Source organism: Chelonoidis abingdonii, chromosome 8, assembly GCF_003597395.2.
Source record: "Chelonoidis abingdonii isolate Lonesome George chromosome 8, CheloAbing_2.0, whole genome shotgun sequence".
NCBI lineage: Eukaryota > Metazoa > Chordata > Testudines > Testudinidae > Chelonoidis > Chelonoidis abingdonii.
This window is the reverse complement of record NC_133776.1, coordinates 66,788,334-66,859,142: the sequence shown is the minus strand read 5'-3', so window position 1 is coordinate 66,859,142 and position 70,809 is coordinate 66,788,334. Positions and strand designations below refer to the sequence as shown.

General features: G+C 50.6%; 1 protein-coding gene across 2 annotated transcripts; it reads right to left on the bottom strand.

Moving 5' to 3' along the window:
• Positions 1-17,298: 17,298 nt before the first annotated feature.
• Positions 17,299-56,985, bottom strand: LOC116820018 (glycine receptor subunit alpha-4). Of its 2 annotated transcripts, XM_032772197.1 has the most exons (10): positions 56,819-56,985; positions 44,889-45,022; positions 42,068-42,135; positions 39,749-39,972; positions 37,425-37,507; positions 35,860-36,000; positions 35,168-35,382; positions 30,780-30,929; positions 28,637-28,759; positions 17,299-18,710 (listed from the first exon to the last, which is right to left on the bottom strand). In XM_032772197.1, exons 1-10 carry the CDS (start codon positions 56,887-56,889, stop codon positions 18,420-18,422), a joined length of 1,500 nt encoding a protein of 499 aa, XP_032628088.1. In that variant the 5' UTR covers positions 56,890-56,985; the 3' UTR covers positions 17,299-18,419. The 2 variants fall into 2 exon arrangements, with proteins under 2 accessions (XP_032628088.1, XP_032628090.1); XM_032772199.1 differs by lacking the exon at positions 28,637-28,759.
• Positions 56,986-70,809: the final 13,824 nt, after the last annotated feature.

The following is a 70,809-nucleotide window of genomic DNA, read 5'->3' as shown; positions in this document are numbered from 1 at the left end:
AATTAATCCTATTTTATACTGGATTGAAACAAAATACCTTCAAACACATAGGGTGCTGAACTATGAGGTGTACACCCAGGTTCTACCATTGACTGGTAGTGTGAGGTTGGGCAAGTCACAGCAATGTTCTTTGCCTCAGTTTCCCCATCTGAAAAATAGAAATATTGAGACTGATCTCCTTTGTAAAGCTCTCTGAGGTCTCTGAAGGGAAAGTGTTATATATATACATATGTGGTAGGTTTTATTATTTTACCTAAGGGGCCTCAAAGAGCTGCAGTAATTGTTGCTTCCATGTTTTACCGGTTTTTTCTGGCTCCAGGGCTGTTTCAATCCAGCACCCCTTCCCAGCACAAAATTCGTTTTAAACAATGTGCAGTGAAATGATGGCAATGGGGTTGGGTACAGCATGTTCCTTAGCTTGGAAAATTCCCAGCATGCACCAGGAGCAACGTGTGATGGGGACTAAACAGGTGGGAGATGCGGCCCAGGGAGAATTTTCTCCTTAGTTTTTCCAGAGACCCATTTGATGAACTCCAAACCCACCTGTCTCTAAGGGGGAAAGAGACCCTTCCCCATTGTCTGTGTGTGTATACATGGAGTACTGCCTGCCCTTTACTTCTCGGGGCCTGGGAGTTTTGCAAGGAGTTGGGAGACTGTGCTGAAACTTGGCTGAGCCCGTGATGCATGAGGAGACATGGGAGCGATGGCAGAAAGCAGGGGGACAGATTAACTAAAAGGGTTGAAAATAGAAACAAAAGAATGTCAAATTAAAACAAAGGACGCTTCCATCAAGTCTGTGCAACCCTGCCTCTGTCCCTCCTCTCTGCGAACAGCCAAGAATACAGCTTGTGTGCCTTCTCTTTAGTTCAGGAAGGGCTGGAACTGCACTCACAGATCCTATCTATCTGTCTATCTATCTATCGAATCTCCTGCACTTACACACAAAATCAAACAACTTCTTATCCTTTTGCTCTGTGTTGGACCTGCAAATTATTTTTCATTAGAAGGAGTTTGCTTTTTAACCGTTAAGTTACAGGCTATTTACCCATTTCTATCCCAGGAAAAGGGTCTGACTGCTGAGTGAGTATGCAAGACAGGGAGAACCGAAGAGAGGGGTAAGGAATAAGTCAGGGAGCGAGGAGAGTTTGGTCCCAGGGAATATCAATCTCCAGTTACAGAGCCTGTCTATAAGGAAAGCATCAGTCCTTTCCCCTAGGTATGGGTGGGAGGGGAGCATCTAAATGAGGAAAGGATTTACGGATAAGGCCTGATTTTCAGAGGTGCTGAATAATTAGAGGAGTGAGGGCTGAGCACCTCTGCCAGTCACACCTGTGGAGGTTGAGCAGAGAAATGTTTGTCCTGAAAATATACCAGCCCAGACACAGAAACTACTTGTCCACATTTCCGACAGTGATGCTAACAGGAAAAACGAATGTTTTCCTTGCCCAGACAACACACAGTGTTACTGATGGCGGGCAGCGGGGGCAAGGGGCGGGAGAGCTTTCTCAGGCCGAGTTAGGGACTGTTGATGATTATGAGGACAAATGCAGAAAGTGTGAGCCAAGAGCTAGAGCCCTGTGGCATGGACGTGCAGATGCTGAGAGATTTCAAGTCCTGGGGGATCATTTCAAAACACTTGGAAGATATATTGGGAGACGGAATGTTCTGCACCCACAGAACTGTGTGACTTCTCAGGGCTGGCTCTTGCTACATGCTGAGTGTCCTGTGTGAGGTACTGAATGCTCTCTGCTCCCACTAAAGTCACAAGGAGGTGAGGATGCTCAGCTCCTCGCAGGCCTTGAATGATTTGTCTATAATGTAAACAGCAGTCAATAGGTGTTGCACTCCACAAGCCAGGATCTATATTATGTGCCACCCTCTGCCCATGCTCAACAAATGGCCCATCGCAGTCAATGCCTCGCTGATTCTGGAAAAGGTACAGTGTGGCGGAGGCTCTTGCTGTGCCTCTGAGAGAAACCATCCATGGGATTCTGACGAGGAGGTTGGGCACAGGCCCTGGACCAAGATCATCTGTGAGACTGTACAAACCTGGACCTGCTGTTTGCAAACCAAAAGTGGACCAGATCCTCAACCGGCGTGATTGGTGTAGCTCCATGGATATCAGTGAAGCCATGCTGATTTACACCAGCTGTCTGAGGATCTGGCCAATAATACCATATGTCCTGTTTGAAGTGCTGACCTCAGATCTGCCCTGTGGTACCTGAGGCAGCCCAATGGGCCTGCTTGTGGGATCTTGTATTTAAAATAAATATTCCCTCCCCTCATTTACCCTCTCCGCCCACTCCCAGTAGCAAGGAAAGAAAGATGCAGAAAGAGGGAAGAGCAAAAAGAGATCCTGGATCTAGTTGATCACAAGTAGAAGGGAGAAGCTGTGCCTGCACTGTTGGTAGCTGGAGGGGATTGAGCAGTGGTCACTAGTCTCCCAGAAGGCCACCCCTGCGCTGCTGTGCCTCTCTTCCCTTTGCACAGCCAGATCCTCCTCTACCCCTGTCAGCAACACAGGGCGCTCTTTGACAGTCCCCTCCACAGGAGGAATCGGGGGCAGCACTGCTTCCAGGTACAAGTGGGTGGTACCATGGTAGGATGTCTGCAGCCCACACAACAGTCACTCCTAACTTCTGAGACAGGCTGATGCTCAGGGCATGCTTCCCCATGGCAGTGCTGCTCAGCCCAGAGAGGGAGCAAGCCTTACACTGATGGCCACAAGGGCCCATCTTGCTGGCTGTTCTGGGAAGGCAATGAGACAGACCTAGGGGACCTTTCCCCATAGGCCAGATTCAGGATTCAGATTTAATTACATGATCACATACTTTTCCTTCCCAGGACTTCTGCCTCGTTCAGGGCACAGGATGGACAGAGCTCACTTAATGAGCATCTATTTCAGCATTTTGTTTTCTCCTCCTGGTTCAGTGTGTGGCCGTAGACCTTATTTACTGCACACCATTCAAACCCTGCTCTGATGGCAGAATTGTTAATTTTCCCAGGGACTTTTCTATGGTGGACATCATTCGAGTACCTGAGTGCTTCGCAAAGGTTAATGAACTTATTTTCACAGGAGCATTGTGAAAATAAGTTCATGGAGAGGGTGGCATGGAGTGGCTGACCCCTTTATGGGGAGTCTTGGCCTCGTCTACGCTTGCCAGGTTCTTTAGGGAGAGCAAACCTGTTTTGGCCCACCTGTAGAAGTCAACTGCCTAGTTTGCTGATTGGCAGCCACCTGACTGATGAGCATCTGGACCTGATAAAAGGCTACCAGAGCACCCAGCAGGAATCATTTGCTTGTTCAGCTTCTCTAAGTGTAGGGAGAAAGGGCTGAGTAGGTAAAAGGGGCTAACTGGCCTGAATTACCAGCCCACTGCAGAAATGGGGCTGGAAATTTCTGACCCACTGAGAGAGAGATTATACCCAGCTGCAGGACTAGGGCTGTAATAATTCTGGCTACAAGGTGAGTGAGTATATCTGAGTTATCACACAGGCCTGGGGAAGGCTGTGGGACTCCTGAATTTTGAAGAGACCTGCCTGGATTTGCACCTAGGCTCCCAGAAAAGGAGTGGTCATGAGGAGTGGGTTTCACAGATGTTTCCTGTAAGCAGAGGAATGGTGAGACTTAGAAGTCTTGGGCTCCATTTCAGGCTCTGGAGGGGAGTGTGTCTAGTGGCTACAAACTCTTCTACCTATTATTCCTAAGCTGGACCCCCTTCTACCCTGTCCCCTCAAAGCTGTCCTTGCCCCAGTGCTGTCTCTTCCATAACCTTGATCCTCATCCCATCCTCCTCACCTAGCCACTCTCAAACTCTAGTTCCTAGGCTTCTCATCTCAGTTCTTGCACTGCAAGTCTAATCTTACCGCTATGGACTCTCCATCTCAGTCCCAGTCTCTGTCTCCTCCCCTCATCTGAAGATACTTGTCCAGTCATTCCCAGTTTCCTCTTTACCCTGGCTCCTTTTTCCCCAGTCTCTTTGCCCAGCCAGTTCTGGTCTTCCTCCACAGACCTCATTGTCCTAGTCTGCTTCCCCCCTCAACCCTTGCCTACAGGTCTGGCCGCTGTCCCATTTGTACTGGACTCTGGCAGCTTCCTCTTCCATGCTGCCTGTCCCCAGTAAAGGGGGCACTGAGATCACTGGAGAGGCTACCTGCCCTTAGTTCTGGTGCCCAGCTTTACCTGGTCCATGAGAGCCTGGAATGGCAATTGCAGGAAGAGTCCTGCTCATCTCTGTGCTGGTGTGGAACATGCTGTGAATCTTCAATGAATGTACCTGTTAAGTTCTAGCAGTCTTCACTGAGCATGTTCAAACCACACGTATTTCTCCCCCAATGTGTCCCCCACCCAACTTCGCTGACCTTTTTCACAGGGATGGCAAAAGGCAAGCCCTGGACCACAGGCCACCCCCATGCCAACCTTCAAGTCCCTGCACCAAAGCAGGGGGATTACAGTGTCTCAAAGGAAAAAAGCTTCCAGGGTTGTTTTTAACACGGGTAAAATAACTTACCTTTCCTTAGCATTGTTCTCAGAAACAGTTGAACCATTTTGGCTGAAATTTTCCAAAACTCTATCTGAGGCAGACACCTGCCATGGAAAACTTCAGCCCAAATGGTTAAAATTTGGCAAAGTTAAATGCAACGAAAATGGGCCTTTATAATGGGAAGTGTCAGGTAACCTTCATCACAGCCAGAGCTACCAGTCCTGCCTGTAATATCTGTTTGTGTCTGTATCTATATGTCCCTAACTAGCCATTTGGCTGGCAGTCCAGAAAACACCAGCGCTGATTAAATTCGCCTTACTGCCTAATAGCCAGATTAACCCCTGGTATAATTCCAGTGACCTTAATTTACACCATCAGTTAATTTGGCCCTGGCTATTGGCTTGAGGCCTTGGGCTGATTCTCTGTGAGAGTCTGACAACAACTGTGATGTCTCCCTAGTTCGAACAGAGGAGGCAGAAAATGGTCTATGTGCCTGATGTGAAGCCCAGTGAAGTGTTTATGTAAGGATCTTTATGTCAGTGGTCAGAACACAGGACTGGCAGCCAGGAGTCCTGTGCTCTGCTCCTGACTTGCTGTGTGTCTTTGGGAATGGAGCATGCTTGGCACCTCAAAGGAGCAGGCCCTTACTTTTTAATCAGTACAGTGGTTCACATCCTCCTGCATGGATGGCAATGTCAGGCTCAGCTTTGTGAGTGTCTCCCTCTGGGGAGTGAGCAACCCCCTGCAGTGCTGTGAATATGGAAACTGAGAACTGCACAAAAATGCTTGGGAGCCAGGAGGGAGTTTGGGCTGCTTGATGCCCCTAGGCTGACAGTGTGTTTCTAGACTTGGAGAAGGGGAGAGGGGCAGTTGCACATTGCCATTCAGGCTCCCCTCCCACGGTTACACTGAGAAGAACCATTCAAGCCGCTATGCCTGAAGGGCAGAAACCCAAGTGACTTCTTCTATCACTGCCTCTCTTTCAGGGAGGCTGCTGGTTGTCATGGCTACCACATCAGTCAGACAAGGGAATTTAAAGTAGGAATTCTGGGACAGAGCAGCTGGCTAGGGAGGGAGACCTCAGGCAGCCTGGCAGGGTGAGAAGAGTGCCTTGCTCCTTCCCAGTTCACACTGGGGGCGAGAGACCCAGGGACCTCCTTGTGCCAACGGGCAGAAGGTGCAAGGGGTGCATGGGGATCCCTGTAAAACCCTATGTCAGATATTTGCATAACAGTTCACCAAAGGATGGCATATAAGGTCTCTAGCTGAGAACCAGTAGCGCACTGGTTGTCATAATCATTGTGAAATGCATGGCTGGAAGAACTTAAGGTGTTACATATCTATACTGGCCCGTGGGGACAAGGTAGGTAAAGGGGCTGGAGAACAGGATGGGTGGTCCAGACTGGAACCCAAGCGAATCAGGGAGTGGGCCAGAGGAACCTGCAGCAGGGGCGGAGGTGGATAGGCCTGCATGGGCAAGTATAGGTGGGCTAGACTGAACTAGAAATACCAACCACACAATGGTCACGCTCACTGGAAGCACTGCACCTGCTGGAGGCCACCTCAGCCTGTCAAGGAGCTGGTGTTTCTGCTGCTTAGGTAGTTCTGAGCAAGGCCAGTTTGAGCACCAAAATTGCCAGCTTATTTCACTTATTTGGCCCTAAGCAGTGAAGCAGGCTGAGTTGTCTGTGCGCATTTCTGATGTGGAGCCTCTACTAGGGGGTGAGGCCAGGAACAGGCCAGCATCCCCACTGAAAGCGTTCCCCCAGGGCTGAGCAAAAGCAGTGATGTTTGGGAGAAGGCTGAAGTCAGGTTTGGGTGGAGAAAAGGGGGAGGCAGATGGTTCTAAAAGGTATGAGTCAGTGCTTTGCCCTGCACACCATTAGTGAGAGGCCAGGACTGGACTGTCACTCAAAGATCAGCTCTATTGAAAGTTGGCTGTGAGGACAGAGGGAGATTGATGTTTGCTCCAGAGTGGAGTAATCAGCTGTGATCTCTGCCTCACCCTGATGCCAGCTGTCAACAAAAGCGCTGGCCCTTCATGGTACTGCAGAACTGTCCAGGCTGCCCTAAGTCTCCGAGGACAGCTGGCAATTCTCTAATGCTGGCTTCTGACCAGCTTGGAGAAGAGAGGACAGATATGGGGGTTGGAGGTGAAGGGGCAACAGGGGAGGAGCTGTCATTTAGTTAACTGCTCTCCTCACAGAGTCAGCTATGTCCCAAGTAAACCTCACCCTTTACTTCCCACGGGTGAAATAGCTCATAGAAGTGGGACTTGGGGTTTCTACCAGAGATGAGTCCTCATTAAGATCTCTTTCCCCTTCTCCCCCACCCCCGTGAGCTTGTATTGCTTCCAAAGCAACTGGAGCTACTGTGTGAGACTCAGCATCTTTCTACAACTCTCTACAGACTGGTTTATTCTCACTGTTTCTCTGGAAGCCACAGAAGGGGTCACCATCTGAAATACATGCCCCAGCTGTAGCTCATGCATGGGGGCTGTGACCAGGCAATTGGTGGTCGTGCTGTCTGGGCAGTGGGCTAACTTTGGATGCATCCTGGGCAGTTAATATAGGGCCCTGAAGTAGGGATGAGAGAGGAGGGAAGCAGGTCCCAAGGTCGACATGATGTTGGCTGGGCTGTTTTGTAGCAGTAGTGGTTCTGTGAACTCATTAAAGGGCTACATAGCGGTCTGGAGAAATGTTAATAAGTTGTTAATATCACCTCAGGGTATATCTCTATCAGGCTGTGTGTGTGCCTAGCAGCACTGCAGAGGAGTTGGGGGATGCAGAGGAGAAAAAGGCATAATTGGCTTTTCTAATGGAAAGAAGAGGAAAGCACCTCCTGAGGAGTTAAAAGGAGAAAGGCCGTGTGTGTGTGGATGAGGGGAAGTGTAGGGCTGGATTCACGGAAATTCATCCTGTGTGTCTAATTCTGATCTTACACCAGTGAAACTCCGTTGATTCCATGATCTGACTTACACCAATGGGAATGAAAGTAAACATCACCTACTTACGAGTGAGATATGCATCCACCTTATTCCCACCTCACAGGTCCCACAAGCTCAGCAAGCTGAGGGAGCCAGCCTAAGCCCCTCACTAGAATGCTGGCTCTGGTATGACTCCCTTTCTGCTAGGAGGCCATAATAACTAGCTCTGCCTGCCTGTGCAGGAGGGTAGGTTATATTTCCTTTCATTGTAGCAGTGCTTGCTCTTGGCTCTGATGGAGGGTGGGGAGGGGATCTGGTAATTCTGTTGTGAGAGAGCCACAGGATTTAGAGACTGTTCATTTCTTGGAAAGGTTGGAGCTTCCTATGGATTTTTGCTATGACAGCAGGTAGGTTGTCCCCTATTCCCACTGCTTAACTCATTTCCAAGGTCGGACCGACTGGATTCTTGAATCTAGGGAATCCATGTGCTGGCGTCTGTGGGACCTGGAGGCAGGAGACTGTCAGGTATGTTACAATATAAAATGTTTCTGTCACAAAGTCAGGATTAACCTGAAATGAGCCTAGGGAGACAAGCTGACATGAGTGGCACATACTATGAGTCCTGAGACCGGAGGAAGGTAATGCCAGGTCTGCTGACCACCGGATGGGCACACGGAGAACACAATGGGAGTTCAAAGGACACTCTGAGCAGCTTGTGATCCTAGCTGGGACATAATGATGTGGTGTAAAACATAGGAGACCCAAGGACAAAGGGAGGGGCATAGGCCACTGAGTGACCATAGTTGTGGAATGTTGGGCTGAGTAACCACAGAAGTGACAGTGGAGACTTGGTGACCACAAGTGGAGATGTACAAGAAGCTAAGGCTTTGACCGAGGCACATCCAAAACCATTTTGAGAGTCCGTCCTCTGAAGTTATTAGGATTAGTGAAGGACAAGATGCTGAGGAAACTCCAGGGGGGTTCAGCCAACATTTTCTCATCTGCTGGTCCAATAGGGGCATCTGCACAGGAGAGTGGAATTGGGTCTCCACCATCAGTTCCTGGGTCCATGGAGGAGAGTGGGGGACAATGTTATAGATGTGATTCTTCACAGGTTTGAGATGATAGTGGAGCAGGCTATGCCTCTGACCCCTTTCAGGCTATGCCTGCACTGCAGTGTTAATGTCAGTGATCGGCACTGGACATGAGTAGCCACACTGCAAAACCGTGTCTGAGGCCTTGGGAACAAAGGGAATATAAAGGAAAATACCAGCCTAGCCATGTAGGCTGGAGGCGTAGCCTGGGGAATTCCCCACACACAGTGTGACTGGCACTTCTGAGGGGAGCTTGGTGGCAGCTGACTGAGACAGGGCTTGTGAGGGGGCATGAGGTTCCAAGCTAAGTGGAGGGATAAGTGCAACTGTACCCCCATCCCCACAGTCAGCAAATGCAGGAGGCTTCCTAGCTACGGGCTCGGAGTGCTGGGCTCAGCAACTGGCTGTGTAATGTCTAATGAAACAAGACAATCACTGCCAATTATGTCAAAAAAAATCACCGCTGGAGATAACTACATCCCAATGCAATTCTCTGCCAGGGCTGCTTTCCACCTGCAGCTGCCCCAGTCTCCAGTCCAGGCTGCTGCATGTGCTATTAACAGCTCACAGCAGGGAAATCCAAGAGCACTGTTTACAATTGATTGAGGCCAACATCGTTCTATGGAAACAATGTGATACTGAATGTAGGCTTTACTTAATGTGCACTCCCTGCATCAGGGCTGAATGCCTACTAAAGGCATTCTTATCACCTCCCCTCCTTCCGTAACCAGCTATTGTATTGCTGAGCACCTGCCACTGTGAGATATCATGGTGGTTGACATCCCCTCATGGGTACAATTAGTACTGCTTTCACTGTGTCAGGGACCCTGTACTACTCAATGGAGATTCTCCTTTGCTTCTAGGGGCAGATGCATGTGCTTTTGGAACAGAGGGATTTGAGATCTTGCCTTGATGCTGCTGGGAAGCTCACCGTGGCCATGGCATGCAGCATAGTGACAGGCCCAGGAGACATGGATTTGTAATGTCTCATGGGAAGGCTGCACTCAAGACAGAGCAGACCATAAACACAAGCAACATAAGCTTCTGTGGGACCTTCAGTTGCTTGTCCTACTATGTGGGGAGAAAGGCCCTAGACTACTTGTGGGGTTTCCACAGTAATTTTCTTGCTCAGGGCCCTGCTGGTTATAAGGGAGGCCTCTCGTCCAGTGATAGGACTGGAATGGGGCAACATGCCCCAAAGGTTGTGCTGCAGGAATGGAGTGGATAGAATCTGTTATCTGCTTAGGCTGATAGGTTTCCCATCTCCTGACTTGAGCCCTCAGCACAGGAAGCTGCTCTAGAAGTGAAGATGGGAGAAGGGCTGGGAAATTGTATGTGAGAGAGAGACAGTGTGTGTGTGTCTCTCTCTCTGTCTGACAGACAGGCAGACCGACCCTGAAGGATGAGGCCATCTAGGTATCCACAGAAGTGAAAGCTTCTCCCCTTAGTGTGGCTCAGCACCGATATGAAGTGATGGAGAGCTCAATCCTGGCCTCTGCTGAGATGGAGAAGGGGCCAAATGCACAGTGATGGGGAAGGGATTGTGAAGGGGACCACCTGTCTGTGGAGTACCATCAAATTCATTCCACACAGGCCAAAGAGCAAACATCAGACTATAACAACTTTAATTCATTGCCACAGCAAGCTGGGTCTAAATGCGTGACCCAGGGCCATAACTTGGTCTACACTGAACCCTGTCTAGCAATCTCCCACCGCTGGTCTAACACAGATTTGGTTCCAACAGCGTTAGGAACAGCAGAAGCACTAGGTTGGGTCAGCCACTGACTGCGTAACCACAATTTTGAGCAGAGTTAAGTCAATGACACAGCTCTTTCTTTTCTTTTTCCCTGTCTTAGATGAAAGAGAGCCTGTGGCTGATCTACACTAGTGATCCCAGGGCTAGAGCAATGGTGAGATGTTTCAAAGACAGCTCAGTGCAGATGCAGCAGATAAGGTGAAAGACTCCAGTCCCCAGAGCTGGTCAGCCCCCAAGGGCCTGGATTTTCCTTAAGAAAGTCAGAAAACACTAGTAGAGGGCAGCACTACCTAATTCTCTCAGTGCCAGAGGCCGGACCTAACACCAAGCCTTGTGTCTATGGCACTCCTTGTACAGGAGCACCTGGGAAAGTTTAACTAATGTGATTCCTCACTGCAGATCCTTTCCTTTGACATGCAGCCTCTGCACTAGCTTGTCCTCTCATCACTGATGAGAAGGAGTTTCTGCAATTTCATTTAAATGGAGATGATTGAAAATGAACCTCTATAACCAGCCCAGCGTCCTTGCTGTTTACAACACTTAACATCATAGGGAAAGAATAATGAATATGCAGTGGACTTCTAGTCACGTTTCCCCTCTGAGGAACAGGGATGGTCAGTGTAAATAAGTCTCCTTTTTTTTTTTTTTTTTGTAACAAATGAGTTTTTGCTTATTTAATTTAGACTAGTACCTGTTAGTAAATATTAACCATTTGATTGTCTTTTTTTCTTATATAGTCAATTCATTTACATATTACCTATTCTCCCCAAATCTTTATGGTATTAGCAAAAAGTGTGTTTGAATTCTAAGGCCAGGGTGTTGATTTTTAACTTATGACTGACCTATCTTCAGGTACTTCATGTGATCAAATATTAGACTGTACATCATTATGGCTGGTGCCTCCAAGTCTATAGGAAAATAGGTGTCTCAGGGAAGACCCCTTCAAACTACTAAAAGTGCCTGCAGCCATATAAACAGAAGTGGGTGATTGACCAGGAATACTTGTTATGGGAGATGTTTTCTGTAATGGACTGGGTGGTTGATAAAGGATAATTGTTAGGACAAATGGGTTCTGTAAGGGATGAAACAGTACTAATGAGCAGATTAGAATTCCCTTTAGCCTATTAATCATGTAATCTAAGCAGGAGCTCTAGACATCAGCGCAAGTGCGTGCCTGGGGCGGCAAGCCATGGGGGGCGGAGGCCTGCCGGTCGCTGTGAGGGTGGCAGTCAGGCACCCTTCGGTGGCCCGCCTGCGGGAGGTCTGCCAGTCCCACGGCCTCGGTGGCAGGTAATTCGCCCGACTGCCGTGCTTGAGGCGGCAAAAAACATATAGCTGCCCCTGAACCTAAGGATACCATCAAAGAAATTCTATAAGTAATGAAGTAAAATGAAAATGTCAGAACAGAATACACAGTGAAATTAATCACTGGGAAGTATTTTTTCCTCCACAATGGGATTTATTTGTTTCAGACCCTATTAAAAGACAGAGATTTTAGGAATTAGTACCAGGAGTGCAAACTGGCAGCATCCCATCAGTTACAGAGAAGAGTGTCTCAGAGGTCACCTCTTTACCGTACACCAGGGGTGATAATGTATCTGTTCTTCCTGTACTAGGGCATGTCTATGCTTATAGCGCTGTAGCAGCGCAGATGTACTGGTACTGGTACAGCTGCAGCGCACGTAGTGAAGATGTTCTCACCCCTGTGAGCGGCAGAAGCTATGTTAGCAGGAGGAGCTCTCCCACTGACATAGCGCTGCGCACACTAGCGTTTATGCCAGCATAACTGTGTTGCTCGGGGGGTGGAATATTCACAGCCTGAGTGACATAAACTTGGCTGACGTAAGTGATAGTGTAGATGTAGCCCTGATCTATGACTGATCATCTTTGATTGCATAATTTCATTTGAGCTTGTTTGACAATCTCAAATTGTTATTACAGTAGATCCTCAAAGATACAAACACCAGAGTTACATACTTACCGGTCAACTGGACACCCTCTGGAACTGGAAGTAATCAGAGAGCAGTGGACACCTCTCCTCCCCCAAACAAATACTTTACTGCCTTGGGGCTTCAGCTGGGATGGGGGGGGGGCAGTTAGGGCTGCAGCTGCAGGGTGTAAGTGTCAGGGGTCTGGGCAGGGAGTAGGGGTCAGGGCTTCTGACCCTTGGGAGCGCTGGGGCTTGGGGCTTCAGCACTGTAGCTCCTTTCCTGGCTTCAGCCCCACAGGGGGCGCTGAAGCTTGGGGCTTTAGCTACAAGGGGAGTGCTGGTTTCAGCCCCAGTGCTCCCCCTGTAGCTAAAGCACCAAGTCCTGGCACACTCCCTAGCTGAAACTGGGGAGCAGAGCCACAAGGAGCCCCGGCGCCCCCTGCAGGGAAGAAGCTGGGATTGTTGCCCTGAGCCCCAGCGCTTCCACCAGATCTACAGTCCTGAGCCCTGGTGCTCCCCAGGATCAGAAGTCTGAGGGTCTCTCCTCCTCCCCCAGGCTGCAACGCCAACCTGCCCGGCCCCCCACCTCACCCTCTGATGGCTGAAGTCTGTAACGTCTGGTTCAGAGTTATGGACAGCCTCCATTCCCAAGGTGTCTTTAACTCTGAGATTCTACTATAAATTCAAACATGCAACACCATTAACAACATTCTAGCCAAACTACCAACATTGTGTTTGCTTGTATTTACTCTTCTGAAGGGAAGGAATACCTTGCCAGAGTGAGGTCCTCGATCAAATCGAAGACTGTACTGCAAAACTTCAGGAACTAAACTTCCAAAATTCTCTCAGAACAGTCTGTTTCCTAACTGGCTATGAGGTGTTTGTGCCTGACTGCCTACAGTCAGACTGGGCTGATTATGTATGTTGTAATTACTGTGTGACTACCTAGAGCTCTTAGATTGTCACTAACTGCAGCTACATGGCGACAATGGAGAGAAGACACATCCTCCTGCTCTAGCCCCTATCCTCTGAGCTAAAAGAGAAATGTCTACCACCTGTGAGCTTTCTAGGGCCTATGACACACAGCAGAGAGTGGGGAGCTGAAAGAACACTTCATGGCATAGCTGGGGTTTTTGATGCAACAATGAGTTAGGGGACACCAAGGTTTGAATGAATAGGGAGTCTAATTTCCCCTCTGACCCACAGAAACTGTGGTTTCTCCTGTGCAGATTGAGGGTTGTACGCAACTTGTGTCAAGACTGAAATGACCATGGAGACTGAATTCCTTCAGACCCCAGGACAGGGTGGTTTCTCTGTGACAGCAGAGTTCAGATCTGTTGATGACAAAGAGCGAACAAGGGATGCACAGGTTTGAATGACAAAGGAGACCAAATAGCATCTTCAAGAGCACAAGGACTATTGCGATCCTCTGCTTCACACTGGGACCAGTGATGGAGAAAGTAAGGGTATGTCTACACTGCACGATTATTTCGAATTAGCTTAAACTGATATTACAAAACAGATCTAATAAAATCGGTTTAGCGCGTCCACAGTGGGATCCCGAAATCGATTGTTTGCGTCCATGGTCCAAAGCTACCATCGATTTCAGGAGCGGTGCCACGTGGTAGCTGTTCCCTCAGCTATCCCATAGTTTCCCACTTCCGTGTTGAGAGCACAGTGCCTGAAATGGGGCAGAAACATTTCCCCGGGGGTGCTGGGTACAGCTCACCCTCCCTTTGGAAGGCAGTCAGACAACCCTTTGGCGCCTTTTCGCGGAGTGCATTGAGCAAAACGCCATAGCAAAGCAATCCTTGCCCTTTTTTTTCACGTGGGGGGGGGGGGGATAAACTGGGAGCTGTTTCCTGAACCACTCAGACACTGTGTTTGAACCTACAGAACATTGTAGCTCAGCCAAGAATGCAAATAATTTTCAGAGACTGCTGTGGACTGTGGGGTATAGCTGGAGCTCGCTCTAGTACCCCCTCCCTACCTTCATGAGCGTCCAGTGAGTCTCTGTGCTTCCCGTTACGCTTGTCACGGACAGCGCTGTGTGATTCCTGGTAGTTTTTTATTCAAACGCTTTGGCATTCGTGTTCTGTAACGGAGCTGATACATACAAGTTTGTCTCCCGCATACAGCGTATCATGACATAAGTATCTCCCGTACGGTCTATATGCTGATGCTCTTTTTCCGATTTCAGAAATTGCATCGCCAGCCGTGGCCTGATCAGGCTCCACGCTGGCAAGCAGGAAATTGTTAATCAAAAGTTCGCGGGGCTTTTCCTGTTTACTCTGCGCTGCACGATGTTCAGATTGCTGTCGCAGAGCGGTCAGTGGCTGCACTCCTGGATGCCCTGCCGCGAGGCCTAATAACGTCGATTTCGTACACCGACTAATGCATACGGCTATCCGAATTTAGCGCTACTCCTCTCGTTTGGGAGGAGTTCCGAAATCGATTTAAGGAGCCGTTTAACTCGATATTAATGACGACGTCGTGTGAACAGATACAGCGTTAAATCAGTATATCGGCCATTAAACCGATTTAAAGTCGCAGTGTAGACCTGGCCTAAGAACGGGCAAGAATGATCTCCTTTTTGAAGGGAATAGGAGGCATATGGGAGGTGGCAGCAGGTCAAGACTGACAGGTGTTGTGTCAATGTTAAACTAAATCCCTTCCTCTATAAATAACATTGGCACTATTAATGAAAACCCCAGATACATTTTATTTGTGTAGGAAGATCAATGCTGTTTAAAAATCCTTCATTTCAAAACTTGACACTTCTCCACATGCCGTACAATGTATGCACCTCTGGTGCTTCAAGGCTCCTCAGTGTCAGGAGAGAACAGTTAGCAGTTTTGCAAGATAGAGGAAGTGACTTTATACCAGGTGGAGGATCACTTCCAGTGGCCTCAAAGTCTTATCTGTCCAAAAGCAAGTCTTTAAATAGTCATGTTGCGTTGTTTTCAGGCCAAACCTACCAACCAGGACTCAGAATCAACAACAAAACAAAGGGAGAGAAATATCTAGTAAGCCTGCATGACTTATGGGGATATTTCAATTACATTGTGGTGTTCCATCAACACAGGTGGAACAACACAATGTAATTGATTTGTGGCCAAATAGAGTTCTGCTGTAGTTTGGCCACTCCTTGGGGAACCCTGGGTGTTACACTGACTCCTTTGAACAAGTCACTTCAGCTTTCGGCCACCATTTCAATGTCTGTAAAATGGGAACAGCAATATCTACCTACCCACTGATCCCAATGGGCGGGGTGAGTTTTAATTCATTAGCGAATGTTTGTAAAAGTTTTGGATGACAAAAAGCACTATGGAAGCCCAATCCTGTGATGTGCTGAGCATCCTTGTTGGGTTAAATCCTGACATTCTTACTCCGGCAACTGATGTCAAAGGGGTAAGGCCTGAGAAAAGACTAAGAATTCTCTGTGTCTGTAGATTTGTATAAGGTTTCCCATCACTCTGGTCTCTGGGCGCCTGATGTGACTGCAGTAGGGAGCTGAGGGCACTAGACCTTTTGCTGGGGTATTATTACAGCAGAGAGAGCTCTTGTGACCTGCACTCTGCCCCTTGTTTCCCTGGCCAGCGAGGCTGCTCTCCAGTCTTTTGGCTTTGATTCTGTATATGCTGGGATTGAGGTGGTGGTCTGGCACCAGCTGACTGGGGGCCTGGCTCCAGTCAAAGAGGCTCCCTTGTTCAGCCCCGTTACTGTCCCTTGGGCATTGTCCATGAAGTTTTTCAACAAGGCGGATTTGTGCTGTTTGTACATCTGGTCCAGATCTACAATAAGAGGCACCATGAGATGTGCCAAGATCTTGCCCTCTTTCTGCAGCCTGGCACTTGGACCCAGACATGCAGAGATTTAAAAGGACACCCGCTGCTCACTGTGCTGTGGCTTGCACTTGCCTGTAACCAGCTTCTAGACAACTGATCATCCCACTTCTCCTGACAAGGCTGTCCTGGTCCAACTGGCAAACACTGGTTCCCTCCCCTGCCCCACCTTGTGCATGGCGTGGAAGCCCCAGACATGGCTGTACAGCATGAGCACCAGCATCTCTGAGGAAGTGAGCTATGCTTTGGGCACTGTCTGGGTTAGTTACATGTGAGCAGAGGGAAAGGGCAAACTCAAAATGCCAGAGAGGGAGAATGACAGCACAAATATGGTGTTTTTTTTTGTTTTGTTTTTTTGTAGGACCTATATAAACGTTGCCTTTTGCTTTTATTTCTTGGGGCAGAGCAGTGGATTTTTCTAAGCTATTTTGGGTCTGCTCTTCCCCAGATTATTAGACTTCCTAAGATTTAGGCTTAAGTTACTTGACAAAACAACCTTGATGCAACTCCACTGACTTCAATAAAATTGCAACAGGAGTGAATTTGACCCTGTTTAAAATGAGCCAGAGAGCCTAGTGGTGGTGGAAAGGGAAAACAGGTGGGGAATGGAAGGAGATTGGTGAGGGCCAGTACTTCCTCCTGCTGCTCTTGTTATGGTGGGAAAACACATTCACTCTTTCCTGTCCCAGCAGGACTGTATCCTGCTCTCATTGCAGCTGGAGGTAACTGCACAGGCGAGATCAAAGGTGCTGATCCAGAGTCACTAGCCATCCGCAGACTCATTCCCCTCTGGTATCAGACAAGAAGGCCAACGGCACCTTCGAGAACCCTGCTGCCCAACAAAACCTTTTAAGGGAGATCAACTTTGGGCCTGATCTTGCCAGTTACTAAGAACCTCCTATTTGGTTCTGAGCACCATTAAGTTCCAGTTTAACCAGTGGGATTTAGGGGTGCTCATCACACACAGGATTGGGCCCTTATTTATTCTGACCTTTTAAAAAACCTTCCCTTTCACTCCTGCACCTGAAATCCATGTTAGAGCTTTGCATAATGTGCAAACTCTGGTGGCTCTGTTCACTTTGACATGAGAAGAGAAGGGGAGTGGACTGTCTGGATCGTGAGGAGAACTGGGACTGTTTCTTCACAGAGTAAGTCAAGAACATAATCAGGGACCCCTAGACAGACCCTTGAAGCCTTTTTCTTTACAGTGAACCATCTCCAGAGCTGGCTCCAGTGCTTTCTGCCTTACTGCCATTTTCAGAGGAGGCTGGGTGTCTTGCACTTGACATGCTCACCAAAAGGGGTGCCCCTAGCAAGCACCTCTGCCCTGTGGCCATAAAGAATCAAGGGTAAGAGCGAGGAGACGAGAAGGCTAAGAATGTAAATATCAGAGGAAGAATTAATTACCCTATGTGTCCATTGCTGCCTGGCCTGGTTTGCATGGCTGGATGAGCTTTGCCAGTTTAAGAAGAGCTCAAGATCTGGTTAATAACCATAGTGGCAGTACAGCACCCTCCATCACCATGCTAGGTTGTTGGCAGCTGGAGGATGGTACACAACGCTTCTAGCAGCACAATGCATCCTAGCACTATGCTGGGGCTGTGTTGGGAGCACTGTTATGGTGACTTTCATCTAGTCTGACCACGAACTGACTGTTGTCCACATTTCTACAGCAGATTATGGAGGAGGACAGAACCCCCAGGAGCACAGCATTACCAAGGTAGGGCATTAGCAGGTGTCTTATAGCTGGGTTAGGGAGGACAGCACCTCCAGCAGCAAACATCCTCTGTCACTTTGCTGGGGTGGTGTGAGATGGCACCTGTCCAAGTTGTGGCACGGGGTAGCCTAGCGCCCCCAGCTCTGTGCTGCTGGGGGTATTGAAAAGATGGAGTGTCCCATTCTAGAATGATATGCTCCCAGCAGTACATTATCCCATGTTACCATGCTGATTACTATCAGGGGATGGAACATGTCTCTTTTTTGGAGGGCAGCAGCTCCAGCATCATAGCACCCTCTAAAGCCATACTGGTTACGGACAGCTGCAGTGCAGTACTCCCCAACTCCCTGCTGGGAGATGGAGCATGTCTAGATGATAAAGGCCAGTGCCTCAAGCAGCACAGCAAACCCCAATGCCATGCTAGAGTATGGGTAGATGGAGTACAGCCGGGTCCTCACAGGCAGCATCGTGCCCCCTAACACCATGCAGAGCATGCCCAAGTTTCTCAGCTGGTACTAGAAGCTCTGGGTCAGAGAGAGACAAGGTCCTGGCAAACCTACTAGTGTCTGACTGGTGCTGGTGGAAGGTTCCAGCCCACACCTCAGTGCGCATATGAGACTGGGAAGACATAGCAGCTCCCCTGCCTGGCGCCATGTCCCGTGTTGCATCAAGGTGCCTGGTGGATGTCCTCAGACCGCAGCACTTTGTAGATCACCCAGTAGAAGATGTTAAACACCAGGAAGGTGAAGGGGAAGACGGCTCGGGAGATAGTGTCGATCCGCTTGGCCCTGTCGACGTAGCGCCTGAGGATTGCCTCTCCCTCCCTCAGGAAAGGGGTTGGCGGAGGGGGGCTGTAGATGCTGGGACCCTCCACAGCACTGCCACCCTTCACATGCATGCAGTGGCCTAGGCCGTAGCCACGGAAGTAGAAGCGGCTCTCACGGACAACCTCTTCCTCCTGGAGAGATGCAGATGAGAGGGGAAGGGAATGACATGTGAGTTCAGTGTCACTGGCCACAGTTAGATGCCAGACAGTGAGAGAAGGTGTGTCTATACAGGGAGTGTATATATACGCATGGCTTGTTTTGATCATATACGCTGTATATACGATATGGAAATGTGTGTGTAAAATAAATATATATATATTAACTCTATATATACACAATATCTATACCAGTACATGGATATATAGAATTTAGAAATACCAAATACCATCACATGCATTTATAAGCCTGGATTGTGTAGGTAGAAGGGTCAGGCTAGCAGATCCCATAGCAGGGAGTCCCATTGGCTACAGTGGGACACCCTGCTATGGGATTGTGCATGGGCCCAGGAGTTCACATGCCTTTGCTGGGCCAGGGCTGTGCTTTCCATGCATCTGTCCCATAGGCAGTGATGTGTGAATAGCTAAGACAGTGGATGTCAACCTGCGGGCTGCTTGGGGCCCCATCAGCACACAGCTGCGGCCCCTGTCACATCCTCAGGGCCTTACAGGTTGTGGGTGATGTGGATGTGGCCCACATAAACGGAGAGAGCCACATATGCGGCCCACAATGGTAAATAGGTTGAGAACCACTGAGCTAAAATAATCCATCTCCACACAGTGTACCTCCCCTAAAGACCTGGAGCAGGAACCTGTTACATGTACATACCAGCATAGAAAAGCCAGGAAATCACAGTTAAGTGCTTACTCAGCCCTGGTAACCTCCTCTGGATTATTTTACCCACAACACTCCCACCTCCATGCACACACAGTGCAGCCTGCACCTCGGATCAGGCGGCCGGGCTGGGAATGGCTCTTCTTGGATTGCTCTGGAGGTTGAGGGGGCATACTGGAAGGAAAGGGCTTGCATGCATGGTGGCAGGTTGCCAGTGGATGGGTGTGTTTCAGGGTGTTGTGGTTGATGGGAGGAATGGCGTGTTTGTAATAGCAGTCACCAGGGGGTGTGAGGAGGACATGCACTGGGTTTTAGCAGTAGCTGATCTGGGAAAGGTTGAATGTGCAGTGTGGAGATGGAGGGGAGGAGGCTAGTGCACTGTGTGGTACGCAGGTGATGTAAGAGCTGAAACCATTGCGCCTCTCCCCATAGCTTCTCTTCTCAGCGCACAGTCAACTTGTGGAACTCCTTACCTGAGGAGGTTGTGAAGGCTAGGACTATAACAGCGTTTAAAAGAGAACTGGATAAATTCATGGTGGTTAAGTCCATAAATGGCTAGTAGCGAGGACGGGTAAGGAATGGTGTCCCTAGCCTCTGTATGTCAGAGGATGGAGATGGATGGAAGGAGAGAGATCACTTGATCATTGCCTGTTATGTTCACTCCCTCTGGAGCACTTGGCATTGGCCACTGTCAGTAGACAGATACTGGGCTAGATGGACTTTTAGTCTGACCTGGTATGGCCGTTTTTACGTTCTTACTCCAGTCCTTCCCCATGCTGTCTCCACACACCCCTGCTCCCTCACATCCTCACTTGCCCCCTATGTTCCTCCTGCATAGCCCCTTGCCACCCCTTGGGACTCCCACATGCTGCTGCTCTATGAGGGGTGAGCAGAGCAGTAGGAGTAACCAGAGGGTGAATGGGGAAGAGGATTGTAGTGGGGGAGTTCAGGGCCTCGGAATCAGCGCTTGAAGGATTCTCCAGTGCACTGAGGCAGCAGCCCCGCTGGGAGCCCATTGCCTTGGTGCAGATGCCGTCTCCCCCACTGTTTGCTGGTTGGGATGCTTGAGAGCCACGGCAGCTGGGTCAAGAAAGCCAAGTGTCCCTGCCTGAAGACATTATCCTTGGAAGAATTACCAGGCCAGGTCTGGAGAACATAAGAATGGCCATATTGGGTCAGACCAAAGGTTCATCTAGGCCAGTATCCTGTCTACTGACAGTGGCCAATGCCAGGTGCCCCAGAGGGAATGACCAGAACAATTGATACATCCTCTGTTGCCCATTTCTAGCTTCTGGCAACCAGAGGCTAGGGACACCATCCCTGCCCATCCTAGCTAATAGCCATTGACGGACATATTCTCCATTAATTTATCTAGTTCTTTTTTGAACCCTGTTATAGTCTTGGCCTCACAACATCCTCTGGCAAGGAGTTCCACAGGTTGACTGTGCATTGTGCAAAAAAATACTTCCTTTTGTTTGTTTTAAACATGCTGCCTATTAATTTTGTTTGGTGGCCCCTAGTTTATGTTTTGAAAAGAGTAAATAACACTTCCTTATTTACCTTCTCCACACCAGTCATGATTTTATAGACCTCTATCATAACCCCCCTTAATCATCTCTTTTACAAGCTGAAAAGTCCAAGTCTTATTAATCTCTCCTCATATGGCAGCCAGTCCATACTCCTAATCATTTTTGTTGCCCTTTTCTGAGCCTTTTCCAATTCCAATATATCTTTTTTGAGATGGGGCGACCACATCTCCACGAAGTACTCAAGTGTGGGCATATGATGGATTTATATAGCGGCAATATGGTATTTTTGATCTTATTATCTATCCTTTTCTTAATGATTCCCAACATTCTGTTAGCTTTTTTGACTGCCACTGCACATTGAGTGGATGTTTTCAGAGAACTACTTACAATGACACCAAGGTCTCTTTCTTGATGGTAACAGCTAATTTAGACCCCCATCATTTTATATGTATAGTTGGGATTATGTTTTCCATGTTTACAGAGACTTGCTGCAATCACTGGAGTCTGAAAAAGATGGACTGTAATACAGAAAATGTTAACAGCCCCTTAACTCTGGGTCACTACTGATGCCTCCACAATGCAGGGATACAGTGGCAGATGGTGTAAAGGCCTGATCAGCATCCGCTTGGGATGAGTGGGTGGGCCCTACTGTCCCTATCTATACATTGTGAGGACATGTTGTGAACTACACCCATTGTTGTGTGTCTATAGAACAAGACTTACAGACATAAGCAGCCATATAATAATAGGATTGCAGGCAGTGCTCAGGGCCCAGAACTGATGCCCAGGCTGCCAGGGCACAGTAGGTGAGCTCTGAGCTGCTAACCTGTCTGCTTACATTGCATTATCATCCCATAGAGCAGTGCTGTGTCTGGCTTGCTCCATGGGGAAGGCTTTAGCATGCCTATTGATGTGGGGTACTTATAGAAACACACACAGAGTCATACAGATCCAGGGGACAATCCTTTGCATAGCTTCCCTGGGGTCACCTTACCTAGATAAACCCGGAGCGCTGAATCACCTGTGCTGGATAGTAACTCTTTCATCCAGCATGACATAAATTGACTGTTGCCCACATTCCCACAGTGGATTATTCTGGCCCTGGTGTTTTTGTCAAGACACCCAGAAGCGGGCTCTGTAGCCTCACTCGATCCATATGGACTGTGGTTTTCTTTGAGACAGAAAGTTCTTTTCACTCCTTAGTAAGCTGATCCTTAAAGCTCATTTCTTCTTTCAAACAAGATGTAAAACTGAGGCCCTGACCCCAGTGCAATTTTTCACCAGGGTAGCAGTATTGACCCTTATGTTCTGGGCAAATTCCGATCTGGATAATGACACAGCTTCACTTCCTCTCATGGGTAGTGTCACTGTGTGCTGGTTAGCAGCTGCTGTTTGACTCCAGAAGTGGCTGCATTTCAGTAATGGGTCAAATGAGCCATAGTCATCCCTTACCTACCTCAACGAGGAGTTCCAATATTTAGTGGGCCAAATTTAGCCCTGGCATCAACAGGATCCAGTGACACTTCAATGGTCTTGCTCCCAACTATGCCAGCAATTAATTTGGAAAGAAATATGATCTTGAGGTTAAACTATGGGGCTGCAACTCAGGTGACTTGGGATCAACATGTGGCTCTGCCACAAACCTTGGACAAGTCATTTGATGTCTGTACCTCATTCCCCAAGCTTCTGTTTGTATGTTGTAACCCTTTTTCCCACCCACTGTCTCGTCTGTTTGGGTTGTAAGCTCTTCAGAACTAAGACTGTCCCTTTCTGTGTAGAATGGCTGATACAATGGGGTTCTGATCTCAGCTGGGGGGGTCTCTGAACACTATTGTCCTACAGACAGTCATGAAAAAGGTGTCAGTAAGGGGCTGTCAGATCCTCAGATGAAAGGCTACAGAAATGGTAAAGCATGATTCATCATCATCATCATTGTGCTTATTTCTCACTTTCACAAGGGTCCTCAGCACAGACCTGCTCATCTCATTGCATGAGTGAGCAGGAACCATACTCCTCCCCGATGTTAGTTTCTGGGGTGGAAAGCAGCCAGCTCAGGGGGTTCTCATGCAGAGAGAGCACTGATTTGGCTCTTTAACAGATAACCTGCCTACTAAGCAAGTCTCTCCTGGGAGGGCAAGGGAGAACAGGAAGCTGGTAAATTATTGATATTAGTTCTCTTTCATTGCAGAGATTTATTTAGCCCTTTCTTTAGATTTACTGCTAGCTGCAAAATCCAGGAAAGCAGAGAGAGTGCTCAGAAGAATGGCACACACAGCAGGGTTGCTAAGGGTGAACTGCCAAGTCAGACAGAGGGTTGTGCCCTTCACTGCTCCTTTAGGAGCTGGAATGATGACCTCAGCTTTTTCTTACACTGCAGAAATAGATGCGGTTTGACTCACCTCTCTTGGCTGGAGGAGTTTGGTGCTTTTGGGAAGAGGATCACCAAACCCCAAGGCTGAACCCTGACCTGCAGTTATATTAGGCCTTGCCTAGATGGCGGCTGTGTCCCATGAACTGCCATTAATAGCAGCCATGATGAAACTGCAACAGAGCAAATGTCTAGTGTAGGTAAGCAAACCTGTCAGCTAGGTGAGCTGCACTGGCGCAAACCGCAGCTGATCGGCCAAGCTCTCTCTGCATGGGGTTTGTACTGGTGCAGCTATACTGGTGGCTGGAATGGGGGAGAATCCCTTGACAAGGCTCTGTTACTGGGCCGGAGGGTCTTCTGGCTGTGCGAAAGAGAGACTGAAATCAAGAGATGTTAAACTTGACATTCCGAATGGAATTCCCTCCCATGCCGAAATACTGCTTTGCCAGTTTCATCCAGAACAGGGAGCAGCTCTTGAGTAAGCCCTGTGTGGGCAGCAAGCTTGAGCTACTTTCTGCAGCCAGGTCCTTCCGTTCTGTGGCACTCTGGTGCTAGGGTGACCAGATGTCCCGATTTTATAGGGACAGTCCCGATATTTGAGGCTTTGTCTTCTATGGGTGCCTATAATCCTCCACCCTGTCCCGATTTTTCACACTTGCTCTCTGGTCACCCTATCTGGGGTGGTCAACTAGAGATTCGGTGGCAATTCCAGGTATAGTACTAGAGCGAGGGTTGGATTCACCTGGACATGAATAATTCAGTCACTAGGGAGTCCTCTCGGTTATTTAATCTGATATGACCTTCTGTTTGTTTTATGCTGCCCTCAAATTGTACATGTCCAACCTGCTGCAGAACTTCGTATGGCAGCTGCATAACAAGCTGGCAGCAGGCAGTGAGTCGGGGAGGTACTCTGGGTTTCTGGGATAGGCATTCTAGCTGGGTGTTAAAACAATCAGCAGTGGAACTATGTTGTCACTGAAATTAGCACCATGTGTCAGATTTTAAATTGAACACCCCCTTGAGAGGAAAGGGGCAGTTCACCCCTCAGAGAATTATTCTTTCAACTGTCTACAGACTGCTGCACTGGTTCCATTTGCATCAGGAAGGTTTTCTTCCCGACCATAAGGGCTAGAAAGACAGGCTGAGGTTCTCTGTTGCAGCTCCAGGAAGCACTCCACAGAACTCTCAGCCCTGTGGGAAGGCAGGCAAAGGCGACTTTAAGCCAGAGGCCCTGTTACAAGGTCTCCTCCTGACAGCACTGCTGTTAAAAGCAACAACATAATGCCACCTTTGTGCCAATCCCCATCCATGGACTGCCATGGGGAAAAGCAGGTGGCTGACTCTGGCTGGAGGGCTTTGCAAAAATCAATCATTTATTTCTGGCTTCAGCAGAGGCTCAACAAGTGGCTCTGTGCAAAAGGCATTGTAGTCTAGTGTGTCCCATGAGCCAGCAAGACTTGGCTCTGTTACATCTGTGCAGTCCCATTCTCTTCAGATTAGACCCTTGGTGAGATGCATGCAATTCCCTCTTCCCCCCCGACCCTATGCCCTTTGCAATGGGTTTGCCCATCTGCCACAGACTGGCTTTGTCACGAGGCACAAGAAGGAACAGACTTCTGCTTTCTCTGTCTCCAGTGTTGTCTGCACTTGGGGGTTTGCCCCAGTTCCAGCCATTGATTCCTGGCCACCAGCACAACCTCCCCAGTGCAAACCCCTAGGGTAGCCCCGTAAAGCTACTGCTAGCACCAGTGACGCTGGAAGCTGGGTTACGATGCACTAGAGGAAAATGGGAGCTGCCAGCACTTTACTCTGTCTACATTTGGAGTTTGTACCACTGCAACCATGCTGGTGCCTGGCCACCAAAGTCTGAAATCAGGACTCGCTGCCAGCCCAGGCAGGCCTTAGCTATGCAGGCTCTGCAGCATTAACAGCAGTAAAACTCAGCACACACTTATGATAGTGGCTCTGTCAGCAGCTCTGGCTCTCCTACAGCCCAGGGGCTGAGATCTGCTGAGTAAGAAGGTGTCAGTTCTGCACAAACCCTGTTCAGGATGGAGCTGTGCTTTAAACAGCTTCAGTTAGGGCCCCAACTACACTCCAGACATAACTGTGTCGGGGGATTCAGTAGCGACACTGTAATGCTGCCAATCTGGAGCACAGATGGGCCCTTACGATGTAAACTTCTTAGAGCAGGCAGCTGGGCCCAGTCCTACTCTCTGCAAGGCTGGTGTAAATCACTGGATTCAGTAGGTTTGTCCCAGATTTACACTGGGGAGACAGAGCAGAATGTCTCCTCTTGTCTTTAATGGATCTTTAATTGGAAGGATTGCATACGCTCTGACAGCACAAAATATGCCGGTGAGTAATTACGCAGAAGGGAAACCAGGAACATCCAATCTAAGTTGGCTTCTATTATCCCTTTTGAATTATGGAGCTGTGTATTCAGAGTAGGGAGGTGGTACAGGAAGCTGGCTGTGCCGAGGGAGATGAGTGGGGCTGAGGCAACTTGGAGGTGTGCACAGATGACTGGTAAAACAGCTGGGCTTTCTGGGGCTGCTGGGGGTCTGCAACAGAATGCATAGGGGGGCTGGGAGAGATCACAAAGGGAGAGCAGTAGGAGAGGAGGCATGCAGGGTTACAGTGCTTTGTTGTTAGTAGCAAACATGGACATTTCATTCTGCCTGACCGTGAAACTCTTTAGAAGGTTCCTTTGAGGATGTTGGGGAATCCAAGAGCAGCACTGACAAAAATACAGGAAGCCTGACCTGCCCCGAGTGTGACAGTCCTGATTGCACACCCAAATACACCCTCACTGCTCTGACCTGCCCCGAGTGTGACAGTGCTGATTGCACACCCAAATACACCCTCACTGCTCTGACCTGCCCCAAGTGTGACAGTCCTGATTGGACACCCAAATACACTCTCCCTGCTCTGACCTGCCTCGAGTGACACACCTGACTGCACACCCAAATACACCCTCACTGCTCTGACTTGCCTCGAGTGACACACCTGATTGTACACCCAAATATACTCTCCACTCTAACCTGTACTGTGTGACAATTCTGAGTGCACACTGAACTACATGCTCACCGCTTGAACCTTCCCCAATTGTGACAGTCCTGATTGTACACCCAAATATACCCCCACAGCTCTGACCTGCCTTGAATGTGACAGTCCTGATTGCACATCCAAATACACCCTCACTGCTCTGACCTGCCCCAAGTGACAGTCCTGAGTGCACATCCAAATACACCCTCCCCATTCTGAGCTGCCCCAAGTGTGACAGTCCTGACTGCACATCCAAATACACCCTCACCACTTGGACCTGCACTGAGTTTATTAGTCCTGTTCCCATCCTCACCACTCTGACCTGCGCCAATCCCTGTTGTTCTCACTGAATTTAGAATTCAGGTTACAGCATTGTTTGCTTTCCCTGCACTCACCTGCCCCACCTGACTTCACCTGTTGCACCTTTCTGAACCCCATATGCATATCCTCACTGTGCTGGACTTTGTGTTTTTATGACCAAACAGAATGTCTCTGCCCAGGGGTTCTCCAAGACCTTCTTATGCCACCTCTCTCTCAGTGCACTGGTCTGTCCAGCTGTGGCCACTCTCCTCAGGCGTGAAAGCTCAGGGGAGCTGCTGCCCACTCCTGGGAGTGCATTTGGGAGAAATTCCCAGGATCACTGGTAAGAAGGCTGTGACTCGGGGTGGGCAAACTTTTGGGCCTGAGGGCCACATCGGGGTATGGAAATTGTATGGGAGGCCATGAATGCTCATGAAATTGGGGGTAGGGGTATGATAGGGGGTGAGGGCTTTGGCTGGGGGTGCGGGCTCTGAGGTGGGGCCAGAAATGAGGAGTTCAGGGTGTGGGAAGGGGCTCTGGGTTAGGGTGCAGGGGAGGCGGGATGAGGGCTTTGGGGTGGGGTTGGGGATGAGGGGTTTGGGATGCAGGAGGGGGCTCCAGACTGGGACCGAGGGGTTCAGAGGGCAGGAGGGGTTCAGGGCTGGGGCAGGCAGTTGGGGTATGGGGGAGGGGTGTGAAGGCTCTGGCTGGGGTCCAGGCTCTGGTGTGGGGCCAGGGATGAGGGGCTTGGGGTGCAGGAGGGTGCTCTCGGTTGGGACCAAGGGGTTTGGAGGGCAGGAGGGGGATCAGAGCTGTGGCAGGGAATTGGAGTGCGGGGGGAATCAGGACTGCAAGGAGCTCCTGGAAGCATGTCCTCCCTCTGGCTCAGAGGTGTGACCAGGTGGCTCTGTGCGCCACCACATCTTCAGGCACCATCCCTGCAGCTCCCTTTGGTCAGGAACCGCGGCAAATCGGAGCTGCGGGGGCAGCGCCTATGGACGGGGCAGCACGCAGAGCCACCTGACCACACCTCCGCATATTACGTAGGAACCAGAGGTGGGTCATGCCGGCTGCTTCTTGGGAGCTGAGCGGAGTGGAGCAAGCCCCCGACCCTGTTCCTCAGCTGGAGCTGAGGGTCGCATTAAATGGTCTGATGGGCCACATGTGGCCCGCAGGCCATAGTTTGCCCTCCCCTGCTCTGACTGGACATTCTTCCATGGTCCCTAGAGAGCTGCTTTGTCTGCCCATGGGGAATCCATAAGAAGCAGTGACTGGCATGCAGGACAGGAGATTGCCCTTCTGAGGAGAGATGCAGAGTAGAAGCCTCAAAAGGAAGAGGAGGAGATGACTAGACACAGGATTGGGGGTCAGAATGCCTGAGTTTTAGACCCGGCTCTGCCATTGTTTCTCTGGGGGGCTTTAGGCAAGAACCTTCACATCTTAGTCCCTCTGAGGGATGTCCGCAAAAATGCTTTGGAGAAGGTGCAAGTCATGGAATGTGACAGCGTTATTTCATAGAAATCGTACCACTCTTGTGATCAGCAACACGTCTTCTATACATCAGTCACCCCCTACCCGAGGTACTTATCATTACCTGAGGCACACAATGGCAGAATGCTTTGCCATAGGTCACACAGTGACAGAGCTGGGATTGGAATCCAGAAATTTCTGCCGTGTCCTAGTCACTATACACCCCTGTCCTGGACAATGAGACTATTTCACTCCCTTTAAATCCAAATCCTATCCCCACGCCAGGTATTTTTGTGGCTCTCATCTTCCTAGCCTTTGAGCATCCCTGCAGGATAACTTTGCTGCGCTGCCAGGCCAGGCCATGGATGCAGGTATCCCCAGTGGAAAGGACTACCCCATTTTTTCATGGCGGAGAGTGCAGGCATGAGGGGAGGTTAACATAAGAGAAGGGGACAGAATGGGCTGAGCCAGGGAGGTTTCTCACAGTGAGGGGTGGTTGGTTTACTTTTACCCTGGAGCTGGAGCTGGAGCTGGAGCTGCAGAACTGAGAGAGCGTTCCATAGGTGGGCTCGCGGCTGGTCAGGCCATTCAGCTGCTGCAAGGACTCCAGGCTGGGCGTCTGGCTGGTCAGGCCCTTTTAGAATCCAATAGTGCAGACCAAACAAAAACAGGACAGTGGATGATTGGTGGTGCCACCAGCCAGCACACGTGCACAGAAGCTTTGAGTAAAGGCCATAGTGCCAGGGAAAAGGAGGGGGGTATAATGGGCAAGGGTGAAGGGTGCCCACCTGGTGATGCAGTGCTGGGGAGAGTGAAGTGGCAGGTTATGAAGGTACATATCTCTGGCAGCACAGTGCCCCTAGCATGGGTGTCTGGAGAGGTCGGACAGCAGCACTGTGCCCACATGCAATACGGATGTGCCAGGAACATGTCCAGATTGAGGGTCTGATTCTGGCAGTGCTGAGTGCTCTGATCTCACATTAACTGCAGCAGAAGATGCGGATGCGCGTCCTCATGCAGGACGGAATGAGGGAGTGGGGCTGACGGCCTGATTCTGCCCTGCATCTTGAGTAGTTTGTTCACATCTGGGCCAGGGGGCTGTCACACGCTCCCTTCTGGTAAGAAGCAGGGAAGAATCACCCCCCGTATTGACCAGGATACACTGAGCCTTTCTTTCTGAATAACCGGGATCTGCAGTTGTTACAATATCCACCAGAGGGCACCCACCCAGCCCCTCTGAATGTAATGAGGACACTGGAAAGTGAGAAGCACAATTTAATTACAAATTGAACAGGAAGGCTACAAAGGGCTAGCCCTGGAGCTGGCTCCCTGGGCCTGCCAATCTCATGGAAATCAGGCCTCATCTGCTGGCTGCTCTGCTTCTTCCAGGGGACGCCTATCTGCCTTTTGCTCCCTGCCTTGGAGCCCCCTGGAAGGCAGCGGGAAGGATCCCGCTGATGATGGGGTGTTGGCACAACCTCCACCTGAGCAGATTTTAGCATGGCCCAGGCAGCTGGCTCTGCTGGAGGAAGAGGAACTTAGGTGAGGGTGGGTGTCTGAGCCCAGGCCCCACTCAGCTGCCGCAATCCACAGCCGGTTGGTGCAGAGACTTGGGGAGGTTGGTTTTCTGCCTTGGCCGGGGTCACTTGCCGGTCGTGAGCGGCAGCATATGGGCCTGGCATATGGGCACTCCCCAGCCTCTAGCACGAGCAGGCAGAGGCCCTTCACTTCAGATCAGAGCTTCACTATTAACAAACACCATCTATCTTGGCTTGGTCACTAGGCAACCAACCTGCAGCTTGGCAATGCTGCTTTTATTTATTTAGAGCCTGTTTGATGCCCTGACTTGATCAGCAGCAAATCCTCTGTTGCCATGACAACATACTGATAACCTTGCCCCTGGGACGGGGGGCGGAGGGCCATCGCCCCCCACCCCGCAGCACACCCACACCTTAAAGCACAGAGAGTGATGGCATTTCCTATAGGAGGAAAGCGGCTGCCCTGGAATAATCCCTGTGAGTGGGAGCAGGACTAGGCCCTACGAGGCTCATACTGAGGGCAGCAGGATGCTTCGGGGATATTTTATAGGTGTCTCGGGACTGTGGGTTTCCAGAGCTGCTCCCAGGTAACAGAACCCTCCAGCCAGGCTTGGGACCACGGGCCATAGGCGGAAAGAATAAAGAGCCATCAGGCCCTTGGCAGGCCACTGTCTCCCCCAGCTCGACGCTATTACTGGGGTCCATGCCCCCCTGCAAGGAGGCACTGCCTGCTCCCAGCCCCTGTGATGTCATTCTAAACTGGCTGGGAGTTTGTGACCGTATCTGCCCAAGCCGAGTGGCCATTTCCAGCTGGGCTGTAGCTGGGCAGCAGGATTGCAGGTTTTAAGTCTTGTAAGGCTTGCTTCCCGGGTGCCCCAAGGCTACGGGTGCAACTCGCAGGGCTGTCCCTTGGGCTCCCTGGAGCAGAAGCACTGGGACACGACTGAGAGAGCCTGGTTAAACTCCTGGCACAGGCCTCTCCAACTGCTCAGGGCTCCGGGGATGGTGGGGTGCAGAGTATGGGCCTGGGAGGGCCAGCCAGGGAGATCCCCACCAGCCGGTCCCCATGGTAACACTGAGGATGTGGTGCATGCTGGAGGGTGTGGGGGGACTCACCATCCTCTGACGCCGCTGCCTCCTGCGCAGGCGCATGAACTCCTTGTGCTGGCGGGAGACGAAGTTGACGGCCGCGTATTCCAGCAGGGCGGCGAAGACAAAGAGCAGGCACACGGCCATCCAGATATCAATGGCCTTCACATAGGAGACCTGCAAACCGGCATGGAGGGAGGTCTGGTCAGAGAGCGCAGGGCCTGGGCTGCTCCAGCCTGTAGGGACATGGCCATCCTCTGGCCCCAGGCCTTCCACACCCCTTTGCTAGACAAAGCCTCTCACTGTCTCCTGGGGCCTGCCCACCCCCTTTCACTTCTCCCCCTCTCCTCCCTTTTTTAGCCATACTTCCCCCTCCCCCACCCTCGCTCTCCCTCTCCCTCTTTTCATCTCCGACCCCAGAGCTGATTGTGCTAAAGCAGTGAGGAGAGCAGCCCTGTGCCCACGCTCTCCTGGAGCCACTAGATGGAGCAGGCCCCATGTGGGGCCGGCAGGGGCCATGAAAAGAGGGGAAGAAGAAAATCAATTATGCAGCACTTGACGCATTTTCCACCCTTGTGCCTCCTCCCAGCTCCTGCTTTTATTAACCCAAAGCAGCTTTCGTCTCCTATCATCACTGTTGCTGCTTCACAGGTCCGCTGGGCAGAACAGCCGTGGGGCTCTGCTGGCTTGGCCAGCAGCCCTCCCCGGCATGGTGCTCTTTCCGAGTGCTGCAAGAGAGGAGGAGGATCTTGCTCTCCATCAGCCCTGACTGACCGAAGGGCAGGCCCTTCCCAGGCTGGCTTCATGGCCCCTCCTGAATGGGAATCCCTTAGCCAATGCCACAGTAGACAATGCCAGTCCCAGACACTGCTCATGCCTGGGAGCGTGAGGGGGGCTCAGTGGCCTGAGTCAATCTTTTCTTAAGAACAAAGAAGGATTCGAGAGCTGATTAAAGTCAGGGGCTTGTCCTATCGTCGCCTGTACATGGGGCTGGCAGGAGCTGAGCTAACTTTGCCAAGGCACCTTTGTCCTGGTCTGGAAATCCATTTCTCTTTCAGTCTTGCCCCACTCCTCACACAGCTCTGCCGATGCCCCTCACTCCTGACCTGCAGCCTCCTGCTATTCCAGCCTTGAATCTCCCTTGCCAGTCATGCAGTTTTATGATACGTCAATGGGCAGCAGGACAAGACATCCCAACTCACTTTACTTGTGATCTAAACAAAAACCTCCAGCTTGTGGAGCTGAAAAATTGGTGTTCTGATGCAATGCACCACTCATTCACTCTCGTGGGCTGGGATTGGCTCTTACTATGTGTCTGTACAGTACCTGCTATTATGGGGCGTGTCATAAACAGATAGCTAAGGGTTAATGTTTCTTTTACCTGTAAAGGGTTAACAGAAGAGAACAAACACTGACCAGAGGCCAATCATGGAGGGGAAACTGGATTTTTTTCAAAGCTGCAGGAGGGAAGTTTGGTCCTGTGTCTTTGTCTGGCCCAGCTATGAGAGGGACTTTCTATCTTCAAAGCTTCTAAATCTTCAGTTTCAAAGTTGTAAGTTACAAAAGTAGAGAAAACAATAGGCGTTATTGGTGTTTTTTTGTAATTTACATGTGTAGTGCTGAATGTTTAAATGTATTCTCTTTTTGAATAAGGGCTTGTTTATTCATTTTCTTTTAAGAAATTGACCCTGTTATTATTGTCACCTTTGAAAGAGAATATTTTTATGTCTTTTTTCTTTCTTTTATAATAAAGCTTTCTTTTTAAAAACCTGTTGATTTTTTCTCTGGTTAAGGCTAAGGAAGAAGGGAGGGGAAATCTCTTTGTGTTACGCCTTGACTAGGTTGAATGCTGCATAGCCTCTGGGTGAGGGGGAGAGACTCTTAATCTCTCTGGGTTTGTGTTTCAAGGAATTGAAGCGGGAAAATCTGGGGGAGGTAAAGAGGGGGAAGGGAAGTGGGTTATTTCCCTTTGTTGTAGACTCAGGGCCTCTGAGTCTTGGGGGTTCCCCAGGGAAGCTTTTGGGAAGACCAGAGTGAGCCAAACACTGGAAATTTTGGCTGGTGACAGCGCTATCAGATCTAAGCTGGTAATTAAGCTTAGAGAAGTTTATGCTAGTACCTCATATTTGAACTCTAAGGTTCAGATTGAGAAAATATACTATGACTGGGGCCCTGCTCTGAGTCGGGGCTTCTACTGTCATGTGAATACTGAATAACTCATAACTAGCTCTTGCCCCTAATTGAGCTGAAAGAAGAACTTTTAGTACAATCCCCTTCCCCCTGCTAAAAACTAGAAAAACCTCATTTAAATTCCCCACAAAATCTGGACTCTGTCAGCTTTGGAAGAACATGGAGCCAGGTTTTCAACTGAGCTTAACACCAAATGTGCATCCAGCATGCTGAGATCTTTGGCCCACAGTTAAGCAAAGACTTTTTCTTCCCTGACCGCTTAATAGAACAAGAGGGAGTGCTTGTAACTCCTCTGGAGCTGACCCTGCTTATGCTGACTGTCCTCTCTGTGCATTTCCCTCTGCTTGGACACTGGTGCTCAAGTACATCAGATTCAGTTGTTTAGAACTGGTTTCACTCCGAGTGAGTCAATAACAGGGTTGCAAATGCTGCCAGGGGATGTTTGTTTGCTTTAAAAGACAGTGGTTTCTGCTGGAGTCAGAACAGAAAGGCACAGGAATGTTTCCTCTCAGCTTAGCTTTTCAGGGCCAGGTTTACCTTGTCAGCATCCAAGACTGTGTCTCTGTCCCTTACTCCCCCTCCCAGACTCCAGGTGCTACAGCTGTGCTTCCTCTAGCTCCCGCGGTTACAGGGACATCACCAACATCTAGGGCGGGACCCTTGGAACATGTGCTTACTGGCTAACGGCATCATTTGTTTGCTCTCTGTGCATGGGGTTAGCTGGAAAAAACCTAGCATCATCCTCAAGATGTGCAGGAAGCAGGACGAAACATTTTGCTTCTGAATTAGAAAACTATAAATAGTCCTGGTGAGCAGATGGGCTGAACATGTTGACAGGAAACGGCCTGGCCGAAAGGGATCTTTTCTGGCAGCAGAAAGGTAAAATTTGAAACACCTCCTTCAACTGCACCAGACAGTGCAAATCGCGTGTGAACTGGGGACTTAGAGAACAGACTGGTGTGAGGCACAGTGCATGCTGGGGAGGAGCACGCTTCTCCTGTGCTCAGCTCTGCCAGAGTACCTCAACCCTCAGCTGCAGAGCCCCCTGCTAGTCCAGCCCTGGGCTCCCCACATCCACTTTGCCAATGCTCCTCTCTCCTGACATGCAGCTGTCATGGAGTGTGTGGGAGTCCGGCCCTGCACCCCTCTTCCTGGGACTCACAGTGACTCTTGGCCAGCCAGTAAGACAGAAGGTTTATTGGACAACAGGAACGCAGGTTACAGCAGAGTCTGTAGGCACAGTCAGGACCCCTCAATCAAGTCCTTCTGGGCTTTCAGGGTGCTTGGATCCCAGCTTAGGATACCCTGAATTCCGCCCCACAGCCCCAAACCCAAACTGAAAACTACTTCCCTCCTGCCAGCCCCTTCCTTTTTCTTCCTTCCCGAGCAAAGGAGTTGACCTTTCCCCTCCCTTACCTAGCTCAGGTTACAGGCTCTGGTATAGTCCACCCCCTAAAGTCCTCCCCTGCTCCCCCATTCCCCACACAGACAGCCCCTACTCCATCAAAGCAGCCCCTTGCGAGTCCAGGTCTGGGCTCCCCACACAGCTCTGCCAATGCTCCTCAGGCCTGACCTGCAGCCCCCAGCTATTCCAGGCTTGAGCTTCTCAGTTCCATTTTCGAATGCTGTGATTGTAATTACAGTGTAGTTCTGCTTTTCCATCCTTGCAATTGCTACTAAATTCATATTGTTGGGAGGTTAACAACGTGACTGAGTGATCCTGGCATGAGGACAATTTGCTGCAGCACAGGAGAGGAAGCAGAGCTCCAGTGAGGCCCAGCAGCGGTAAGGTGAGACTTTTCTCCACAGTGCATGCTCCTGTAGGTTCAGCAGGTCCGGAGCGCACTGAGAACAGGGGCAAGCTCCTCAGCTGCTCCATTGACTTCAGTGGAGCTACATCACTCTACTGCAGCTGAGGATTTGGCCCTTGGTTACTGATACCTGCACTGGGTTCTACCCCACACAAGATTTGAGACCTCTTGCGTCTGGGATCCCACATACAGTTACCATTCAGTAGGGGGAGTGGGGAGAGTACTGGGGTACTTGTGCCCAGGAAGTTGGGATAGAAGCAAACAACTTGCCCTGGGCCTGCTTTGCTCCAGATCTCCCTGCAGGACAGCTGGCTGAAGCTGGAGGAGTGGGAGGAACAGTGGTGTTGGAGCACGGAATAGATGATATGATGGCACAGGCAATGCTGACATGATCCGTAACCCCCTTCCACTGACCTTTGGCAGAGAGGCCCGGGAGCCCGCACTCTGGGTGGTCATGGTCAGCACTGTGGTGATCCCCAGCCCTACCCGGGCGGGTGCAGCATCCATATTGATCCAAAAGGAGACCCAGGAGAGGATGACAATCAGCAGGCTGGGAATGTACATCTGGATCAGGTAATAGCCCATTTGTCTCTCTAGGTGGAACTTCACCTCAATGCAGGTGAACTTTCCTGCAAGGAGAGAGAAAAGGACAGGTGAGCGCCATGGATGGTCACTAGGTCTGGGCAGCCGTAAGAGAGGTTGTGGTGACTTGGTCAGAACTCCCTAGCTCATGGCACATGGGCTGGCGTTCTGGGGAGACACAAAACCAAGGCATTGGCCAGGTGTGGCCACTGTTGGCCCGCTGGCACTCTTTGTAAGAGTTGGGGCATTAGCCCTGCTGGCCTGGCAAGTGATAACTCAGGGAGATATGCTCCCAGCTTCCCCTGCTGTTTCAATCGGAGACAATCTCCAGCCACACTTCCAGGCCTAAACTGTTGTTCCTGGGGTAGGATCAGGATCACCCTCCCTGCTCTGATCACTTGCAGAAACCCCAGGGTGGAGTTATGTGCGGGGCAGTCTACAGGGGTTGTTTACCTGTGCTGTGATGCTGTCAGGGCAGACTTCTATTGGCGTGTGTGTGTGTGCGCACGCGTGCGCGCACTTACCTGTGTTGTAGTACTTCGTACAATATCCCAAATCCTTTTCATCCCTCAGAATAAACTGTGGGAGCGTCAAGCCCTCTGCCACTTGGACAGCTTCTTGCTCCTCCAGCCACTCAAAGATCAGGTCATTCATGGTGTAGCCAACTGGCAAACCGAGAGAGCACAAGAGAGAGTGAGGCTGGATGGAGCAAGGGAACGAGGGGAGAGAGAATGAAAATTGGGAGACGATTCTCAGGACCCTCAGGCGAACTCTAGAAACAGGATGATGGAGAAGCAGACTTGAGGCTGCTCCGTGTGCTGGCACAGGACATTCCCACTGAGGTTAGCCCATTAGCCCGCAGTAGCTGTGAAGGGCTGTGGTGCAGTGGAGAACTTCCCAAGTTGGAATTCTGCCCTGTCCTGTGAGCCCCTTGTTTTGGAGGTGGGGCCTGCCCTGCATAGCTGGACATGTTGAAATGCTGCCTGCAATGCGCACTGCGAGTCCATGCATTCACGCCTTGGGACTAGAGTGGCGTAAAGACTTGGAAGTGCTCTTGTTTGGAAGAGAATAGCCACAAATGTGTAGATATGCATGCCATGTAATAGACACACATGCATGTGCAACATACCATAGACAAGCATGCACTAAGAAACTCACACATGCAATAACAGACACAAATGCATGCACATCTTGCCATATAGATGCACGCCTCCACAGAAATTCATACTCATGCAAACCTACTGACAAGCACATGTGGGATATACAGGCTATTCACACAGTGAGAGCACTCACAAGATGGGCACAGCACTCTTGCCCCGCCCCACCTCACACACACACACACTGACACTTGTAATCATTCCCCCAAGCCTAGCGTCAGAAATACTCTCTCTCTCTCTCTCTCCTGGAAGTAGAGTATGGATGAGTTTTTCTAGCAGTCATGATCCTCGCGCCAGGGTCTCATGTAAGTATTAGGCCTATTTTCTCCCCGCTTGCCCTTCCCCTCCTGCAGTGTAGAACACCCAATCCCAAAGTGAGGGCCACTCACCCCAAAATGAGGGGAAGGCTCAGGGTCAGAATTCCCCCCGCACAGTGTCTCTCAGCTGCTCACTAATCGTGCCCCTTTTCCTCCTGTGCCCACAGCCCCCCTCAGCTGCGTCTCCATAGCCTTCCTTGGCTCATCTTTCCATTGCTGTCACCATTTGCCCCTCCTTTCCACCTGTTCCTCCCCTGCTTCCCCCTCACCTCCATTCATCCCTTTCCCCATCTCCCTCCATTGCACCCCTACCCTTTCTCCTCTCCCGGTTACCCAGCAGCCCTCTCAGTCACAAGCAGCAGCAGGGGCTGCAGGTGTGTTGGGCTGAGGGGGCCCAGGCTGCAGGAGAAGTGGAGTTACATGCAGCCAGCTCTGGAGGGGGCCAGCACGGGAGGCATGTACAAAGACAGCTGCTGGACACAGTCTGCTGATTGTCCTTCCCCTTGTGCTGCAGCAGGCAGCCACCACAGGAGCAACCTGGGGAGATGGTGGGACACGGCCCTCAATCCTGCCTCACATCCTTATTCCTGCCCTGTATTCCCAGGGGATACTCACAGCTCTCCAGCTGCATGGTGCATGTCTGGATGTCCATGGGGAAGTTCTTGAGATCCATGGGGCAGGAGAGGATCAGCGTCAGCCTGGGAGGAGCAGAAAGAATGGAGCAGGTTTGCCTGAGCCTGCTGCATTTGGATATCCCTTCCCACCCTTTGTCTTCCAAAGCAGCCCTGGGACTTTGGCGGGGTCGGAGAGCTGTGCTGCTGACCCATGGTTAACAGCAGGCGTGGAGCTGTTAGTTCTGTGTGTAATGGCTCCCGCACCGGGGGGGCTTGAGCCAGGAAACTTCCGCACTACAAGCATGGGCCTGTATCACTCCAGCTAAAGGAATAACTCCCTGAGCTGGTAATAGTAATAGACTGTTCACCGCTGGGAGGGACACGTGCGAATCAGTGGAGTATACATGCCATGTGTGATGGCGTAGTGACCTCACACGGGCGATGAAAGGGTTAATGTAGGCCTGAGCGGCATCTGGAGGATGCACCTGGTGTAATTAAAGATGAGGCCCAGTTGGGGAAGTACTGGGTGGGACTATAAAGAGAAGTCTGGCTCAGAAGGGGCTGTAGGTAAAGAGCTTTGCAGTTACTCTGTGGCAGATGCAGGATTGGAGCAAGTTCCTGCAGCTGACCTTTACACAAGGCCAGGAACTGGACCCCTGGGGAGAAGCCCTGGAAGGTGCTGCTTGTTACCAAGAGCCAAGGAAGGGGCTGGGTAAAGACCTGAAGAAAGGCTAATTGAAGGAGTCCAGGGAGGCATCTGACAGAGCAGACCTTGGCTGCTTGTCCAAGGGTCCCTGGACTGGAACCTAGTATAGAGGATGGGCCTGGGTTCCCTACCAGCCACTGGCTGTAAGAGGATAAGGATGATCTGAAGTCCTGAGAGAAGTATATAGGGACCACAGGGCTGAGAGCTGGGGGCCTAATGCAAAGATACTGGATTATCTGTGAGACTTTGTCATCTTGGAGGGGGTAGAACTTAAATGTGACTCTCCCAGAGGGCCAAGTTGTAAGATGAGGCACCACCACAGGACCAGAGTGACCAGTGGCAGGGGGTGCTGGAAAGGAAAAGGATGCTACACCATGTCCAGCCAGGCCTCCGGTGAGTACTCCCTTCTACACAAGTCAGAGGATCAAGAGTTGAGGGAAATGTGGTCCTGATGAAATCACTATAAGGGGAATGCACACCTGGTTGAAAAAACATACTTGCAATAGTTATCAATGGCTTGCTGTCAAATTGGGAGGATATATCTGGCGGGGTAGGTTCCCTAGAAGTACATCTTGGGTCTGGTACTGTTCAGTATTTTCATTAAGGACTTGGATGATGGAGTGGAGAGTACACTTATAAAATCTGTGGATGACACCAAACTGGGAGGGGTAGCATGACTGTTGGAGGACAGGGTTAGAATTCAAAATTACCTTGATAAATGGGAGAGATGATCTGAAATCTACAAGAGGAAATTCAGTAAAGTCAAGTGCAAAGTACTTAAGAAAGAAAAATCAAATGTACACTACAAAATGGGGATTAACTGGCTAGGTGGTACTATTGCAAAAAAGGATCTGGGGTTTATAGTGGATCACAAATTGTTAACTCATATTCAGTGTGATGCTGGCAGGAAAAAGGCAAATGCCATCGTTCTGGGGTGTATTCACAAGAATAATTATTCTGCTCTACTCAGCACTAGTGGGGCCTCAGCTGGAATATTGTGTCCAGTTTTGGGCCCCTCACTTTAGGAACAATGTGGACAAACTGCAGAGAGTCCAATAAGAGCAACGAAAGTAACAAAAGGTTTAGAAAATATGACCTATGAGGAGAAGTTGAAAGAACTGAACATTCTTAGGTTACAGGAAAGAAGGTCTGTTGAGTGTTCAGATATGTTAAGTGCTGTTATGAAGAGGACAGCGAACAATTGTTCTTCACGTCCACTGAAGGTAGGACAAGAAAAATCATCTGAGTTTGCAGCAAGGGGGATTTAGGTTGACTCTTGGGGAAAACCTTTCTAACTCTAAGAGTAGCTAAACACTGGAACATGTTACCTAGGGTGGTTGTGGAATCCTCATCAGTGGAGGTTTTGCAGACCAAGTTAGAGGACAAACACCTGTCTTGGATGGACTAGGTATATTTGGACCTCTCTCAATACAAGGGATGGCCTAGATGAGATCCCTTCTATTCCCATGTGTCCCATGATCCTAAGACTCATTCTTGAGCCCTTTTTCCCGGGATGACCCTGCCTTGTTTCCCCCCTAGGTAAGTGGAATCTCCTCTCCTGCTTTCCCTTCACACACCCACAAGGGAGCTCTCCCCGTTTCTCCCTGCCCCGTGGGTACCTGATGCTGTACAGCACATTGCCATTCTTGAAGATGCGCAGCAGCTTGTTGTCAGTGGTGATCTCATGGAAGTTGGCCCCCTTTTCGTTGGCAAAGAACAAATCTGGCTTCCAGATGGAGTCCAGCATGGAGGGGTCCAGGTCCAGTGAGTCATCTGGGTACTCCCTGTACGCCAGGCGGGGGTCGTTCCACTGCTGGCGCAAGAAGACGTTCACCCGGTAATCCTAAGGGGAGAGGACCACCTATCACAACCAGCTGGGGAGGAAGAATATTCCCTACTATCAAACACCCATTGTGCCTCAAGGGACTTGGCTCTAGTGTGATAAATGGGGCTGGAGAAAGAGGACCAGGTTCCTGGGGAAGAGCAGTCAATTGGAGCTGCTGCAGGAAACAGGCAAAGCTCTCCTTCCTCCGCGCGGGGCGGAGAGGCGTTCTTGGGAAGGGCTGGGTGAGAGGGAGCAGCCCGTCACAGGTACTATGGGACTCTGGAATAGTCAGATTTTTAACAACCCTATTGAAATATCTAGAATGTTTATAGTGACTGTGTTCCTGGCTTCATGGATGTGTCCTACAGGAGCTAATGTCAATCAAGGTGACTAATGCAAATCCCCAGTTACTGAAGATAATGCAAGTAACAAATCCTCTTGTAGCTGAGAAGAGCAGACCGAGTGACCTGGCTCAAAGTTCCTGGCAAACAAAGTACTTGGAACTAGACAGGGACGGCCCTGGTTCAGCCCAGGAGTTTGTGACCAGAGACAGACCTTGTGAGAGGATTTGGGGTTGTTTCAAACCTGCCAGGGTCTTCCTATGGAAGATGGGTAAGCCAGGCCTGCATATAAACTGTCTAAAGTTTTAAAGATACATTTCTCTGAAATGCCTTTTACCTCTGATAATACTCGCTTTCACAGCTGTTGGCACTTACTGTAAATTTACCACTGTCCCACCCCCCACCCCCACTCCCCTGCCACCAGCAAAGAAATCACGGTTCCTGTGCTAATTGTACCTCTAAAACTGTCCTCCCCATTTCTGTGAGGGCACTGTACTTAGGTTGCAGGCTTCTAGCCACAGGGTGGGATGATCCATTCCCTCCTGCCTGAGACTTTGCCTAGGACTTCTACGATTTTTTTTTTTTTTTTGGTAATTTCAGCAGCTCTGACTTCAGTTCAGCCCCTGCAGCCCTCTTCTCTCAGGGTCACATGCCAGAGTTGTCCCGTGCCCATTCAGCTCTCCTAAAGCAAAGATCTGTTTGTTCTGACCAGCAGCACAGCTTTCTCTTCCATCGCAGTGCCGCCTGCTGCACCTCACACTGCTCCGAGTGCTTAACTCTGCAACTGGAGGGTAGGGAGGGGGAGTTGGCAGCATTAACAGTTGCACACACTGAGGTGAAGAGAGGGAGCTCAACGAAGAAAAAAACAAAAAACACATCATCAGCTCTGACCCAAACATCTTGAGGGTTTTTTAGTCTCATGAATGGGTGGGGGGTCTGACTCATGGTTGTAGGACCTTGGGGGTTGGCCCCGCTGCATATGGTTCATCTCCTCTGCTGGCAGAAGGTGCCCTAGGGTCCTCGATAGCCAGAAGTGACCATGGCCTTTCAGTTCAGTCTCATCTACAAGACTGACAGTGGGTCTGGCCAAAGGACAGGACTTCTGGCCCCCGCTGCCTGGAGTGTCTTAAGGAAACTGTGAGCCTCAGGGGCCTCGCCTCAGGTGGGGAAGGCAGCTTGGGTACTTGGCTGGACAGTGCTGCTCCTCACAGGGGGGCTGAATGTACTGTGCCAGGCAGCGCTACCCCACCCAACTGGGGATGAAACACTCCTACAGGAACCAGTTCAGAGAGGCCTTGCACATCCTTGGGGAGCAGCAAGACTTGCCGGCGGAAGGGAGTGAATACTAATCTCTTTCCAGCATCCCTCTCTGGCCCCCAGAAGGCTCCAGCTTCTCACAAGGTTCCTGCCATCCACCTCTCCCCACCACAATGCGGTTCCTAAACCATTCTCACACCCTTCCCCCCACTGCTTAGCCCCTTGTCCCACAAGGGTCCCACCACTTCCCCATAAGTATCCCAGTACCATGGACAATGGGTCTCCATGATAGCTACAGGATTAACACTACAGCTGGGGCTGAACAAACCTTCAAGTGGGCTGGATCTGACCCCAGATCTCATAGTCGCCCATTCCAAGATCCTGGTGCAGGCACAGCAAAAGGGGCCAAATTCCCAGCTCTTGATGGGAGATGCCACACCCAGCTGTCCCTCCGCAGGCTTCTAGGGGAGTGGAAGGGGCTGGGAAGGAGGGTGGAACAGATGGTGAAGTCTTACCATGGTGGTTTCTGTGACAGAGCCGAAGCTGTTGATGAAGATGTTGCATGTCACATTGACAGGCAGGCCTGAGAAACAACCAGACAAAGTGTGAGCCCTCCTTAGAGCAGCTGGTCGGAGGGGAATTGCTCCCCCTCTGCACCCCAACAGTCACTCACCTCAATAAACACACAGGCGCTTGCCTGGATAGATATACAGTCATGCACACACAGAGAACCCCCATATACCTGTGCGCACACACACTCTAAGGGGATGGGGGGGATTCCAGACCCCCCATGGGTTCATTTACACTTACAAACTCTGTATCTGTGGGTTTCTCCACGGGATGGAGAAAAGGCCATGAGGGCAAAAATCTGGCTGGTTCTTCACCTCTTGAAAACTTGTAGACAAAAGCAAGAGCAGTGGGCTGGGAGTCTGGAGCCTACAGTTCTGGTCCCAACTCTGCTGCTGAGACCTTGGGCAAGTTGCTTCCGTCTCCAGGTACCCGTATTTTTCGCTCCATAAGACGCACTTTTTTTCTCCTCAAAAGTAAGGGGAAATGTCTGTGCGTCTTATGGAGCGAATGTGTGGTCCCCAGTGCAGGGGCGAAAAGCGGATCCTGCGGCACGGAGGAGGGAAGGCTGCAGAGAGGAGGCTGCTGGGGTTTCGTATCAGGTCTGTCCGCGGCGTGCTGCTTCCACTTGTCGCCTAGCAACAACTGGCAGCTCCTGACTGGGGGGGGGGGGTGTGCCGGTCGGGGCGGCTCCCTGACCCCGGGGGCGGTGTGTGTGGTGTGTCCGGGTCGCGGGGCTCCCTGACCCTGGGGCGGGGGGGGGCACGCCCTGGGCTGCCCGGTCGGCGGTGGCTCCCTGACCCCAGGGCGGGGGGGGGTGCCAGTCGCGGCGGCTCCCTGACCGGGGTGGGGGGGCGCGCCTGGGCTGCCGGGTCGCGGCGGCTCCCTGACCCCGGGCGGGGGGGCGCCCTGGGCTGCGGCGGCGCTCCTGACCCGCGGCGGGGGGGCGTGCCTGGGCTGTCGGTCGGCGGTGGCTCCTGACCCGGGGGGCGGGTGGGTGGCGGGTCGCGGCAGTGGCTCCTGACCCCGGGGGGGGGGCGGCGCGCCTAGGCTGCGGTGGCGGCGCACGGACCCAGGGGACACCTTGGTCTGCAGGCAGCTGCTGCTGCTGCGGCAGCTCAGCCTCCAGCAGCAGCGGCTGCAACCATTCAAAAATTTTTGAGGGGCGCCACTTTTTGGTGCCCCCAAATCTTGGCGCCCTAGGCAACGCCTAGTTGGCCTAAATGGTTGCACCGGCCCTGGTCTCGCTGGGACAGCAGTGCCTTCCTTTACCTTACCGTACTCCTTCAAGGTAAAAAATGCTATCTCTCGGGTACATTGCTGAGCCTGCCGATTATGGAGTTGGCTGAGCATCCTTTCCTCACTGTACACTGGCGATGCGCTGAGTCCCGCTAACCTTTGATGTGCCATCTATAGGACTGTTGATCTGAAAGGTGCCAAAACTATCACCGTGAAAACCTCCGGACATGAGAAAACCATTACACGGTTGTGTTGTTTGCTGTGCAGACGGCACCAATTGCCACCCATGTTAATTTTCAAAGGAAAACATTTCCAAAAGAAGTGATTCCAAGAGAGTTGTTGTACATGTTCATGAGAGAGGATGGATGGACCAAAATGGAATGAGAGTATGGATTGAAAAAGTGTGGTCCAAACGTCTGGAGGGCTTCTGAAAAAAACTGCCTTATTAGTACTTGACCAGTTTAGAGCACATATTAGCGAAACTACAAAAAAGTGCTTTAAAGAGTGAAGACTCATCTAGCTGTAATTCCTGGAGGTCTTACCAGCCAGTTGCAACCTCTCGACGTTTCCATCAACAAACCCATTTAAGGTCTTTATGCGAGAAGAGTGGAACAAATGGATGGCTGCTGGTAATCATGATCTGACACCTACTGGAAATGAAGAGGCCCACTATCACTCCAAGTTGTGAATGGGTGAAAATCATATGGCACGCGGTGAAGGAGGAAATCGTTGTCAGTCATTCAAAAAATGTGGCATTAGCAATGCTTTGGATGGAAACGAAGATAGTATCTTATATGAAGATAGCGAAGAAAGTGATGTCAGTGATTGTGAGCACTGAGCTTCATAAATTCTGACTCTAGCACTGATGAGTTCCTGGGGGGTTTTTTCCCCCCACAAAAAAAAAAAAAAAAAAAACTAGAAGAGTACTCGAACCTTAAAGTCTCTCTTCATTTGTTAATGACAGTGATGATGGTTCTTAATGCCACTGTTGACTGCTGTTCACTTTACACGGTTGAAATATTATTCTGATATACCGGTAGTTTATTAAATGGTTTAGTACAACATTTGATTCAGAATATTTTTTTTCTTGTTTTCCTCCTCTAAAAACTACCGGTAGGTGCGTCTTATGGTCAGGTGCGTCTTATGGAGCGAAAAATACGGTATATGCTTCCCCTCCCTCTCTTTGCCCTATCTGCTAGACTGTGAGCTCTGTGGGGCAGTGGCTGTCTCTCACTTTGTGTGTGAACGTACAGCCCCAAGCACAATGGGGACCCAGGCAATACTGTAATCATAACAACTGGCCTAGAATAGTGGGTGGCTGCAGGTCAGAATGGAGGGGCAATGGCAGAGTTGTACCGGGTTCCCAGGCTGGAATAGCAGGAGAGGCAGGTCAGGGTTGAGGGTCATTGGCATGGGTCCTGCACCAAATCACTTGCTCACACTGTCCCTGGTTCTAGTCAGTGCTGTCTGAGAGACTCTGGGTTTCAGTCGCTGTAGGATTTTTAAGCCTTATTTGGGCCCCATATTTACCTTTGAAGTTAGGTCGAATCCGGGCGTCATACCCTGACGTTTTTCCCATGAGCTTGTCCAAGAAATCAGAGGGTGACATCGGCTGGCCAGAGCCTGTGGAAGTGGATTTAATCTCCTCTTTCCCGGAAACCAACCTGAAGGGGGAAAGGATGGAGGTTAACAGGCTGGAATCCTTCCTCTTGGGCCAGGAATGCCTCAGCATCTGCCTCAGCGCTGTATGGAGGGCCAGAGAGAAGGAGTCTTCAAGGCACTGCTGTGGTGGAGCTCCTAGAGCCAGACACCTGCCTGGCACAGACAGGGCTTCGGGTTGAAGAAGCTTGCTGTCATCCTGGCTGGTATTGCCAAGGCACTGCTTTGAGGAAGCTCACAACCTGCTAGGATGGTTATTTTCAATGTCAAGGTTGGGCGGGAGTATTGTAAATATCAAGGAATTGGACAAGCAGCTGTTCCCCCTTGCGGTGTGTTCGAAATGCTGTACGTGACCAGTGCTAAACAGTCACATGCAGCTGGGGAATTGCATTGCTGGTGGCAGGGAGGCGTTCGCTCTTTGCTGGAGCTGTTCTTTCTCCTCTTACCTATAACAGCATCTGGGTCTCTCTGGCTGAGGAGTGTCTGACCTGGGGGAAAGCAGCTGCAGCACACAGGAAGCAGAAGCTTTGCAGCAGGGACAGAATAAGCCGTGGGCCTCTGCCCTGCCTGACTTCACACAGCACAGACGCCTTCCACTGGTGGCATCAGCTTGCTTACCTATGCTTAGGCCCAGGGTCCTGCTGGTCTATGCTCATGAGCTTGTGGTCATCTTGTGTCAGGGTGGGTACCCCATTCTGTGCGCTCTGGCTCCGTGCCTCTCATGTAAGTAGCTGGAGTTGGCTCTTGGCCTGAGCTCTTCAGGGCAGGGCCTATCTCTTTGTTATGTGTTTGTACAGTGCCTCACGCAACTGTGATAATAATGCTGGCCTGAACACCAGGCTGGGAGCCAGGCCTCTGGAGTTCTACTCCTAGCTCTGACATATACTCTCTCATCTCAGGCAAATCATTTAGAGTCTGGACTTACCATAAAGAAAATTGATACAGACAAGTGCAGAGTACTGCACTTAGGAAGGAAAAATCAAATGCACAGCTACAACATGGGGAATAACTGGTTAGTGGGTATACAGCTAAAAAGGGATCTGGGGGTTACGGTGAAGCACAAAATGAATGGGAGGCAACAGTGTGATGCTGTTAGGAAAAAGGCAAGTGTCCTTTTGGGGTGTATTAACAGGAGTATCAGATCTGAGACCCGGGCACCGGTGAGGCCTCAGCCTGAGTACTGTGTCCAGTTCTGGGGATCAGGCTTTAGGAAAGACATTGACAATTTAGAGTCTAGAGGAGAGCAATAAAAATGACAAAAGCTTTAGAAAACCTGACCTATGACTAAAGGTTACAAAAACTGGGCACGTTTTGTCTTGACAAATGACTGACCCGGGGGGAGAGCTGATAACAGCCTTCAAATGTGTTAAGTGCTGTTCTGAAGAGAGTGTTGATCAGTTCCTTCTGACCTTAAAGTCTATGAGTCTATGAGTTGTTCATGACCACTGAAAGTAGGACCTGAAGTACTGGTTTAATCTGCAGCACCAGGGCCGTCCTTAGCCATAGGCAGAACAGGCAGCCGCCTAGGGCACCACTAGGTCTGGGGGCACCACTCTGCCGGGAGCCCGGACAGACGGGAAGCAGTGGAGCATGTAAGAGCAGGGCCGCTGGGTCCTAGAGAGAGCCGAATGCAGCACAGTCTGAGGGAGGGGATTGGCTTCTGGGAAGTCTCTGGGAGGTGTTGAAGGAATCCTGTGAGTGTGACTCTTTCCCCTGGCATGAGGGCGTAAGGGCTGGTTGGGTGAGGTGCGGGGGAGAGGGCAAAGTGGCGTCTTACCTGGGAGGAATGACAGGAAGTAACTCAGTTCCCGCAGGCGCCAGATGAATGGTCAACAGGGCTGGGTGGGGATAGCCGAAGCTGTGCGAAAATCAGGACGAGGGTTGGGTAGGAGTGAGCAGATGTCTTTATAATTTGGGTCTTTTTCATATATAGACGCCTATTGCTCCCACCTCCCGTCCGATTTTCACACTTGCTTCGTCTGTCACCCTAGTGTGGGGTTAATGGTGGCCTGTATAAGACAAGCCCAAATATCAGGACTGCCCCTATACAATGCGACATCTGGATCTGGTACCTAGCTGGGAGCGCGTCTCTCCCCGACTGGCAGTGATCATCTCACCGGGGGGAGCTGGCACAGCGGCAGGATGAGTGCTGGGCTCCATGGGGTGCCCTCCTTGAATCAGATGCATGTGCTAACTTCACCCCCCCCCCCCATGGCCTTGGCTGTGTGGTGCCATGTGCTGATCGTGACCTGGGTTTGCTGCTGCTGTGATCCCTCTTGACCCAAAGGGGGATTTTGGGGTCTGCAGTTTTCCCACCTATGTCTCCTTTGCAGCTGTTGGACAGCAGGCGGGGGGAGGGGGTGAACCTAGCATGAAGCTACGTGTTGCCATTTTGATTTTTACATTGAGCAAATTCGTTTGCCAAAAAATGCTGCTAACATCCTGAACTTCAATTCAATTTTTATCAATATTTAGCAAAAACAGAAATTAAGTGTTTGACCAATTATTGTGACAATGAGGTAATGCGGAAGGATGGGCCAGTTTCACAGAGAAACAAAAAATTTGGACGACTTTCCTATACCCCGTTCGCTAAATAGAGCCTCCAACAACTTGAATATGCTATTCCCTACGAGTGTAGCAACAAGGGCCGCAAGGTGGCATGCAAGCTGATCTTTTGATTGACATGCAGCGGTGGGTGAGTGTGCTCAGCCACCGCACTGCTCTAGGGTTTCGGCTGCTGCCCCTGCAACCTGGTGTCCTGCTGCGCAGCCCACTAGCACCACTGCTTGCCTGGGGACACCCAAGAACCCCCACTGCACAGCTGAGCAGCCGACGGCTGAACCCAGCTGAGCCACTCAACCCGCTCTCGACCGGGTTCCATCAACTCACTGGTAGCGGGCTGAGCGGTGACTAAATCAGCGAAATAGGAAAACAAGAGAACAATGACAAAGTGCAAGAACCTAGAGCAGTGGTCCCCAACCTTTGTTCATCTGGCAGGTCAAGATGAATGACATGGTGCGACGAGCATACCACCAAATGCGTCAAAATTCGCGGCATTTCAGTGGATGCTCTGGATCATGCGCTTGTCGCAGCAAAGCGTGGTCATCCAGACGTGCCCGGCGATGCCACTGCATTCGCAGAATTTGGCAACTGCTCATCTCAACAGTACAACAGGTGCATTGAGAGGCTCCCTCTGGGCGCCAGTAGGCCGACGGGCACTGCAGTTGGGGACTCTCGGACCTAGAGCCTCCTGCGCAAGCGTGATCGTTTGATTAAAATGGACTTGAACTGTAACCAAGAATGAGTTGTTCACACATGCAAAATCAATAAGGGACATCTGTACAGTTTATTCATACCAGAAAACTTGTTTGACATATCTAATCCTGTACATTTGCCAACTCAAATTCTACTTGACAATTACTGTAACAGCAATCGAGAACGGGTTTCCCCAACTAAGCTTCATTAAAACTATCTCTGCTCTACAATAGTCAGGAACACTTGAGTGATCTTGCTTTCTTGCAATCAAACAAGGACATACATGTCTTTGTAATACGATGACATTCCTTACTGATTTTGCAGGCCAAAAAAGCCAGAAAGATTGTTTTTAATAAAAATATCCTTGCTTCAATACCTCTTCCATATAATTTCCATAAATGTTTGACAATTAAAAAATATATTTTTGCATCATTCTGTCAGATCAGAATTTTTTCTTAGTTGTACTTTTAGTGCTAGTTCATCAGCATTACAGTGTGCTTCATTAAGTTAAACTGGTTTTAATAACATGCATGTGGCAAGTTTTCCAGTACTGCAAGCTTATGTTTATGTTGCTAAGAGCAGATCAGGCACAGAGGCACCAGTTTTATAATCCCGCCTAGGGCACCATAAATCCTAAGGACGGCCCTGTGCAGCACGGGAGGTTTAGGTTAGATTCTAGGAAAGCCCTTCTGACTGTAAGGATAGTTAAGCAGTGGGATGGGTGTCCAAGGTGTACAAACCCCAGCACTGGCCGTATTTTAAGAACAAATTTAACAAACTCCTGTCAGGGCTGGTCTAGGTTTACTGGTCCTGCCTCAGCGCAGGGGGCTGGACTTGATGATGCCTCCTGGTCTCTTCCAGCCCTGTATGTCTGATTCTAGGATTTAACCTTTCTCGATGGGTGAAATCCAGCCTCCAGTGAAATCAATGGCAAAGCTCCCATTGACTTCAGCCAGGGACACAATGTCACCCTATGTCTCAGCTTTTCCATTAGTACGTATCCAGTATCTCTGCCTTATATACCTGCCTCCCAGCGCACGAGGATGGGCTGGCTGACAATAAAGCATAAGTGCTAGTAAAGCCTGTTTGCCTCACTATCTATGTAGGCATTGATGCCTTCTGCAGTATGTGAGCGCCTCTCCCAATCGCGACGTAGTTTGACACCAGCAGGACCCCAGCTCTGTGGCACTGGCTCTGCTGGAGTCATGTGCAGTGGGTCCTTTCACTCCTGTAGGGCTGTGAAATGTCTCCTAATCCTGCTGATAGTGAAGTGATCTGGTGCAGGGACTCTGCTGGTTCTGGCTAGGCCTGGACCAGAGCAGGAAGAGGTGAGTTCCCCCAGTGGTGCAGCAAAGGGGGTGGGGGGGCTCTGTGTCCAGCCCACTTGCAGCGAGGGCTTAAAGTGACTGAGGAGTGCAAGGAGGTAGGAGGGTGATGGATAGAGGTGTCGTCTCCTGTCTAGGTTCTTGGTCAATCAGCTGTCAGCTGGTAAACTCACTGATTAGAGGGATTGGCTCTGCTGCTGCTGCTGTCAGCGTGTTTGTCCTGCAAAGGAGGGAGGGTTACACGCCAGCTCAGTCTGCCTGGCTGCTGGCAGAGCTGTGAGTGCCCGGGTGGGTGTGAATGGAAGGATGAAGACGCTGCGCCCACATACAAATACAGTGGGGATGGGTGGTGGGAAGTTTGCTGCCTTCCTCCTTTCTTCCCTTTCTTAATGATTGTCCTTTTGGAAATAACAGCACCTCCCCATTCCAGGAAGGCTGATGTCCGGGGTTAAACTTTAGCTGGGATTCTCCATCTGATCTACCTGCCCCTTCAGGAAGCCTTGCAAGATACTGCTGCACACCCACCTGCCTGGGGAATGTCCTCTTTTGTGATGGGCCAGTAAAGTATCATTCCCTCCTCACCTGCTTCCTGGTGCAGCTGGGGGCGGGGGGCAGATCCTCAAGGACACTTAGGCTCTGAACTTCCACTGGTGTCCTGAACCCCAGCGCCAGGCACTCTGCTCCTAGACGCTCCGGCTACGTCTACACTAGGAGCTAGGGATGTGATTCTCCAGCTTGTGCTAGCGCTCATCATGCTAGCGTGCTAAAATAGTAATGTAGTCATGGCAGTACTGGCAGCAGTGAGTAGTGGGAGAGGCAGGCTTCCCTGAGCACAAACTGGCCTGAACCCTGGGGTACGTACTTGGCCTGCCTAGCCCGTGCCACCCTCACTACTGCCCTTGCCACGGTGGCTGCACTTCTATTTTTAGTGCGCTAGCTCAAGGAGGGCTAGTGTATGAGCATGTCTCCTTGAACGAGGCCTCACATCCCCTAGCTCTGCTCCAGTTGTGGACGTAGCCTCCGTTATAAATCCCAGCACTGGGCCTGACACACAGTTAGTCAATGACCAGACACGGCACTAATGCAGAGTTCAGGTTGCCCAGAGGTGTCTTGGTTTTGTTTTGAGTTCTGCAAAATGCAAACGCTTGAGAACGAGAAAATGAAGAGTTAAGGTTCACCCCCACAGTACCTGAATTCTGTCCCCCTGGAGCGGGCCATAATCACTGGGAATTACCTGTATGCACTCTGTTCAGGGTAGCTGTACTGGATGGTGGAGGGATTGCTGGGAGTACCCTGACAGAGCTGGAACTGTGAGCTGAGGCAATATGGAGACTGTGTTCCTTGGGAGGGAGGGATGTGATCCAGTGCTTAATTTGTGCCAGGACTCAGCCCCGGCACCTCGGAGCTTGGCAGTTCGTAGCCCCGGCACCTCGGGGCTTGGCAGTTCATAGCCCTGGCACCTCTGAGCTTGGCAGTTCGTAGCCCTGGCACCTCTGGGCGTGCTGCATTAGTTATGAAAGTAAAAAAATTGCTTGAGCCCCGTGTCATAAACAGATAGCTAAGGGTTAATGTCTCTTTCACCTGGAAAAGGTTAACAAACAACACCATCCACTGCTGTAACCTGTGTTTCTGTTGTCCAATAAACCTTCTGTTTTACTGGCTGGCTCAAAGTCACTGTGGGTTCCAGGAAGAGGAGTGCAGGGCCGGACTCCCCCACACTCCATGACACTCCTTTAAACAGAAAAGTCTTTTCAGCCATAACTGTAGTAAAGCAGATGCTCTGCTATAATGTTACATGAAATTAATCATCAGCAACTGCTTTGCTAATGCAGATCGTCAGCATCGGGGAATCCTGAAAGGGAAACTTCTTGCAAGGACACAGGGAGGTTGGAAGGAAGTGGCTCTGCACATCCAGCTGCAGCACTGGAGGTTCAGAGAGGTGCGAAGTGGCCCAATCAGCTCGATAAGTTGTGCTCAGCTGAATGAGAACGCTGCAGGGAGATAAATGCAGCCTGAGATGATGGCTCCGAAGCAGATTGTAGCAACCTGCCATGCTTCACCTTCAGATTTCTGCCAGGGTGTACTCAAACTTGTAGTGCAGGTTTGGTGGCCACAGTGTGAAAACTGTCTGTCTAGCAAGCCTGTGGGCTCATCTATCTGCACATGTGCTGTGTATCCACTTGTCTTTTGAGTATTAGGCTTGATCCTATCTGGAGAAAGCGACAAAGAGTCCTGTGGCACCTTATAGACTAACAGACGTATTGGAGCATAAGCTTTCGTGGGTGAATACCCACTTAGTCAGAAGTGTCTTACGAAGCTTATGCTCCAATACATTGTTTAGTCTATAAGGTGCCACAGGACTCTTTGTTGCTTTTTACAGATCCAGACTAACATGGCTACCCCTCTGATGCCTATCTGGAGGGTAACTCTGCTGAATGATGTTTTCAGTACTGCTTCAGCACTGCTGAAGGGGCAGTGGGTGCCATGCGCTAGCTGGGGTAAATATTGATCAACTGAGACCACTGAGGACATGATCAGAGACAGGGCTTCTCTCTCTCTCTCTCTCTCTCTCTCTCACACACACACTAAAGATATGCCTGTCTTTTTTGGGGGAGGCTGTATCTCAGGAACCTCTTGCTCAAATGATGCCAAATCATTTTGGATCATGAACCTACCATCTGCCCCCATGGGGCATGGCAAATGTCAAGGCAAAACCAAGTAAGTATGGGGATTCTACAGCACATGGAGGAGTTGTTCTTTAAACAGAAAAAGCTTCTCTGCATTAATTATAGAAGAGTTAGTGCCAGTGCTGGGCACTCAGCTCCCTTACACTCTGTTCTAAACCCAGTACTGGTGATTGATCTCTGTCAATGCATAGTATCTTCAATGATATTTCCCCTTCAGTGTTGTACCGTAGTTTCCTGCCTGATTAAATGATGGCCACTGATTAAATGGGCCTGATGGGATTACTATTCCAAACTTCATACTATTTTGTAAGAATTCATATCAGCTATGTAAACACTTTGTATGTGTGCATAAGATTCGCTGTTTACTGCACATAGTGTATATGGCTGTAGGGTCCCCCGTAGAGTTTAGTGGCTCAGTACTGGAATGTTAGTCAAGCTGCAGGTTGGGAATCAGATGCACTGGCCAAGCTCTGGGGTGGTCTAGGCCTGGGGTATCTGGGATGCTATGGGTCTGGAGTGTGGTGCTTTGGCACAGCACAGCGGTGTCCTGGAATTGAAATATCTTAGGGATGCTGAAAGGCAGAAACGGGCTGCACTGGGTGGTGTGTTTGTGCGGTTGGAGGGCTGTAATACCCAGAATGCTGTGGGACAAGAGTGAGGTGCATTTACAGAGCAGCGTAGGGACTCCTGGTGTAGAATATCTAAGGAAGTTATACCCAGAAGTGAAAAATATTGGCAGAGCTTCATGGGACTGCAGGAGTGAAACAGCACAGGGGTGAACATTTACCCCAGGCACTGAAATCATAGGAGAATCTGAATGAATTATTTCCTGAACTATTTCTGTGGATGGAGACTTATTTGAACTGATCTCAAACGGTATATTTTTATGAATCTACATTTGCTTGTCAGTTTCTCTCCCTCCATCAATCTGTAATGATCATTTGAAGGAACAAAATAAAAGCCATTGACTAAACACATTGCAGGGCGTGCTGTAACACACAAGAAATGGCTGGGCCCAAGGGAGCTCTGGCACTAGCTCTTAGCGATGCTACATTCTTGCTTGCTATCATGCCAGAGCTAGGCACATGTGATACTGCTGCCCCTACTTGCAGCTGCAAATTCTATTTCCTAAGAGTAGTAAAACACGGCATGCTGGGTCTCTGGGAAAATAAAAGTCAATCGGTTACCTCATAGCACTGCCCAAGGCAAGTGTTGATCCCTGCCTGTGCTATAGTCACCCAAAAAGACACAGCCTGGGCTACAGTCAACCAGGAAAAACCCTGCCTATCAAGTTATATTGCTTAATTCCTATGTGCACCTGGCAACATCTCTTTTCATATTAGCTTGTTGTTGCATGAGCAGCTTGGGTGAGACCAAAAGGCAGGAAGAGAATCTGTGGGGAGTGAGGCAGCCCAGTGATAGGAAACCCACTGTGTTCCAGAAACCAGGTCAGCAAAGAATTAAGTCAGGCCTTTGCCAGACAGATCAGTGACCTGCGCCCTCACTTTAGAGGAGGATGAAAGATTCTCCCCCCTCCACAGGGCAAGCGGAAGGATCGATCCATTAGTGCTGCTGCATGTGCAATAGGCAGGAGTGGCGCCAGGGTTTTTGGCACCCTAGGTGGGGGTGTCACAGAGTCCCCGGGCAATGCTCTGGAACAGCTCCTCACAAAGCCAGTCAGGACTTTGGGGAGCCTCCTCTCCCTTGGAGCAGACTTGTTCAGGGCAAGAAGCTGACACGTCTTCACCTCCTGGGTCTCTCCTTGGAGCATTCAGCATCCTCTGCCCCTCCGTGGGCTTCCCACAGCGAGCCCACCCAGGCGGGGTCCTGGGGAAGCCACAGGGTCCTGCACCCCCACTTTGCAGTCAGACGTGACTCTTAGCCAGCCAGTAAAACAAAGGTTTATTAGATGATAGGAACAGGGTCTAAAACAGAGCTTGCAGATACAGCGAACCGGACCCCTCAGTCGGGTCCATTTGGGGGTCAGTGAGCCAGACCCCCACGTCTGCACTTCACTCCCTGTCCCCAGGCAGCTCCAGACTAACAACCCCCTCCAGCCCCTCCTCTCTGCTCAGCTTCTTTCCCGGGCCAGGAGGCCTGATCTCTTTGTCTCCAACACCTTCAGTTGGCACCTTTGCAGAGGAGGGGCCCAGGCCATCAGTTGCTAGGAGACAGAGGGTCAGGCATTTAGGTGCACTGGCCCTTTGCTCTGCCAGATACTTAAGAACTGCCTAGGGGACACTGAGGCACCAACACAGTATTCAGAGAAAACATTAAGAACATTCCTAGTTCATCACATAGGGTTTTTGGTGCCCTAGGTGGGGGTCCTTCCACGATCCTGGTCGGCGGCAATTCGGCGGCGGGGGAGGGGCTTTCCACACTCTCGGTCTTCAGGGCACTTCAGTGGCGGGTCCCGGAGTGGAGCGAGTGAAGGACCCGCTGCAGAATTGCTGCCAAAGACCTGGAGCGCGGAAGTACCCCTGCCGCCGAATTACCACTGAGGGCGGCAAAATGCCGCCCCCCCAAATCCTGGCACCCTAGGCGACCACCTAGGTCGCCTAAATGGAAGCGCCGGCCCTGGCAATAGGGAACTGCAGGGAACAGGCCATTGCCTCTGGAGCTAACTACATGCCCATTCAACAAACACTGCTTAGCACCGCATAGTGTTCTGGAGACAAATGTCCAGTTTGCAGTCAATGAGCAATGGGCAGTGCCTCCCTACCACTCAGTTATAAACCCTAGTGCTAGGCATTCACCTCCCAGAGCATTACACACCCCGATGTTCAGTTATAAACCCTGGCACTGGCTTTGTGCTTACCAGATCCTCAGGCCCAAGTTCCCAGCTGTCTTCAAGTTTCTCTCAGTGCATCAGTTGAGAGAAGAGGAAAAAGGTGACACAAAGTTTGCTGCAACTTGTACTGAACTGTCCATGACCCAAGAGTCTGTGTCCTGTCCATCCCCCCTTCATACCCCATCTATAACATCTGAAGCATATAGGCAACCTAGCCATGCTCCCTTTCCTTTCCACTCCCCCTACACCATGGACTGGGGTAGTGTGAGGTGGGGTGTAGATGGGGTGGGGTGTCTCAGTTACCTGGGAGTGTCCCTTATGAAAGAGGAATTCCAGGGTAGGCCCCTGTGTTGTTTTTGCAGCTACATTATGCCAACAGATCTGTCATGTGGAGGAAGGTGGCCTTTGGCTATAACCCCCCTGTTTGGCAGTCGCTTCCCCCACCACCTGGTCCTACTTCTCCTGTCTCTCCCTGTGCACTCAGAGCTATGAATTGCTCCAGCCCTGCTCCACAGTGTTGCCTGTTCTCTTTAGAGCCCTGCCTGTGAGCCGGGAGCAGAGGTGCTGGAACAATTTGTATAGTGGGGGTGCTGACAGCCACTGAACCAAACTGTAAACCCTCTATATGTTGGAAACCACTTCAAGCCAGGGAGTGCGGCAGCACCCCCAGCACCCGTAGCTCCAGCACCTATGCCCGGGAGGGTTTCTCCAGCCTCTCAGCATTACTTCAGATCCTTCCCCTCTCGTGGGTTGATGCCAGAGGATTTGGTGGGGCATGCAGCCCCAGGTTGGGGGCATAGGGTACTGGAGAGTCAGTAGGAGGCTGGTGGGGTCTGGAATTGCTGGCTGCAGCCCCAGTTCCCTTCTGTGTCTCCGACTAATGGCACTTGTGGGGGAATAGCTGAGCCAGGGCTGGAAGGCAGGCTGGGCTCCCTATGTCCCGAGGCCGGCAGGCCTCCCTGTTCCAGGGAAGGCTCAGAGGGCAGGGAAACCACCACCCTGCGGGCATGCCCCTGCCTGATGCCCGGTTCCTGCCCCTGGCACTGCCCACTAACACTGGGCAGTTAAAGCCAGGAGCAGGGCAAACCTTAGGGGGAAGCTCAGTTATGAATCTCTCCAGCCCCTGTATGGTCCCCAGGCAGCCTCGCCCAGCCCTCCCCAGGGCTCTTAGGCAATACCTGGTGTCTGCCCCGCAGCCTGTGGGAAGCAGAGTGACTCTGAACCTGAGAGTCTCGCTCCGGCTCCTGCTCTGCAGCATGTGGACAGAGCTTCTCAGTGCTGCACCCTGCATCTCCCCGGCAGTGCCCAGCCCCCGCCCCCTGCTCGAGCTCACCCTTCCTTGCACCCAGCGAGGTTCTTTAAAAAGCAGGTTCCCCCCACCACCACTGCCTGCCTATGGAACCTCCTTTATTCCTTGTCTGTGAGCGAGCTGGGGCCAGGCACCACTTCCACCTCCACTGTGCAGCGCCATGCACCCCTTGTCCCTGGTCGCCAAAGGCTAGTGGGTCGGTACCGTTAGGAGCCCCAGGGGGAGACGAATGGTGTGGCCCCCAGATCCCAGCACGCTGGAGGGGGCTAAGTTTCACAGACAACTGCATTCCCACCCTCCTCTCCTTCCCCTGGACCATAATGGGCAATTCTTATCCTTGGTGGGATTTGCAGGTCAGGCCCCTCGCCCCAAGTTAAACCACCAGACCTGCTCGTGCGGTGTTCCCCTGCGCTGCCCCCGACCGTGCTCCTCACCTGAGCTGGATGTGCTCTTGCAGAAGGCAGAAGACGAAGAAGGAGACGCTGCCTAGGGCGAGAGTTTTCATTCCTCGGCCAAGCTGAACCCCCCTTCTCTGCGTGCGAAGAGGAGCTGCTAGGGGACGCAGGGAGCCCGAGAAGGAGAGCGCACCCCCCCTGCCTCATCACAGACATGTCCTCCCCCTCCTCCGCGGGAGTTTCCTCTCCTGTTTCTCCCACCCCCTGCCTCGTTGCGAGCGCCTGGAAGTCTGCTCCTCAGCCCAAAGCTGCCAGCTCAGGGCTCCTAGCGGGCAGCGGTCGCTCTCCGGAGCCTGGCGGAGAGGAGCCCTCCCTGCCCAGCTTGTGGAAGCAGAGCTGTAAAGGCGCAGCCCGCGGCAGCTGGGAGCGGGGTGCAGAGCAGCTGGGCTGTGCTGGGGAGGCCGATCCAGCCTGCAGCTGTTTGATCCGTGGGATTCACGCCTGGCAGCTTCCCTCTGGGGGAGCTGGAGTCCTACCGCAAGTGCCAGCGCCGCTCGCTAGCCCAGCTTGGAGAAAGCCAGGGCGGAGGAGCTGGGTGTCCTCCCGCTGCCAGCTTCCTGGGGGACGGGCGAGGCCAGTCCCGCAAGTGCCTTAAGCAGCCCTCGCTGTAGCCTAGTTCTGAAGCACTTTGGTGCCGGGGCAGGCTCTCTGCCCGCTCTCCGCCGTGAGCTGCGGGCTCGGCCTCCCCCGCTCTAGCCCTCTTTCCGGGAGGGCACAATGCAAGACTGGCCCCACACCCAAGACAGCTGATGACATCAGTCTAACCCCCCAGGGGCCAACCTGTGCTGGACTAGAGCCGCTGTGCTCTCCCGCAGAGCCCCCAGGACACAGGGCTTTCACCTGCAGCCCCCTTCTCCTTCCCTTTCAGTTCCTTCTCCTTGGCTCTCCTAGCACTTTCCTGCTCAGCAGCATTTTCCTTCTATCTCCCTAGTAAGGCCAGCCTCACAGCTTGGTTTGGGCTCGGAAGGAATGACGGTCTTCTGACTACAGCACAAGCCGGGCTGTCAGATAATCTAGGGCCAGATCCTGCTCTCAGCCACACCCTATATACACCAGATCTCTGCGGGAGAATTTGGTCCTTGGGTTCTGGTCCTAACCTTTCATATGACTTTGGGCAAGTCACTTCACTTCTGCGCTGCTGTTTCCTTGGCTTGCCCCGTTCTCGTTGTTTAGTTATTTCATTATAGTGCCACTGGGAATACTAGAAACCACAGAAAATCGGCTCTGGCCCTGGATAAATGAAACCCAAGGTCACACAGGGCCTGATCCAAAGCCCACTGAAGTCAATGGAAATATTCCCAGGGTCCTGACTGGGCACTGGTTCCGATCCATAATGCCTGCTAGCATCTTCCCTTTCGAATGACACAATTTCCATCCCATGAGTCCAGATGGTCGCAGATTTCAAAAGCACATTTTTGCATCTGTATTGGCTTCTCTTTCTTAAAAAGGCCAAATCAGATATTTTGAAAGCTCCCTGCTGAGTTTCAGGGTTTTTAATGAGGAAAAATGAGTGATAGATACAGAAAATGTAGATCTTTGTCTATAGTTTCCTGTGAGTTTTTTTCCCAGTGAAAAGGGGAGAAGTGTAGCCTGTTAGCAAGGATCACTTGACTCAGAGGCAGGCTGCTTGGGTTCTAGTCCCATTGCATCTGCTGATTTGACATCTAATCCTGGGCAAATCTCCTATAAATGTTTGCATTACAGAAGTGTAAGAAGCCCCACCATACTAGATGCTGCACAAACACTTAGGAAAAATAGGGTTCCTGCCCCTGAGAGTTTACAGTCTAAATATATATGGCAGACTAGGGGGAAAGGAAGTAGTATTATCCCCATTTTACAGAGTGGGAAACTGAGGCACAAAGAGAGGAGCATGATTTGCCCAAGGCTGCACAGGAAGCCTGGGACAGAGAGAAGCATTGTGCCCAGGTCTGTGAACTCCAAGTCCAATGTCTTGCCAGCAAGGGCCATGTTTCCCGTGTCACTGTTTCCTCAGCAGTAAAATGGAGCTCAGGCTTACCTACCTCCCAGGAAAGCAAGTGCTTTGAGGTTCTGAGTCAGCCGGTGCTGTACAGAGCTCAGCAGCATGGAAAATAATCTCATGCAAAAGGAAAACGTCAAACACACAAGCATGGAAATCAAAGGGGAACTCTAACAGTCACTGAAATGCTGTTGGGGCTTTTGGAGGTTAGGAGATAGGCTGGAGGTGCTACAAACCCAGCCCCTGCTCCAGTCAGTGTCCGTGGGACTTGGGGGAGTACTAATCAGGGCACACGTGGCATCCAGGGTGGGTGATCTTCTTGGACAGTCAAAATGAGCTGCTCTCCACCAGGGCAGCTGCTCCCCAGTCATCCCTGACTCCTAACTTTTAGCCCTTTCCATGCAAACAGTAAAAGACATCCGTGCACAGCCCAGCGGTGCAACTGAAGCTCCTAGCATTCTGCAGACAATAAGGACCTGGAACAGAAAGGGCCCTGCCTTTCTCAGTATGCTCCCCAGTCCCAGCCAGGGTGTGGAGGGCTGAACAAGCAGTGTTCTGGCCCCTGGGGAGGGAGGAGGCTTGCTGCTACTCAAGCACTCACAGTGGCCAGTGCTCTGGCTGGAGCTGTATTCCTTAGTAACAACATTCTCCAGGAATAGCCCCAAGCCCTGGTAGTATCATTTTAGTGAACTGCAGGCTTTGGGATCCTTGCTGTACTGTTGTACTTTTGTGCAGAATGAGATCCAACCTTTCTTGGAGACAGCTTATTTAAAAAAGTTACTGGAGCAATCGCCAGCAACAGTCCCATCCCCTGCAATAACACTGTTGCAAACGGGCAGCATTCCAGACTATCACGGCAGGATATTTGTCATGTCCTATTAATAAGGGGAGACACAACACATCATGAGGATGAAAGGTGCTGTTGGGGGCAGGAGGAAGAGACACAAGAAAGCATCACATCTCAAGGTGTGCACAAGGTGGGGCAAGCAGGGGACCATCCTTCCCATATTTGACAGGGGCACAGAACTATGGCCCCAGGGCTGGGGGTGGGGCACAGAACATGCCCCTCCAAAAGTGATCATTTTTTAATTCCTGCACAGGCCCCTGTCACCCCTACAAAAAAAAATCCCCATAGGGCCAAATACTTAGCTGGTGTAAACCAGCCTAGCACCACTGTTTTCAACAGAGTTGTGCTCATTTAAGCCAGCGCAGGAGCTGCCCTCCTTTGTTAGGTTAGACACAAAATTTGGCGTCACCCTTTTTTTTAGAGTATATATCTTTGATCCAGGCAGGTAAATGTACTGAGTGCCCAGCTAACATGGTTTAAAGTGGTTGAGTGATGAAACCCCTGAAAAACAGGATTTCTGGAGGAAAGGTTGGCAGGACATTTAAACTATGCTGCTAAGTGAACCATTGCTTCACAATCAATGTGACGGTGGTAGTGTTATGGCAGGGAGGAGGTGGTTGGATTTGATCTCAATACATGGCTGCAAACAGTTCTCTAGAAACCTCCCCTTAGCGCTCAACCTTGCTCTGTAGTTCCAGGCTGCTGGAGACCTGGCGCCAGGCACCTCTCAGTTTTATTTAAAAGGACGGGTGCACTTTTTATGCAAGCAGTGATTCCAGGGAGACCCCGAGGGTAGAGCCACTCTGTGCTGGCAGTGTGTTTATTTGACCGGGGGAAATTACAGGGAGTTTAGCTGCTTTCACAGAGCTGTGCCGTCCTGTTACTGAATGTGCTAACAGGGAGGGCAAGGCCTCTGCGTGTCTCTGAGGAGCAGGCTGACTCTTTCTGCTGTGTTTTGGGTTTTTCCTTGCAGGTAATTTTCTCTGTTCAAGGCGATGCCGTTCTCCCGACAACGCTGTGGAATGGGGCTTTAGGGGCAGTGGAGACCAGCTTTCACACTGGAACCAGGCTTCAGCACTTGGACAGCGCTCAGTGCCCAACAGCATTTAAGGCAATGAGGCCCTCAGAGGTATTTCCATGCTTGTGTGCTTGGGGCTCAGAGAGTGTGTGTCTACACTATGGGATTATTCCGATTTTACAGAAACCGGTTTTTGGAAACAGATTGTATAAAGTCGAGTGCATGCGGCCCCACTAAGCACATTAATTCGGTGGTGTGTGTCCATGTACCAAGGCTAGCGTTGATTTCCAGAGCGTTGCACTGTGGGTAGCTACCCCATAGTTCCCACAGTCTTTCCTGCCCCTTGGAATTCTGGTTTGAGATCCCAGTGCCTGATGGGGCAAAAACAGTGTTGTGGGTGATTCTGAGTAAATGTTGTCAGTTGATCTTCCCCCCATGAAAGCAAGGGCAGACAATTTTGCACCCTTTTCCCTGGATTGCCCTGGCGGATGCCATAGCATGGCAACCATGGAGCCCGTTCAGCCTTTATTCATTGTCACCATAGGTCTACTGGATGTTGCTAACAGACGCGGTACTGCAGCGCTATACAGCAGCATCCCCTTGCCTTTTGCAAGTTAGCAAAGATGGTTACAAGCCATACTGTACCGTCTGCCGCTTTGCAAGTTGACAATGATGGTTACCAGTTATACTGTACTGTCTGCTGCTGTCATGGGTGCTCCTGGCTGGCCTCAGCTCCCAGGAGGGACTAAACGCCTGGTGGGAGTGGATTTCTGAAGGTATCTAGATGCCTAATTCCTTCAGTGCATGGGCAAATGCTACTCTTTGTATGGATGGCACATAGTACCTCAGTCAGGAGCTGGGCCTCACTGGGCCAGGGGCTGAATGATTTGTGGTTGCAGATACACCCTGTTTCTTCCCGCTTCCCAACCAAGGCTGGGAGCAGTTTGGCCTTAGTGTAGTCAGACTCATGCTGTTTTCCACACTCACTGCAGGAAGCTCGCTCGGTCCCCTTCATCCACCAGGCTTGCTTTTTGAAATGGGTTAGCTCTGATCACAATAGCAGCCAAACCACTTCCCAGCCCAGCTGAGGGGAAGACATCCATTCCCAGCCACAAGTCATTTTTGTAGGGAGAGAGGATTTAGGTGCTAGACCTGGGTTGGAAATGCTCAGTCTGAGCGACTGGCTTCAGGACTTAGGCATCGCACAGGCTGGGCCGGGTGTCCGAACAGCAGGGATTTCTCAGGCTCTTAGGGAGAATTAATTTGAAGGGGAAGAACTGGCTCTTGCTAGGGTTGGATGATACCAATTTTACTGTGATGTAACACCTTATATCCAGGGGGATCCTGAAGAGCCAGCTCATTGAATAAACTAAGGTCCAATCCCCAAACCTTTACTAAGGAAGAATTCCCACAGGCTGCAACAGATGTAGGACAGAGTAAAAGTTGGGAAAATTAAGAGACCCTTATATATCTCTTATCTAACCTTTCCGTAAGGGGGGTCAGCCATGCCAGTTACAGACCAAGACAGAAATTGAGAGAGCTCTGAGGTGGGTGGGTTCTGGTGTGGGATAATGAATAGAAGGGAGCTCAGTCCCAGGCCATCTCCATCTCAGGGTATTGTTGTTATGTACGTTTCCTGCTCTTTTCAGAACATGCTGCTGTTAGCAATGTTTCCATAATGCCTATGAGCAGAATGCACAGGAGACAGGTATCATGTGCATTGCAGGTTGCAAATACACTTCATGGGTGCATTTTGTTTTCTCCTCTGACTTGAATTCTGATTGGCTATCCTGCTATTTGGAGTTCGCAAACTGCTTTTGATATCTAGTACTAAGGGCAATTCCCTGACTCTCTCAAAGGAAGCAACGTGTATATGTCACAATTGCTCTCCACTGGATGGAATGGGAAGTGCTCTGCTGTGTGTCATAGGTCCTATATTGCTACTAAGTAATGGAGATTTTCCTGTAGTTCAAGTGCTTTTAGAGAAGGAGGTGCTGACTTCTGTTTCTGCTGCTGCTGCTATGAAGTTCTGCATGTGCGGAATAGTGAGAACCATGAAGTCCTAGATTATCACAGATTTGTTATGGCTTTTAAACAAACTGTCTAAGCCGTAAATGTTTGTCCTAACCAGAGGGGGCAAGAATTCCAGTACCAGATCCCAGCTTTCTTCGGTGCATGCACATGCACACACACTTTGGGGAATGTTGTGATTCAACCTTTGTCCTTATAGCAGGGTGCTGATGCAAAGGCACCTATTTAGCCCCTGCTCAGCCAGCCCCAATCAGGGGAAATAGATTGGGGCTGGGGAGAAGTCTGGTGCCTGGCCTTTAGAACTGGCTGCACCTGTGGGCCTGAGAGTTCAAGGGTTATAAAGGCTAGCAGCCAGCCAGAAGATGGGGGATGGCTAGGGGGGGAAGTCTGGTCTGAGGGCAGATGCTGGGTGGAAGAGGAGACTGTAAGGCCTGCCCTGTATATAACATATCACTGATGGTGGGAGAACACGTGCAAATAAAGCCACGGGTGCTGCAGAAGGAGAAGCCTCTCTGTGTTTTACTGGGGCAGCCAGTGGGGCCCAGGAAGAGGGGCGGGCAGAGGATGTGTTACAGTCCTATAATAGGTTTAACTGGATGCCTGAATCCACAGACCCCCTGAACTGCTGATTCCAAATTCACATTTACACACAGGGCCCCATCTCTAAAATAAATAGCATTGAAGTGTCAGGCAAGGACAGCTCCAGAGTTAAGCCTTGCTCCCCACTGAAGTTCAGCCACCTCTGGGGCGTGGATGCACATGGCTGAACCAAAAGGGTTGGAGTGGGAGGGGAGGGCTGGAGGTAGGGGCTTTGAGAATTGCAGAGGATGACAGCAGCATGCAGTGAGAATTTCAAATGGCTTCAATTAGAGTGTTCCCAGCCTGAGGGAGCTGAGCTTAGAGAGGAGAGAATGTAAGAGCAATTTACAAGGCAGCTCTTTCAGATGGCTCAGGCTGTGGAGAAAGTTCACGGAGACCCTTATTCTAAGTCACATGGTGCCAGGCAGCATTTGGAAAGGCCCCAGAGAGGGCAAAATGAGCAGGCAAACCACAGACAGGATAATGGTTATGCTATTAATCAGTGGCAGAGACAGATGCTTCAGGAGAGTCTTGGCTTATTTTAATTAAATGTCAGAGTTGCAGGCATGGGACAATTTCCTTCATCAGGGTCTCTAACAACCAACCCCACAACTCTCGTCACCGTACCCGCTCAGCCCCCTTTTACAGGGTCACTCAGAATAGGTGACACCATTGCCTGCATGCAGCGATATTCTCCTGCCACTCTGAAACTGGACAGTCATAGCCACTGAGGAGTCTTGATTAACCCCTTGTTAGCAGGATGGAGAAGGTTAGCTATGGAGCAGACATTGCCCCTATGCTAAATGATTCAGAGTCTATCCTGGGATAACAAGAAGCTGCAGTGCTCCTAACAGCCAGCTGTGGCACACGCCGCATTGGCCAGATGCTGCTAGCCATCAGGGGCGTTCCTGATGAATCCAATGGCCAGTTTCACAGAATCCCCTGTTCAGGATCTGTGTCAAAACCCATGGAAATCAATGAGGGTCTCTCCATGGACTTCAATGGATTTTGCATCAGGCCGTCAGTAAGAGAGATGCTACAGCTCAGTCTCTTTCATTCAGGCTCAGATTAACATTAGAGATGGGGCCAAAACCAGACTCCTGGGGCTGAACGTTGGGTGTCTCAAATCCAGAATCAAATCCCAGTTATGCAGCAGGAGCCCATCTCTAATTAGGAGTCACAGATGCAGTTGCGGAAAAGATTGTGGTTCCAGAGCACCAGCCACCTGAGGGGTCTAATCCTCTGGAAACAATTCACGCTGCATGTAAATCCCTATTGAAACAATAGTAACCAAATGCAAGGGTGTTTCCATGCAATGGCAGGTGATGGTTGGGGACTTGGTTTCCTTCTTTGCAATGTATTAAGGAGGCTCAGAAGATCTTGTTTTGAACGGGCTGTATTTCACATTAGAAGCATGTAGACTTTCCTGTCCCTAGTCTGTATATGGCCCTTGTTACCATAGGAGCTAAGCACCTCACAGTAGTTAACATATTTACCCATACCACATCCCTGTGGCATCAGGAAGAACCATTATTCCCATTTTACAGATGGCGAACTGAGGCACAGAGAGACTAAAGGGCTTATCTGGACAGAGCAGAGAACTGAACCTGGGTCATTCATCTGCTAGGTGAGTGCCCTAATCACTGGACCGCTCCCTTCTTTCTGTTTTATTGGAGGACTGAGATTTTATCACCAGAAACAAGAGCTGGACACCTGTGCTAGTGAGAGGAGGAAGGATTCCGAGGTAGAGTGTTTAAAATGCTGTTTTGAGTTGATTTGGTTAATTATTTTAACCCAAACTCCTAATGAACCCTTGGGAGGAAAGAACCTCTTTGTGAAAGGTTCAGTGCCTTCACTATACCCCAGGGCTATGAAAGCTCCCTCTGCTGTTTCATAGTCCTCCTGGGACTTCTCCTCCAAAACTGGAAAAACCAACTTGATATCATGCATATCTCTAAGGAAAACCAGCAGATCTACATCACAGAAGAGGCGAAAAGGGCATAGGTCCCCAATTATTTCCCTTCCGCTGTCATTCGTGACAGGCTGGAATGGTGTGGGCTTCAGCCACTTAGCCACTCGGGCTGATTTCTAACTACTTAGCTCTGCCTTTCTGACCGTCTCTAATAAATCATGACATTATTTTAAAAAGAAAAGAGGAAAAATGGGTTTGTGTCAACAAGTCCCAAGCTGAACATCATGCTGCCATGGATACGATGATCTCATTACAGCTCTGGGTCGGGATGCTGCTCAGACTTGTGTGGGTTTACACCTGTATTACCCCACTGACCTGATTTACACCACAGGAGGAACAGAACAGGCGCAGGGCTGTTCTGAGCCATAGAAGACTGGCCTAGCAACCAATGGCAAAGCAAGACTTTTTTCTTACTGTTCCGTTAAGTTTGTAATTATCCTTCAGGACTGCTGCAGTGTGATGTGAAACACAGGCCTGAATGCCCTGTGTCTCCCATCAGATCCCAGCTTAAAAGCAGTACAACAAACCTTTGCCCTTCTCTAGTGCCTGTCAGAAGAGGACCTGGTGCACTTTACAGACATCTGTGAGTCTCGCAACATCTTCCGAACTCTCCCCGTAGGGAAGGGGACTACGTTTAGCCTCATTTTACAAGTGGTGAAACTGAAGCAGAGAGGTGAAATGACATTCCAAGGTCACACAGTGAGTCAGTGGCAGAGTCTAGGGTAGAATCCAGGGGACAGATTATCCTTTGCTTTGCCTCTTGTGGTCATTTACACATGCCTTCTTGTTGGCAGTATCGTGGTATCACGGGGGGAGCATTTTATACCCTCACTACGTTCATTTTGCCCAAGTGTAAAAAGCACAGTACTATATGAGGTGGAAGTTAGGGGAAACTCAAGCTTGGTGTCTCCCCTGTGCTCACACTGTAGCACACTAATACAGCCTTAAGCACAGAGCCATTTGCTGTCTTTTCTCACCCCATGCGAGGGATTCCCCGGGTTAGGTAATAGCAAGCGACTTCCCAGTAAGCACACATTTGAGCTATCCAATAGGGTCACGGGTGTAAAATTAATGTTGCAGAAAAAGAAGTCCTGGAGGCTGGTTGTGGGTTTGTTTCTCTTTCCCTTTTGCTCTCTGCATGTGCTGTGCTGAGCTGTTTATTTCTTATTTATTTTCCTGGTTTCTCAGAATTGCGCTGGCCTCTGTGTTTCTCTGAAGAAAGAGCACAGATATGCTGTGTGCACCTTAACATCCCAGCATGGGTAATAATAAATAATCCTAGTGTAACATACTGATGAGTAAGTGCTTCCATACACAGCAATTGCTACTTTGCCGTCCTAGAGGATCTGAGGCTCTTGCAGTGCTTTGCACACATTCATTAATGAATGGGGCCTCGCAATGTCACTGCGAAGTTGATATCATCCCCCATCTTTCAGATGGGGAAACCGAGGCACAGAGCGATTAAATGACTTTGTTCAGGGTCACACAGAGAGACGGTGGAAGAGCCAGAAGTAGAATCCAGGATTCCTGACTCCTAATCTGATCAATAAACCAGAAACCCATCTCTTCTTGGGAAGGAATGGTCCATCACCTGTTATTTAAATGTGTGTGCAGTACAGTTATATAATCTCAAATATGCATAGCTTTTAAACCTAAAAATTCCTCTTTCAATGTATTTCTTAAAACCATATCCTGCCCCCCCCCCCCCACTCCCACTACAGCTCCTTAGCAACTCTGAGATTTCAGAGGCGTGGGAGGTGAAGCCTGGAACTTTCCCACAGGTACAAGAAAAGAGACCTTCGGCTAAAAAGGCAAAGGCTCCAATTATTTTAGATTAGCCCATGCAGTTATATTTAGCCAGGAGCCAGATACATTATGTAAAAATTCAGCATTCTTCCCACAACATTAGCCTAATAATGCCATTTACCAAGAACATCATTCCCTGACGCTCAGTTCTAGCTTAGCCATGTTGCTCCACCAATGGGTCTCCGGGTTGGCTCATTTCACAAGACCCATTGGATGCTGGTAGTCAAAGGCATTCATTCTCCATGTTAATTCACCCTGGCCTTCCTCCCCATCCTCTTGCTCCACCAGCAGGCTCACATATGGATTATTTCTTCTTCTCTATATTACAGAAGAATTCAGAGACCACAGTCAAGGTCAGGGCACCATTGTGCTAGGTGGTGTGCTCAAAAGTGATTAGTGATTTTGAGTGCCCCACTGGAGACACCTTGCCAGGATCTAGTTTTCAGAGGGAGGATGCTGTGATAGGGTGTTCACCCCACACAAGGCCTGGAGTGGCTAATGGGGCCAATTAACTGCCCAAGCTGAACCTGGGAAAGGAGATAGGGAGCAGGGATTTAACTAGAAGAGGATCTGCTGGGCAGAAACAGGCAGGGCCTATATAAGCCAGGAAGCTGGCAGCAGAGGAGGTGGCAGAGAAGGAGTCTGTATTTATACCCTAGGAAAAGGGAGGGAAGTCTGGGGCTAGAGGCAAGTAGCCTACAGTTACTCCCTGGCAAATACAGACAAGGGAGAGATCCAGAGAGGGAGGAAAGGCTCAGGGGAAAAGCAGCAATGCATGGGGTAAGTCAGACCTTGGCTGCTGACGAGAGGACTTCTGAGCAGGACCTGGAGTAGAGGGTGGGCCCGGGTCCCCCTACCAGTCACTGGTGGGGTGGCATGGTCAGAGCAGTAAAGGGAAGACTGCCATTTTGAATAGAGGGAATTTGATATACTCCCCTGGAAAGAGAAAGGTGGTGATCTGGCTGGAGCGCCAAGTCACAAAGACGGAGCCCCTTGACTGGCAGATGGTGAGAGGATGACAGGAGAGATGCTGCCGGAGGAAAGCACAACCTCTAGCCAGAGCTGATCCCCAGAATGGCCAGGAGGAGGCACCACTAGTGGTGGGGGCACCCCATGACAGATGCTTAACACTTTCTGAAGAACTGGCCCCTTTCAATGTCTCTGTCAATGGGCCTATCACAGGTGAGCCCTAGGAGAGTCACAAGAGCCCAGAGGTTTCTGTGGAGACTGTGGGCCTGATACAGGGGCTCCTCTGGATTGGAAGAGATTGTGGTATCTCGTTGCCCAGGCAGAGCTGGAGGTGGGGGATTTGAACTGCATCATTTATCTACTTAGTTATGATTCCTTCTGAGACAGCCTCTCAGGGGCCATGCAGCATCTCTGCCATTGTTTCACTCCAGCTGTGGAGCTCTAACCTATCACACTGGGTTTGTTTTTATCCCCCTAGCCTAAACAAGTGTGACTTTCTTGCTCTTCAGTTTGCTGCTGGGGAATGTTCCCGGCTGGGAAAGCAGTGCTGGGAAGCGGGAGGAGGATCTGAATAGTTGCTGGAACATTAAACACAACTGAGGCGAAATAAAATGAACAGCTGCTGAAATGAAATAAAAGCAGGAAGTTCTGTGGAAAGGGAGAATTTTCCAGGCACTGAGTGCCATGGCAGGGCCACCAATCTCTTTATTACTTCAAACTGCTCAGCTGAGTGTCATGAGCTCTATACTGCTAGCAGCTACTAGAGATCCTCCTATAAAGGTGGTAGAAGCTGGGGCAGGAGCATGTGAGTTCTGTCCCTTCTGCCGTGATGAGGTCCTATGTGGAGAAGTCATGTAGCAAGCACAGTGAGGACCGCAAAGTCCTAGGAGACATGGGCTTTGCTCTGAGGTCTCTGTTTTCTCTCTGAAGAAGGCAGGGGTTCTTGACGGTGGGGCCAGGGAGCGGGTGAGAACACACTCCTCTTCTCTATTACTCACTGGGAAGGATCCTAGCTAGATGGGAGGGGAAAGCTGCTCAAGAGAATGCTGGAAAACACTGGCATAAAGCATATAGTCAATCAAATACTGGGGCAGACCCTGCTGAAAAGCTGCAGTGGGCATGGTCGTTCAAGGGCAGGGAGGACCGGCTCAGAGGAAGCACTGTCTATTGGTGAAAGCATGGGACTGGGAGTTGGGATGCCTGGATTCTTTGCCCAGCTCTTCCACTGACTTGAGGGGTGACCTTTGGCAACTCACTTCACTTCTGTGCCTCGTTTAGCAGGTGGGGATAAAGCTGCTTCCCTGCCTGACAGGAAGGCATGAGATTTAATTGACATCTGGGACAGTGTGTTGAGTGGGGCTATGGAAGTACTACATGTCCCATGTGTGTCGGTAGCTGTGTGCAAGGATGGAGGGTGGGAGCAGGCCAAGGTCTATTCATGGGAGGGAGGAAGGGTGTAGGTCCAGGTATGTGTATAAGTGTGTACCCAAGTACATGTGTGAGTGGGTGTGCAGGTGAGAGGTGTCTAGATGTGTAGGTGCAAGTGTGAGATGCATATGGAGGCACGTGAGTGTGGGTGGTGCATGGGTGTCTGTGGGTGGGATGGGTGCTGGAGGGAGTGTAAGACAGTCTGTGTGGGGACAGGAGTGTCACTCTACAGGGCAATGAGCATATGTGCTAGCCTGGGCATTGGCACACTGCTCCTAAGCCCAAGGCATCGGTTTCTCTTCCTAGCCAGCTCCACCAGCTGCAAAACACCTCGGGCTGCACTTGTCTTTACTCCTGTGCATCCCTCCCTCTGGGAACTCAAGGGCTCCTGGCTAGTGTGAGCCGTCTGGCCCAGGATCCGAGCCCTATCCATGAAGGCTTCAGTTCCTGAGCCACAGCTATCGATGCTGCCTGGGGAACTTTGTTAACATGCAGCCTACAATGGTGCATTGTGTTGTTCACTTCTATGTGGGGTGTGTTAACCTGCAGTAATCCCAGGCCTTCCCTTCCCAGGCCTCTCCATTGGCTGGCATATCTGCCTCCAGAGGGGGTGCTAACTGCCCTAATGCCCTCAGGCAGTGGGACTTTCCCTGGAACTTGGGACAACACATCCCTGCCCATCCCATGCAGACAGCACTGGGCCTCGCTGGGACACACAGGTTGGCCCGGAGAGGAGATTTTGCAAGGTGAAAGGAGACTTTGGTCAAAACTGCATTAAATGTCTCTCTCCAGTTCTATGGCTCTTTTCCAGGGCTAAAAATATCCTGTTGTTTATATGGGAGCAAGGCATGAGCTGCATGCAGGCATCAGAGCTGCTTATACTAGCTTGTTGCCCCACTCGGGGGAGGAGGGTCTGAGAAGGGAACTGAACCTGGGCGGGGTCCAAGCGAGAGGTTAGCGCTTGCTCAAGTCTTGGACGCCCTCCACTTGCTATAGTTAGGACACGGCTCTTTGCTACTGAGCAGATCCTGCTCTGCCTGGCCGCCTCTCCCTCTGTCCTGCAGCTCCTTTCTGTTCCCGGGTGGGCCGTGACACACTGCTCCCTATCCAGGTGAGGACTCCACTCCCTGTAGAGGTGTGGCTGAGCCTGGATCCCTGACTTCACAGGGCTGTTTCAGATGTTGCTGACAAACCTGCTGCTACAGGGGGCCCTGGTTCTGGGTGCCCCATCCTTCCAGTGGCAAGTGGAGATGCTGGGGTGATGTTTATTGCTGACACTCCAGTACCATTTGGGGTGGTGTGAGCTTCTTGGTGCTGACAGAGGCCTGGGAGTAGCTGGAGT

What these genes read in the sequence shown, in the direction of transcription:
- LOC116820018 (XM_032772197.1), bottom strand. Translation starts at nt 56,889, where the DNA reads ATGAAAACTCTCGCCCTAGGCAGCGTCTCCTTCTTCGTCTTCTGCCTT. An exon ending in AATGTGCTGTACAGCATCAG is followed by an intron (nt 37,508 to 39,748) that starts GTACCCACGGGG and finishes TGCTCCTCCCAG; the next exon opens with GCTGACGCTGATCCTCTCCT. An exon ending in CCCGGGCCTCTCTGCCAAAG is followed by an intron (nt 30,930 to 35,167) that starts GTCAGTGGAAGG and finishes GCCGGTTTGCAG; the next exon opens with GTCTCCTATGTGAAGGCCAT.